We start from the raw sequence: 72,089 nt of genomic DNA on the forward strand, positions 1-72,089 counted from the left end.
AGGCTCGGGCCGCCGGCTTCAGGCTTACGCTGAATCTCGCCAACTAGATGTATGAAATTTGAGGAGCGCACGGAGCATCGTATGATCATCATTGGCACAGTGCTAGGCTACTCGTATATAAGGGTCGCACGTCTTAGTGAACGTGCTGGGAATCCTTGCAGTGCCGGCCTCAGTCGTTCCTTCCTGAGCAGCGGAAAAACTCCGGCACACACCCGCGCACAACATGTTTTTAAAAGCTGAACACTGATCACTGGTTTTAGCCTAAGTGGACCCGGAACCTAAAGCTTCTTGGTATTTCAGGAAATAATCAGACCATGCTACACGCTATCAGGAAAAGAAATCTGCAAAGAATACATTGTTTCACAGCTTGCCACCGAACAACGCACTCATCCGCCCAGCCCATCGTTTATCCCGTCACAGCCATCTCAGAGCAGTCTACCCCCAGCGCGCCCATACCACAACGTTCCAAAAATCATTTTTCCTCCGTACTGCCCTGGACTGGAACGACCTTCCCGGCCATATCGCTTCCCTTGAAGATCTTCAACAATTCAAGACTGCCATCGAAAATCATTTTGTTTTGTCATAACTGCCGTACTCCCCGCCCACCCCTCATGTAATACCCCTTAAGTGGGGCCTTTGAGGACTTAATAAATGAATGAATGAATGAAATGAAAAGTGCATTGGCACAACGCACATTATTCGAGGCAGTAGCTTCTGCATTTTGTTGCACTTGCCCTTACTTAATACCTTGCCAACCACTGTGTGTGTAGAATATATATATCATTTCACTTTGTTTTTTTCAGCCACAAGCTCAAATATAAACACTGTTTTCTGCAAGGCGAAGACTGCTCACGAGTTATAGTAGCTTCAGGCTTTGCGAAACTGCGCTGTCACCATATTTTGAATTAATCCTTCTAACAGCTCTGATTACTACCATCTTACAAAAACCTGTGCAGCCGCAAAAATAAAAACAGATCTACGGGTGTCTAACGCATTTCCTGCCAACCTTGCGGCAGCACTCCACAGCCTGTTTATGCTTACGCTATAGAAGAGGAATGAACTAATATATAACAAAGCAAGTACGGTGCGTACTCAATGAGCGCCTGAATATTTTATAGCCAAATATAGCGCACGCTGACCTTCCTCACTGAGTGCTAAATTACGCTCATGTTTTAAGCATATACTTGGGGCACAAAGATAATGGTTTACATAGTTGGGGAAAGCGATCTCTTATGCCAACTCAACAGACAATATTTGTGATGTTTTCCATACTTTGTTGAGCTGTCAGTGCCAGCAGACCTGGGCTGAAGTTTTTAGGTAAGAACTTCATTGCTGATATTATGCTGGGCCATCGACGCGTCCTACCGCTCTTAAAAACGCGGGTGATACAGCTAATGAGGAGCTTGCATGAAAGTTGCACCAGTTTATTTTGCACTCCTTGCTTTTTGCGTTAATTAATCTCACTTCTTGCGCTTAGCATTTCAGCCACAGCCGTGGCAGGCAATGCGCCTGAAATCAGAACAAGCTGCTAGTGTTAAGAATACTGAATAAGTTGATCAAAGCCAATCCGATGAATTTAGAGCCGCGATATATGTTCTATTCTCCTTTTATTTTCGTGGAACTAGAGGGCGATTTGTTTTCAATGTAATTTTTAACATACGACATTTGAAAGCAAATATGGCTCATTTTTCTTAATCACAGCAGACCTTCACATTTTGTTTTTGTTTGCTTCGGGAAAAAAATTGACAGTGAGGAAATGAGGGTGACAGTAATACTATAACTTCTCGGTGGACACATCAACCGCTCCGTGGAAGAAGGGACGAAGGTGGGCGTGAAAGGTGGGTCGTAGTCCAAGGCTCCGGAATAATTTCGACAACCCGAAGACCTTTAATTAGCACTGACATTGCACAGCACACGGGCGCCTTTGACGTTTCGCCTTCTTTGAAAAAGGATCACAGTGACCGTGTTCGATTTTCGGGACACTGCCTCCCTCGAACGAGCGCGCAAGGTACGAAGCAAGCAGGCACAGAACTCGCTGCCACAGAAGTGAGCGGAGCAGGAGAGGTATGCTCGTTGCGCTTAGCGCTCAGAGCGACAGCAGAGAGCGCAGCTCGCTTAGAGAAGCTCCAATGGTGTCCGCGGCCAGAGCGCAGGCCGGGCAGAAACGCGCGCCGCCGCTGCTCCAGCACGGCCTTGATAGCACTCGTGATCGTGAGAGTCGCACATCTTGACTTGAATTCTTACATGTCAGATTTAGAGGGGGCTTAATGGTACCACCCTCCTGCAATGTCACTACAGCCAGATCAAAGTGCGACTTCGCTCTGCAATCAGGGAATATTATTAATCTCACTACGTTTATTCTGCTCTCAAAAGGGTGCGATGGCGTGGAAATTAACTTGTTTCTGCTTTCTTCGGTTCCTTACTTTTTTATACCTATGCACGCTGAGCTCCGTGGTTTCACTATATTAGAAACGTACTTCTAATTAACATACGGGCAATGCGTGGAAGGGAAAACAGCGACCAGCAGAGATTTGGTGAGCGCGAGCTGTTGCGCTTAGGAAGAAGAAGAAAAGGTTAGAGAGGCGGCGCCTGCTGGAGCTTGTTCTTAATTCCAAAACCAACTTCTGCACCAACGCATTTTCAAAACGTATTGCGCACAATAGGTGGTGGACCCAGAGGCAACCGTGGTCTGGCGTCGAGCAGTGAACCATCCATGGCAGAAGTGATGCGGCCGAAGAGTGGACAAGCGGGATCGGCAGCCACCGACGCCAGCGAAGCAGCCTCGACGAATCATGGCCCCAATGCGAAATTAGAGGCATCCAAAGGTGCGCCATATTTCTATTTTTATCTTCTCCCTAACTGCAGCATTATCCGTGCGTTTATTTTTAAAGGATGTTCCTTGGGCAGGCACATTGGCCATAACTGTTTGCAGGAAGCATGCTTCAGGCCCAACAGAGTAAAAACAGAACTTCATTGAGGACTGACGGCAAAAATTGGGAACGGTGGCTCATACAGCCGGTATATTCCCACCGGCGGATGAGCGACACTGCTCAATTTCACCGCACAGACCGCAGTGTACGAAGCAGCTAAACCTCTGACATTTATAGCCGTCGCTGTGGCCTGTTGCTGCTTAAAACATGGCCTCAGATGTCCAAACAAATGGGGCGATTTTCTCGCACTTCCGAGGGATCTTTTCGTGTGGTCAGTTGCTTAGAGTATTGAGGAGGGAAAGCCCCGACATCACCTTTTTTCAGAACGAAAGTGTTCAATGTCGGTGCCACAGACCGTGCAGCCACTAGTGCATAGCGTGTACGTTTCTAGCTAGCACAACGAACAAAATTCCGCCGGAAGTTCCGGTTCTCTGCTGCCGCTGAAAGCCTCTTCGATCATTGTGAACAGACTGGTTGAGGTGGCTGCACCTGTGGTTGGCATAGTCTTCCTCCTAGAAGAAAGCGAGTGGTAGTGCAACATCCTGTACATCCTCTTGAAGGACATTACGGCATGGCAAACGAAACATCTCTCAGTCGAACGGGTTTGATGGCTGCTCAGTTTAAAGCATATCCAACGCGGTTATAATTGCGTACGAAATGTAATTGGGTGCGCTAAATTAGAGTTCCTAATAAACACTTGTATGGAGCGTGGAAGACGAACCCGCAAATAAAGATGTCGGGGAGAGCAAATGCAACGATTCAGGTAAGCGTGCAATTCACGTGCCTGGACGTACCACTATGTAAATCTTTGGGTTGACACAGAACTCTTGCAGTTTTGAAGGATTTCATAAAACGCATGACTGATACACGCCGGTATGCGCCGTTTCTTTCATTGCATGGTGCCTGCGATGATTGTTTTGAGTACTATGAACGTAAAATCAATGTGCAAGCTGCGAGCAATCAAATACACCGGACTCCTTGATGTGGACAGAACAAAGCCATTTGCGATTGATTTGCCCAGCAGTCCTCACTAAAGGAGAGAGCCCCGATAATTTTTTTCCGCGCATTAGGCCAATTGTGGCTGACTTGCACTGAGTGCACTTGCACTACATCGCCTGAATACCACGTCTACACGTAGTTTCCTGGTGATCAGAAACAGTCGGCATTTTTTTAGCGCGCCTTTCAATGCACCCCGCGGCTGTCAACAGTGCTCGTCACCACATGTCGCACGTGCCCCAAGGCAACTCGTGCTAGTGGATGGCGCGCACAGCAGGCGCTGGATTTTCGAAAGGCACGCGATATAGATTTACCTTTGCTCATTCACATCACCGATGGAACTCCGTTGCCAGGATTTTAATATCTTATGTGTCGATACTTGTCACCGGCTATAAATCTCAAATTTCAATCGGATGCTGAACTCTATTATTTGAAAACCTAAATTTTCCAATTGAATTAACGAGATTACTGGTAAACAAGGTTCACCGAATTTCTGACGTTCGCCAGTAAATGAGTCCCTACACCCGAAAAGCCGTCTTGTTAGCTTGAAAAGCATACTCGTAAGAGCGGCGGGCCTGCCGCAACACGCAGCACATTTATTTGCTGTAGCATTTTGATCCGCCCTTTATTTTTTAATCATATATGTTCCGCTCAGTAATGCGAATGCCTTAATTACGAAGTCACCACATGAAGGCGGTACTTATATGTATGCCCTCTCGTCTGTACCTGCCAAGGATGGATTTCATCATGCAAAGCGTGCAGGACAGCGTATGAAAAGCATAACATTATTTATTCAGCTCACTCCAGCTGAATACGTCTGCGCCATATGAACTCACGCACAATATTTTCTGTCCTCCTCTCGACACTTTCAGTGTACCACACGCCGCAGTGTGCTCAACGAGACTTATGCAGCGCGCACATTTTTATTCTGGAAGTGGTATATTCGCCGAAGAAAAAAAGAACATCATTGCAGCACTGATTGGGGCATGGAATGTACAAGGTTAGATTGCGAATGTGGGGTCCACTGCGCATATTGGATGTTGAATTGATAAATAAAACAACGCGATACTGGCTGTTTGTCAGCCAATTTGGGGGATTACGTTAGAAGACCGCGACGCCAGTCAACGTCCGCCCGAAGCGAGAGCGAGAACAGCGCTGTTCGGGATTGCGCCAGCACACTTCCAGCCAGAAATCGAGACGGTCAGCAATCGGTAATGGCGGCAAAAATGTTTGACAAAAATGGCGGCGTCAATATAATCTCAAAGTGGCAAAGCATTTAGCGCCACATTGCGAAGTTTCACGAAAAATTCACGAGCCTTGGGATGAGTTTGGCCTAACTGCGCTCTTTTTCTGCACAGGCAACAACACACGCTCCGCTACTCCTGAAAGCCCCGCACCCGTGTCCTCAGTTTCTTCTCCACCGGCGTCGTCGACTTCGTCAGGGGCACAATGCAGCTCAATGTGTGCCTTGGTGAAAACCGAGCAACGGCCTGGTGATTCCAAGCGCGGAAGCGATGCTGAGCCAACAAGAATTGGCAGCGATGACGAACGGTGGAGCACGGCTACTTCACTGTCGTTGCATGTGAGACAGCCTGCTTTGCTGATGCGTTGTGATCTTCGGGCAGACGCAGTCTGAGAGCGTACCCGATAATAGCGTATTATTAACTGAATGCACTCCATTAATACGCTTCCGATTCGGGGGCTTTCATCAATCCGTGAGCTCGTGGTGTACCACCTATTAGTGCTGCACGGGCTCATGAAAACAGCACCTGACATAAACTTGTCAGGGACAGGACAACAGTGATAGAACTAGATAATCTAACATGTCCCCAACTCCCTTGTCTAGATCTAATGAATCTCCAAGTGAACTCAAAAACTCTCTTCTGTTGTGTCTCAAGGAAAGCGACGCTACCTAAAAACGTTGAAAAAAACTATTTTACGCAAAGTATAATAATTCAGAAGAAACATTTTGGAGATTTGTTTTACGGATCCAGTTATTAATTTACTTTTGCAAAGAAAACAAGATAATTTGAACAAAGTCTTCAAATTGGTACACAATGGCAGTCCTGCTCACCCTCAGCGCACCTGGCAACAGGTGTGGAGAAATCTTGTGTCATGCTGCGAAAACAAAGCAGTTTCTCCCCGCCTACACCATTCCACTGCCCAACAGAGGTAGTCACTCAATGTCTTGCAAGGTCGCTTTCCTATGCTGCAGCATCATGATTCTAACAGAAGCAAGTGGCCACGCTCTTCTGGGTTCAACGGCCGAGACAGGTGACTCCTCTATTCTTTGCTATTTTATGCAGCGGTTTCCTTAATAGCTACGCTTCTATTAAAGTTCTCATTAAGGTGTAGGATCTCATTTTAGGTGGCCACGCGTTCTCTAACGGAGCGAAGGACACAGGATATTTGAGGAACTCCATTTATCGGGTCGGTAACACATTGAAATAAGACATGGGCTGCCTCGTTACCTCGAAGGCAGGCATGAGTCGGTGCCCAGATAAGTTGGGAAAGGCGACGGACGGTATGAGGTGAGGACGTGAGGATAGCGAGAGCTGCATAGGATATCTTACCTTTCGAGAAATTTCGGATAGCAGCCTACGGGTCACTGAGCATGCATTTGCCGCCGGTGGAGACGAGAGACCACACAATGGCAGCCTCTTCAGGCTCCTCTGGCGCGGAAGTTCTGGCAGAGGTAGTGCAAGGTGTTACTCCCTGATTGTTGAACACTGCTTCTACGAAGCAGGCGTGGTATTCAGCTGTGTCGAAGCAGACGTCTTCTGGTTGGCCATATTGCTTTAGAAGGCCTATAGCTCGCTCCTTGCCCCAGCCCTCGTGATGCTGGGGGTTCATCTTGCGGGGAAGGGGAATATTTTGATCACTGATCGAATTCCAGGAGGGATATCTGTTTTGCGCTGAGTGAGGAGTCATGACCAATATGTAGTGTGTTGAAGATGCAGCGCCCTCTGTGAGTTTGGGAGAGCCGCTCATATTGGGCTGTGAAATTCAGTGAATTCCGAGTTGGAGGAATTGGTGTGCAGTTGTGTTAAATGGAGGCGCAAGGGCCGTTTTGCAGACCGTTCTGATTGAATGATCCAACTGGTGTTCCTTACGAGGTGTTAGCTTCAGGTGGAGTGTGAAGCATGCGATACGGCTAGTCACGAACGCCTATGCCAGGCGCCGTAGGTCAGCCCCCCGCACACCGCGATGTCCGTTGGTAATGTGTCTGATCATACGGCTGGTATGAGTGGTTAAAACATTTAGTCGGGCTATTGTGTCTCTATTCGCAGTATTATTAGTACCATCTCGTCAACAAAAAAATTCTCGACGTCGGCGTTAGTGACCGTTTCAGGACCGGCCGTTTCAAGCCTCGCAGATGTAGTGGCCGGCGCAGGCAGTGCAATGTGTCGCCTTGAGGTAAAGCGGAAGAGAGGAGGCACCCCCATCCTTTAAATCTCTAGAGTAGCAACTTAGGTGGGCCATTTAGGTCAAGTGACCTTGTGGCGTACACAACCTGCCCACCGCAGTGGGAGTAAACTGACCACCGTGGCAGTGATCGTTAATGCGAGAGGTTGCTTGGGAAGAGCAAGCTGAGTCGCTCAAGCCTCGCCGGTGGCAGCACCTTCCATCCCAGGGAAGTGACGCATCGCTTAACCGCTGCACCACTGCGCCAGGAGTGGTAGACAACCCCCAGATATAAATGAATGCAAAGGAGAGAATTATGAATTCCGCATTATGTATAGGGTTATTCGTTTTCGGGTTTTATATTTTTTCAAATTGGGGGGTAAAAATCGGGCGTTATTTTTCGGCTTGATAATAGGGGAGAAATCGGATTTTTTCGTGGAAAAACTTCGAAACTCGGGTTTTATCGGGTTAAATTTGCAAACTAATATTTGCATGCGCAACATCTCGGTTTCCATGCGAGACCTGTCTGGTCTCTGCAGGTACCTTAGCTGAGAGAACGTTCGGTCAACGTCACAGCTGCCATTAGCTAGGCCCAAAAATGACAACGCTGCATTTGGTAGCCTTGGGTAACGCGCAGTTGCGTCCTTCCAATAGTCCATCACTTCAACACCTTCATTTGTGGGGCTTACTTCGAGCAAGTACTGGTTTAACTCCTCGCGAAGCGCGCCCACATCGTCCATCAAGGAAATAGAGAGGTCGGTAGTCATCAAACGACTGACTCAGCAGCCGCTTCTGGAACGGATCGAGTACGGCTTCCAGTTTCCATAATGTCAACTCCTTTTCTTCTTTGTCTGAGACGTTCCGTTTCAAGGTGCAGTCCCAATTTATAGTGATTTTGGCGCAAAACTCTTCACAACAAGTTTGTCTAATATGGCACTGCTCATCTAATATGGCATTGCTCTTAGGTACCATAGACAAAGCACCTTTCGCCCGATCACTTTTACCGATCATCGTGGAAAGCTCGTTGACAGTCTGCTGTAGCTTGACGTTTACGAGGTGATCGAAGCATGGCATGAGGAGTTTTCCGCTTTCAAGCGTTTTCTGGACATCTAAAAGAGGCTGGAGGCACAGCAATTCCGTGGGCACAATTGTTTCAGAAATCCGGAAAAATCGGAGTTCACCCCATATTTTAGGAACACGCTCGGGGTGCAAAAACCGGGTAAAATCGGGTTTTACCCCAAAACGAACAGCCCTAATTATGTACAACTGACCTAATAGCGCTATCGATTCATACTCATAAAGGGAGATTAAACGCTACCTCAAAGTTTTGGCTGAACCTACCGAGGACCCTAATAGTTGCGACCTCGGGGATGCGCTGACCAAATGCGAAAGCTTTAATGAGGGGTTAGCCCCTCTTTTTGGACCGCGCATCAAATGAGGAGTTCGGCTTTCGAGGAGAGCACGCTAGCCCTGCACCACTGACGTACAACCACACACATTACTGCTTCGAGTGTGTCCTGAATTTCGGCATCGCTGCCGGCCTAGGTCCACTGTGTAATGTCATCAGCATAGGGGGTGTAATATGGGTTGGGGATTTGACTCAAGGGATACAAAAGTGGGAGGAGGGAACTCCTGATTAATTATGACAACGTGAGGTTTTTAACGGGCTATTACATGTCCTAGAACACGGGCACACTTCGCACTTCTTCTCCATGAATACACAGCAGGTACTGCAGGGATTTCGTTCTGCAACGTGTAATGGCGCAGTTGATGCTACCACGTTTGTTACAAAGCCAGCTTTTTATGCCACGTTCCCATGCAGAGCAATCGAACGTGGCCAGAGGATTATCAGTGCACATATACAAAGCATACACCAAACCAATCTAGAAAAATTGGTTTTGTAGCTACGAAAGAAAGTTCCTATCTTTGAACCCATCATTTTATCAAAATGTCACATTCATCATAAGCCTAATACATGCGTTGCGTAGAAATAAATTTTGAATACTGTTCAAAGCCAGCTTCTGTCTCTGTGCAGCATAGCATGCAGCACATTAGCGTTTTACCTCTTTCGTAGCAGGATAGGACAAAGAAGCGGAAATTTCTGTCATTGCAGTTCTCCTACTTGCTCACTGAACGTTCTGAGGCAGACCTAACCATGGGAAGTGAGCTTCATGCAGTTGGCCAATTACCTGCACTCAAAAAGAATTTGTGACCTGGTGACCAGAGTTTTCTTCAAACCTTGGAATGGTTCAGTGTTTCGGAGCAACTTGGTTCCTTATATTTTTTTTCAGATACCTTTTCTCTTGTGAGCTAAAACGCCCTACTTGTATATATTGGTGGCACAATGCAGACTATCGGCCCGGACTCCGAACAAAGCCCCGCGGACAACTGCCTCCACACAGACATCACAACGCACGGTCTGAAAGTTGTTGTCTCACCCACCGGCTTTACGCTGGAACACTCGGAAACCAATTCCTCCGAATTTTGCGACGTGTCGCTACGAACCGTTCGGTTCAAGCCAGGCGACCGAAAACGTACGTATGGCCTCTCACCATTCGATTTAAATGATGAAAAAAAAATTCAGCGGCTGCTTTGTTGAGCTAAAAGGCGGTGAGGAGAAAGCCTTTAGCGCGATGTTGCTGCTTGTGTTTGTGGTTAAGATGTTTGTCAATCTTAAATGTTAAAGAAACTGGAGGACGTTTGGAGGCATCCGTCTGATTTGACGGTTTTCTGCAAACACTCTCCAACGTCCTATACAAGAAGAACTACATATGCCTTGGCAGGAATTAGCTTAGTCATTAGCACGCCCGGCTGCGTAACGGAAGTATGGTGGTTCGAATCCCATCATCCACAAAGATTTTTTTCTGGTCTGACTGGAAAAAGCGTGACACATCTGCTGACAATCTTCAGCTCACAACCATCTGTCCACAACGATGAGGCATTAAAAGCTTTCGCCTTAATTTTAGCTTTTCGGTACCGCAACACAAACGTTCAGAGTTGGGGCGGAGGTTGTCCATGTTGGTGGCCTTTCCAGCTTCAGGGATGAGGCTGACCAAGTTTGTCTTCCATTCGATGGCGAGTGGCGCTTCCCCAAGCCAGATTGAGATAATGTAATTCAATAAGGACAGGTAAGCCAGGTCAGGGAGGTTGGCTAACAATTTGACGGTAATTTTGTCCCGACTCGGAGCGGTGCACGTTTCAGTTTTGCCAGGGCCGCCCTCAAGTCATGGAGCTGGAACGGTTGATCCAGCTCAACGCTCTTAGAGCCTGAATAAGAGTACGCCGGCGCGCGGGTCCTGGGCTGTGCTCAAGTACTGGTCTCTAAGTTTGTTCTCTGAGGTTTGCTCCCCTGAAAGCTCTGTATTGCTCTTTGGAGGTGTTTTTGAGTTTTTGTGCGTGTTTGCGTTGGGTCAGTTAGGGCGAGAAACTGTCGCCACGTGTTCCGGCTTGACATTTACCGCGTGGCTTTATTGCATCAGGCCACCCAGTTGGAGTCGGCGAGTTGGGCCACATTCTCAGCCTCTCGTTGAGTGAGCTCGGCGATGCGAAATTTAAGTTTCCGGTTGTGCTTTTGGCGGTGCCACCGACGGACAAGGCAATGACGGGCCTCCCAGAGGTCGAGCAGGTGGTTGGCCACTTCCGAGATCTTCTCTGGGAGCTGAATTTGAGTTTCGGAAGAGCGAAGACCAGAGATCAATTGTTCTGGCCAAGACTGGTAGCCTTGATCATGTATGGGTGTCGCAGTGTTATAATTTTGCCTGAACTTGGTTCAGTATGGGAGTCGGGCTTGTGTTGTTGGTCGCGCGAAATGATGAGTCATAATTGTAGTGTTGAGGAGGCAGTGGTCGCTGCCGAGGGTTTCCTCGGTGTTGACCTAGACTGCATACTGAATGTTGCGGGTGAAGGTCAAGTCCGGACATGTATCCCTAGTCACGGAGTTGCCTATACGAGTTGGGTGGACTGGGTCAGTTTGGAGAGTGAGGCCCAGCGTTCACGCAAGCTCCGCCAACTTGCGTCCCCCCTTCTCTTCACGGCAGTAACCCCGTATTCGAGCGGGAGCGTTGAAATCGCCCACCCACAATTAGGAGGCGGTCTCGACCCGCAACTCTCAGCGCACGGCTAAAGAGGTCCGGGAACGAAACATTCGGCAATTTGGTATTGCATTATACAATGAGTATGTGTAACGGTGAGTCCTGCTTGCGGAGTCACCATTGCATAGGAATATTCAAATTGCATGTCTAAATCTACCTGGTTGGCTGTATAATTTCTATGGAAGCATAGACAAGACGAGGGGTCCTTCTTGAAAGTCGTATAATTTATTAGTGTGGCGCCTTTCCCGGCTCTTGGAGGGCAGCCGCTGCTAGAAATGCTCACAGGTTGAAAGGAAAAGCCGGAGGTAGGCCCTCATAGAACGGGACCAAAGCCCCCGACAGTTTCATTGAGTAATTGTAATGGGGGAAGACGATTTGGAAAGGGGGAGCTCCTACACCGAGGGTGTCCCGCCATGCTCAGATTTAGAGTTCAGAGGCGGAAGTGAGGCTGCTCCCGAGCCAGATACCAGGGGCTGAAGCTCCGCACGTTGAAGGGGACAGCTGTCTTCGTCATCGCCGAGGTCACTGACTCCGCGGGACAATCTGGAGGGCCGACCACATACGTCCTTAAGGGGACCGGCTCTGCGAGAAAGGGCGGGGATAGTCGTGACGTTTTGAGCGATTATAGAGGGAATAGCCTCCATGGCTTGAGCGATGAGGTGTTCCATCGCTGCCTCCACCAGAGTGTCAAATTTGGCATTAAGACGGGCTTCGAGTTCGGTAAGGGAAGGTTCCAGAGCCGGCGCCTCGCCGTCTCGCTCTCCATAGCCTCCGCGTCGGGGGTAGTAGAGGGAGGCGGAGTTGTTCTAGCCTCTTATACTTCAATTTTGGCGAGAGGATATCGTTTTGTGCCCGGAGAGAGGCTACCAGGTTGTGGAGCTCTGCGTGAGCCGCCGAGCGAGGGAGAGGGTAGATGGGTGGGAGGAGGAGACAACCCTGCCTGGACCGCTCACCTGTTTGCCGTTTTTGTCGGCGTTGGCCCAGGAACCGGCCGCTTCATTCTTGTCTTGGGAGCGGTCTTTTTTCTCCTGGCCGCCGTGTGGGGGTGGTGGTGGCACTTGAGAGCTGTTGGCGTCCTTCCCGCTAGTAGGCGTCTGTTGCTGTTCAAAACAGCTATCAGATTCATTCACTCCTCATACTCGTACGACGTGAGCATATCATCCCTCAAATCGCAGTCAGGTCTAGCTAATCTTTCTACTCGCCGCCGTATAGCCAGTCTTGTCCTGTTTCACAAGTTCTTTTATTCACGACTAGAACAAGAACCATACATTTGTGCACTTCCACAACGCAGGTCCCATCGCACCGGTCATTCTCTTCAAGCCCGTACCACTGTTTCTGCCAACTCATTTTTTTCTCGTGCAGCAGCATTTTTTTCTCTTGCAACAGCCTTCCCCATAATATTGCTGCAATTACATGTTCATCATCATTTTCAAGCACTGTTGATTTTTGCATTTTGTAAACCCCACCCCTTATGTAACACCCTGGAAAAGGGTCTTTAAGAAAAATAAAGTAAAGTGAAGTGAAGGCGTCTGTCGCTGGAAAGCATCGCTGCCGACGCTACCGGTTCAACATAACTGCCTGCCCGTCACGCTGGATTTCCCGCCCTTAGGGGCGGCTGGCTCTATTTTACGGTATTTTGCCGTGCAGTCCCTCGAGTTCGTGGCATTGCCACCACCACAAACCGCATATTTGGGCGCACACTCGTGAGGGGCCCGCGCCCCCTCTTCTATGGGTGCTTGTTGTCCACACAGGCCACACTTATCTTGGGTGGGGTTGGGGCAAGAGTCCGCCCGATGGTCGACAGTTCCACATAAGCTGCCAGACGAAATAGTGCGGAAATGTGGCTGCACTGAGACGATCTCAGAGTTGTAGTGGACATACCTAGGGTTCACCGAGCCGGCGAAGGTGAGCCGGGCATTGTTTGAATTGCCGAACTAGGGGATATCAAGTAGAATGCTGTTCCTCCACTGCACGCAAGGTTTAAGTGATGCAGACGTCTCTTGGTTGGCCACCGTAATGACCCCATAGCAGACGTCCTCTTCATGTTCTTTGAAATGGCCGGCGAGACGCGCATCTCCTTTGGCAGATTTAATGGAAGAGTCACCTAGCAGATTGTCTGCGACGTGGGCGTTCCGGGTGCTGGCGAGGATTAACTTTTGCTCCTTGCATAAAAGGAGGCTCATCTAGGCCGCCTTAGGCGCCCCGAGGAAAGCGTCGAACGCGGCACCTAGCTCGCCATATTGAAAGGCGTGCCTGATGGACAATGATTTCCGGGGCTTGATCACGATGACAAAGTCGTCTTGGTGAAACTTTGGTAGAGGCTTCGGCCTCCACTTGGTCACCGGGTTGCGGCTCTTAGGGCAGGAGTCCTTCGCCGCTTGCGAGGTGGGAGCTTGGCTGTTCGCAGCAGGATTGTCGGTGGTTGCCGTGGCGTCAGCCGCTATCTTAGCTTATCGTCTGCAGGAGCGCTCATGCAGACGGAGATTTTTATGCGAAGCATATTACTAGAGGTACACTACAGCCCTTCGCCGTGGTTACGCGCCGTGCACACCACGTGGTACAGTGACGTCACACCACGTGACACATGACGTCACGACAGAGGAAGACGGAGGTACACTACAGCCCTTCGCCGTGGTTATGCGCCGCACACAACGTGGTACAGTGACGTCACACCACGTGACATACCACGTGACACATGACGTCACGACAGAGGAAGACGGAGGTACACTACAGCCCTTCGCCGTGGTTATGCGCCGTGCACACCACGTGGTACAGTGACGTCACACCACGTGACATACCACGTAACACATGACGTCACGACAGAGGAAGACGGAGGTACACTACAGCCCTTCGCCGTGGTTACACGCCGTGCACACCACGTGGTACAGTGACGTCACACCACGTGACATACCACGTGACACATGACGTCACGACAGAGGAAGATGAGGGTCCACCTCGCGCCGTCTCTGTACGCCGTGCAGACCACGTGGTACAGTCACGACACACCATGTGACATACCACGTGACACATGACGTCACGACAGATCGCCGTCACGCGCTGGGAGAGGGAGAACGATGCCATCGCACAGACACCGGAATGTCCTCGAGCGGCATTCCCGCGCATTTCGAACGCGCATCCACACTCGGTGTAGGTGAAACGCTCGCTCCACCGGGCAGGCGGACGCGGCTTCCGTGGCAATCCAGGCGTCCACCCAACGCGCGTCTCGGGGTTAGTCGGCGTTCCGCTGTAGCCATGCCGTTGTCTTCCCCCACGACGAAGGCTTCTAGTGGTTGTATTAAAATGACCAAGTATTCAACCAAGGAAAGCCATGTATTACCAAGCCTAGCCATCAATATGCTTCGCATCTGACCAGGGTTAACCAAGTTAAGCCTCAGCCATTTTCATTGCAGATCGGGTCCGCGGGTGCTGATTTTGGTTCCACAGTGAAAGGAATGGTCGGCCAAGACATAGCGTCCGGGTCATAACCGCGTTGAACATGCGTTTCCGCCATCTTGGAGATGGCGTTAGGCTTTAGGCTTAGCGTCGTTAGGCGTTAGACTTAGCGGTGGTGCCGGAAGCGGGAAGGAAAACCCGATTTAAAATCTGGAAGAGTGGGCCCACCTAAATGAAACTGGTGTCCACCGATGCCAATGAACTAGCCGAATCCAAAAGGAACAAAACTGATGGGGTCGGATGACTTGAGTCATGGCTCTTGTCAGAAAATGACAGAGCCGAAGCGCCACACTTCTGCCGACGCGATACGCTGCCGCGTCCCCCCCCCCCCCCCCCCCGCCCTCGCACACAGAGGCCTTTTTGCGTTTCGCCTCCATCGAAACGCTGCTGCCGCGGTCGTGTTCGAAGCCAGGTACTCCGGCTCAATAGCGGAGCGCACTAACCACTGAGCCACCGCGGCGGGTCGTAAAACGTCCCCATTCGCAAGAAAATTCGGTGTCGGCGTTGGCGTGTCTAGAAAATCTTGATTGTCGACAGAGTAATGACATCGAAAGGCACTTTCGCTAAGGAAGAAAAGCTGGTGAAGCCGAATGCAACTAAATCCTTTGCTGTCAGCAGCCGGGCACGCTAAGTCTACACGACAAAAGAACGTTCGTTCAATGGGATAAATGGAGGCCGTGTTCGAGCACCGAACGCAGCACAGTAGGCGAATTACATTACAGCGACAGTTAGATAATTAGCTTTATTAATTAACTTCACCAATTACTACGAACTACGGTGTGTAATAAAATAATATGTGGTAACAAATGTGTCCATATCTGCGAAAGCTGCTCCACAAGACACCCAAGCCTCGAGCGATTGCATATGGCAATTTAAACTTGTGTTCCCCAAGTTATCTTCCGAGCAGGCACCAAGAGAGCTTTTATGTTGCGGTATGACCGACGCTACTGCATTCTTTGTTGGCGCTGTGACCATATTTGAGCATTTCGGTCGATATTCTCTTCTCCTGCCGGTTATGGTATAATAGATGTACATGGATAAAGTTTGCAGTATCTGGTTGAGCGCTACGATGATAAATACCCAAACGTTATTGAATTAAAAGACAAATAATCAGTATACCTCCACGTTTATTGCGAGTGAGGAGACACTCCTTTTCCGATATGGACCTGTTGCACCCACAGGCACTGACGGCGCCGCGCCTGCTAATGGCAACCGCAACGCGGGATTCTGCAGAGGTCACGGCCTATGCGCTCTATGTGCGCTCGTGGCGGCTCTGCCAGCTGTGCTCACTTTGGTCTACGTACTGAACCTGTGGGTCTCCGTGGACGTCCGCTGGCGGTCCTTCTGTCAAGAGTACGACACCGCTGCCTGCCTCACTGCCATGAAATCGCTGCAGGATCTGCTCGCCCCAACTGTAGCGCCGTGCGACAACATGCGCGCATATGTTTGCGACCAATGGGACCAGGGCAGCGACACCCAAGCTGGAGGCGTCACTTTGGTGGACAGTGCCAAGGCCAAGTTCTTCGAAACAGTAAACAGGCAAGGCAGAATTTATTCACTTTGGTCGATTTCGTCTACATTCAACCTTACGCAGCTGCCCCTTGCGCTGTGGCCCTACAAATTTTACTTGCATCATAAAATGCATGCGCTTTCGAGAAGTCTGCAAGCCGAGCGACCCCTACAGTACTCGTAACTCTTCGAAGTAGCCAGAATTTTGTTGAGCCACAGCGCCAAGGGTAAACGTGTTTTTGATATTCGAAACCTGAAATTGACATTACTATGGGTGCGCTACACGCCTGTTAAGAATTCTAACCCGTATGATTGGAAAGTTGCCTATTCAGTATTAGCCGACCATTCTGCTAGTTAGCACGTCATTGCTGTATTCTAATGTGCGGCAACATTGCAAAGCAGATAAAAGCGCTCTTCTAGCTCAGAAAGCCTATTTTGAGAAAAACTGCAGAACGTATTAGATGTAACACCCTGTATACTCTAACAGTGGTAACCTGTAAAGCTACTTGTATAAAACCTACAAGCGTTGGTAATCTTTGAAAAGAAGGTTACGGCTAAAGTTGTTTTGATGATATAATTATCCTACTTGTGGTAAATTTTGCGCGAAATCAGTACAGGGGACATACAGGCTACTTCAGAAACATGTGCGTAAAAACGTGTGCTGAATAATGAGATTACTTCGACCTTGTAAATTATAAATTCAGAGTTTTATGTGCGGTAGCTGATAAACGTCGCGCCCTTATAAAGCTGTACATATTTCCTTTTGTGCATTCTTAGTTTACAGCAAGTCTGCAGAAAAATCTGCTACAAGTGTGTAACCATAAATGTACAGATTGTGTACGACTATCTAGAGTGCTTGCATTGCATGCAGACTAGTGGATCGTATTTGTCTATAGAAACTGCACATACAGTGAAAAATATGTCCTTATTAGGTGAGAACCTCGGGAATGGCTTTGAAAGGTATAATATTAATTCGCAGCGGCGTGAGCAGGCGTTGCTGATCGAAGTCGTGAATTCTAGCGCGATATTTTTGCGAATCCTCGGACGTTAGTTTAGCTGCCATCGCAAGGAGTACTATGCGACCACGCAGCACAAACTGCATGCTGACATGCGCTTTGGCTTTGATGGGGTAAACACATGCACCTCACAAGGTTAACAGCCCGGGAATAACATTAAACCGGGAGGAGGGTGTACCGGCCCCATAGGAAACCATTTTTTTTCTTAAAGTCAGTGAGCAGCCCAATGGAAAGGGAAGGAGCCAGCTCGGTGTATTTTGGCTGTCACTATCTTATGTGTTTCAAGTTACCTTGTCCAGCACTTGAAGCATAGAATTTTGTTTTCTCTTGGGTGGTATAAACGTTCGATGCGGCTCTTTAGTGAGGCTAACTTCGCTGCCTTCACGAGTTATCTTCAGCTTTTCAGCTTGCGCAGGTTTATTGTGCAAACGATTAGCTTTGTTCCTGAATTTCCTTCGGTTTATTTCAATCAATCCAATGTATTAGTTCACGCACTGGAGCGTACAACCATATCATTTGCTTCACTGAGCTCTATACATTAACCACATAATCTGGGAACGATCGTTAGTACCAGTCATCGTTTAACGATGCACATTGTTGAAGACTTACGCGTATTCGCTTATGTCTACTTTAATTTACGTGATTACCAATAGATATTTGTATTGAGAGCGTGCATTCACTTATATATTCTCTGTTAGCGGAGAATCATCTAGATATAAATCCAAAGGACAACACGTGCGCACGTGGAGCGAAGTACAGGCTGACCTGCATTAACGAATACCAAAATATATAGGACGTTTAAATGTCTTCATGACAGCTCTTGCTTTTTACGGTAGTCGTGTTAAACAAAATGCTCGAGGTGACAACCAAAAGTGTGCACCGAGGACCGGAGAAGGGCAGCTCAAAAGTTTTTCTGCCACATGAAGATAGGCAGGTAACCACTGAAGAGGGCGCGAAAAATGTATTTCTTGCAATGCTTTTACTACATCGTCTTCTTTCTGCCGGTGTTCCTGAAGCTTCAGGTGAACTTCCTTAATTCAGATTACAAGAAAACTCACAGGCGGAGACACTTGCGGGACAAGACAGAACAGCCTGTAGGACATCCACTAGCGGGTGCCAAGTCCTGTTCTCTGTTGTGTCTGCGCCTGCAAATTGGATAGTAATTATGAATTTAGGAAGCCGTTACCAACCCGCCCTGTTTAATACGTTATTATTGGGTTAGCGCTTTTTTGTTTCTTTGCATCCGAACCGCAGTACCTGTATGTCGTTTTGCTACAAAAATTCAGGGGGCACTTTGACTGTCTCAAGTGGGTAGAGGCGAAAGCGTTTTCCGCATCACTTTGCCTGCTTCTGTGGCACTGGTGGCGTCACATGTAATTGAGTACTAATTACTAAGTGATGACAAATCACTAATTAATGGTTAATTACTGATTAGTGCCCAAATACTAATTAACTGCTGATTAATGACGCTTAAGCTTCGCATTTAGGAGTGGAACGCGACAGCCAGTTGTAGCGCTGCCAGGGGGTCCACGGAACGCCACCACCCGTTCGGCGCGATGCTTTGCCGTTTGAACGCAACGCTTTTTGAGGACAGGAAATGGCGCAGTAATTCTCTGTCATCTCGGTGGACACCTGAACCGCACCGTAGAGGAAGGGAGGAATTGGGAGAGAAAGAAGAAAGACAAAGACGGCCCGTAATGAAGAAAATGAAAATTGTATTTGAGGAAAGGAAATTACGCAGTAACTGTCTCACTTATCTCGGTGGAAACCCGTTAAAATTCAGGGAGGGGGGTGCACTTTTTTTACCTAAAGTGCGGTCACTGATGTGTGGTTAAGATGTTAAGCTTCGGCTCTAAGAGCGGAACGCGACAGCGTCTTGCAACGCTGCCAGGGAGTCCATAGAACGCCATCGCCCATTCGGTTCTGCGCCTCGCTCGTCGGTAAATTGGTTTTTGAGGAAAGGAAATGTATCTGTCTCTCATATCTCGGTGGACACCTAAACCTCGGTGGAAGGGAAGGGAGGAGAATGGTAGTGAGCGAAGACACCGTATTCACTAGACGCGCCTTTGTTCATTCCAAACCACCGAGCTGGCATGGCGGAGTCCCGTTTTTGCGCACCGTATGCCAAGTTAGGCTGCGGCGCCTGCTGCCGGAGTACGTAGTCGGAACTGCTGAGGTTTACAGTAGGGTCAGCGGTTTTTACCGGAAAATCGTTGCCAGTGTAAGGTTTCTTTCCGCGTGGTTTTCGAATGACTTTCTGTCCACTGTGAAACGAAAGAAACTGTACCGTGCTTTGTGCGATGTAGTTTTCCCCGTGCCCTTGTACAGGGCCTTGTACAGTGGAGGCCCAGGCAAAGATATTTTAAAGAGAGCGAAAAAAATGCAGGTGCCGCCAGGAACAAAAACCTTCTTTTTTAAGCTGCACACCGGAACCTTACCGGTTAAAAAATTTTTAGAGGGAAAGGAATTCTTTTTACCCTGGGGATCTCACTATTTGATTTGCAGGAAGCCGGAAACAATAGACTATGTTTTTTTTACACTGTTGGGAAGGGGTTTATTTTTGGGATGTGTTGCAGCGAACCTTAAAGAAAGAATTTCCGTTAGACCCGTACGGCATTCGGTACTTATCTGTTGAAAATGAGGATGGGGTGCCTTTCGACTTAATAATGCTGACAGGCCTCCACTGTATATGGCGCTCCAGAATGGCAGGCTACCATTGTGACCGAGACGCAAGACCTGCCAGGATTTACTTTCGCGAAAATATGGACATGTTTCTGGCCATTCAGAAGGCCGCTGTGGACCCTCCGGAGTGGCTCTCAAAACTAGAGCCGCTCTGTACATTGCCTGAATTTTAATTAGACGAAACCAGATTCATGCTGGCTAACCACGAGTCGTATGTACATAGCGTTTATTGTGTTTTCTTGATTGTTTGTTTTGTCCAATTTTCTTTGCAAAAGCCAGGCAATAAAGAAAAAAAGAGCTGGCATGGCGGAGTGGATAGCATGCTCGTCTCGCACTCCGAAGACCGGGGTTCGATTCCCGAGCTCGACTAATTTCCTACTCGGTTTTATTTATTTATATGGCCTGACTAGAAAAGTTAATTAGGCTAATTGGGTAATTAAGCAATTAACTGAGCTCAGTCCCACTTACTTGGAGCATCACTATATGATCCCTTCAATTGGTTACATGGTTACTAGCGTAAGTACAATTGGCCCCGTTTGAAATTGGCGCACTGTGACGTCACGACCGTTTCGACCAACTGAAAAGCGTGACATTTCTGTCGACAACTGCTGCTTACAACGATGAGACATTAAAGGCTTTCGCCTTAATAACTGCACAAGTGGTCTCAGTGTGCCCTCAGCGGGCAGGATAAAAGTCAGGGGTGCTGAAAGTTCTCTGAGTTGGTCTCAGTTTTAATCGCGTAATCATTTTTGGTTCTGACCTTAACTTCCCTGTTGCAATAGCAGCCTTTAGTATTGTTTTGTTTCCACTCAGTTTGTAGCTCTCGCTGAGAAGGGATAAATGTTTGGGAGATTTTAAAGTGTCGCCGCCTATAAACTAGTGTAATGAATACGGTTATACAGAGGATATCAGAAATATTTTTAAAGCACTGACAAAACCGTGATTATAGCCTCCTTTTCAGGTCACAACCAATACCAACGCGCATCTATTGAAGACAGCATCAACTTTACAATATCGTCTGTTTTGAATAACAATGCAAATATTTTGCACCCATAAAACACCCGCAAAAATAAAATGCACTGAAATAACTTTTGAAATGCATATGACGGAAAAAACGCAGAGCCACTGTCCCAACATAAAACACATTAGATACCTGCTACTATGCAAAAAAAAAAAACGCTGCAGAAATATTTGGAACAGCGCCCCTTCAGTGACAGCAAGCATTATTAGAGGGACTGCTATAGAATACTGGCCCATATAGTCCTCAACCATGAGCTGGAGTTTAAAAAAAAATTGCATACTAGCTGGATGTGTAGGAGCAGCTGCTGATTATTCAGATGTCCCGCGTTGAAGACGGCTTAAATATCGCGTGTTGCGCTATGGTACTACACTGAAAATGCGCAGGCACGACGCGTCCCCCGCTTGAGATAATCTTTTATGCACAGACTCTCGTTTGTACCTTTATCAGTGCGGCTAGCAACTTCAGAGAAAACATTTCGTTAGCTTCGAGGTACGTCGCCGACGTTGTATTGTATTGCTGATATGTGTATTTCTATGGAGTGGTCCTTGGGATGACTGTTCAACAGTCGTTTGTACGTAGATTTTGGACAGTGTAACGTACGTGGAATATAACCACTTCTGTGGTAATATTTTTCAGTGATAGTACAGAAATGTGTAAGCGCATATAATGCATTATGAGACTTACAAATATAGCATAGCGCCGTCTCTGGCCATGGAATATTTTAAGCCGTGCTTGACAACATCATCTTTCTTTCTTCAGTATAAAACAAAAAAAAAAGGTTTCGAAAGACAAAAATGGCGTGTCATATTCTGCATAGTGCCTTATTTAAGACAGAAGAAAATCAAAGGCGTCCTAATCAAACGTTTTGAATTTTTCAGTGTGAATGTTAACCAAAGTAGGAAAAGCAGGAGGTCTTGCAAGAATTTTAGTTTAGGTCATTGTAAAAATTTTGTTTTACATTCGCACAAACTAAATCAAAGGAAAACAATATAGAATTTTTCTTGTTCAGCTTTTTGGACAAGAATTTAGAATATTGGAACATTCCAAGCTGCTGTTGCGAAATCAGTGAACGTATGTCGATTCTTTTGATGTGTAGCAAAATCTCCGTCGTTCGCATCGAGCAGTTAAGTCTGCCATCGAAAACCAATCGGAAACGTCTTTGGTGATAGCAAAAACATTAACAACAACACGGGAGATCTGCGCATGCATTCATTGTTGTAGTGAAATCTTAGAATATGTGAAGAAGTTGCGCACATAAACTCTTTCCCGTTGAAAAATGCTTTTGTCCAAAATTATTCTGTATGTGTCAAATTTTACAAAACGACGTACGCAAACCGCAAGAAGCACATAAGTTTATTAGCCTGAATAATTCTGTTGCAATTTATGCGTCCACTGTCTCCATTCCCCATCATATTGGTTTCGTGGTTAACATTATGCACGTGAACAATGTGACTTCTTTTTTCCCCACATTTCTACACCGGACAGGGAGCTTCTGAACGGGCAACCACTACGCCCCAACGTGTTCGGCAGGCACGTGCTGCAGCACCTGTACACTTCATGCAACGCGTCGCTGCGCGAGGCAATAGCCAAGTCCTCACCACTCAAGGTCCCGACTGAGCTGGCGTCAATTCTGAAGGCGGGCCGTATCGACGCCCTCATGCGCACCGTGCTCGACACAACGCTCCGCTGGGGTCTCGAAATGCTCTTGGCAACGCGCGTCGACCGGAATGGGACACGCGGCAACTACGTGCACGTGTACGCGGGTCGATCGCTCGCCCAGAAGATGGAAGGCAGCAATAAGACCATGTCTGTGAGTGTAGACTATTGTCTAACACTAATATAACGCTCTCCATGACAGCTGGGATGTATTGCTGTTCAGAAATCGCACTGCAGAATATCTTGGATTAAATAGGCGACATTACATGCCCTTCCAAAATTTAAATTTCAATCAGGATATTTCCTATGAAATACACGTGTACCGTTCTTCTTTCGTCGCGCGATATAAAAAGCGTCTTCTTTACAGAAAAAGATTCGCGCATGTTGTGCCATTATATTTCTTCCCATGGTACTTTTTATTTTTTAGAATATGGTTCTCGCATTAATTAGCCGTCATAACAATTGCGTGCTTTAACTAGGCTCTCCATGCCTTTGCATGCACTCGTACACTTCGAGCGCACACCTTAAGACCAGATTGTTCGCATATATTAGGTAGAGCTGTTTTTTAGCACGTCAGAAATGCCCCGTCATCGAACACGCCAGTTTGAAATTTGAAGAAACACATTTTTCTCTAACTTGCTCTAACTTGTAGTGCATTGCGCCAGCGCCACAGCGGTTACTGACCGGGATCATTATAGCTCTGTATTGGCAACCACCAGGTTTCAAATCATACACCGGCGAATGTCTGCCTTTCAAACACCTTTCGCTTTCAGATTTGCTTTTTAAGGAGCAGCTGAAATTCACTCGGCACTAGTACCGGGTCCGTTTTGGAAGGAGGTTCATTTGATCTCTAAATTCAGTTCACGAGATTGCATGTTTAAAGAGCTGGACAAGTCTGCGAGTACTATTTCACTTAAACGCCACAAGAATACACACAGAAGGTGGAAGTAAGAATCGAAAACATGCGCTGTCTTCTGAACCTATCTTCATGTGAAAGCCTGGTTATTGAAGGTTGAAGTATTTTTTTATGGCGTGTCTATGGAGCATTGTGCGGTGTTATATGCGCTCGCGCTGATTGGTCCTGCCATCTACTCATTGCCAGGTGGATGGCAAGCGGTACCTCAAGCAGGTGGTGGACAGCATTGAAAACCCCCGCTTCACGGCTGCTGTCGTCGGTTCAGTGATGCGCCTTGACGAGGAAGTGCGTGAGGAGCTGTGCTGCAGAGACAGTCACCAGAGCAAGCTGGTACCTCTCTGGAATCTGGGCACCACCACCACCAGAGTGACTGCGTACATCTGGCTCGACTTCCTCGTCCAGCACCATTGGCTAGGAGAGCGACATGAGGGCATCTCTACGATGTTACTGGCGACCGGGCTCTCCCAGATTAAAGGCGCTCACTCGGCGCTCAAGCAGCACGCGGACGTCGTGGTCCAGTTGTACTTGTACCTGCTGGCTTCACTTGAGGCAAGCACCGCTACTGATAGACGATATGTGTATTTAGGACGTTGTTAGATACTTCACCCTTGACTGACCCATTCTCTTTCTCGCGCTTCCTACTACCCACCGTAGAAGGATGAAGGTGGGAGTGAGGGAAGAAAGAGAGAAAGGGGTGCCGTAGATGAGGGCTCCAGAATAATTTTGACCAACTGGGGATCTTTAACGTGCACTGACATCGCATGGAGCTGCCGCAGTGGCTCAGTTGTTATGGCGCTCGGCTGCTGGCCAGAAAGACACTGGTTCTATCCCGGCCACGGCGCTCAAAGTTCAGTGGAGGCAAACTTCTAGACGCCCATGTACGGTGCGATGTCAGTGCACGTTAAAGAACCCCAGGAAGTCGAAATTTCCGGACCCCTTCACTACGGCGTCCCTCATAGCCTGAGTCGCTTTGTGATGTTAAACGCCCATAAACCTAAACTGTGCAAACTCTCTCCCATGTGCGCACAGATAAACATGTGATTGGGTGCGGGAATTCGCTGTGTGCCTACTAACATAAGCAGTCGCCGGAAAAAATAACGCACGATAAAAGTGAAGTTCATTGCACGTAAAAAAAAATACCACATGATTAAGGCGGAAGTGATTGCGAATGTAGTCCACTGTTACTAAAAACCCTCCAATGTTGGCTTTCCGCTATTAGCACATTTTATCTTGTGTAGCCGTCTGGTTTGGGGAAAAAGATAGAGTTGCTGTTTTGCAGCCGCAACTTCTCTGGAGTAGTGCTTTAAAGTACTCTTGCCGTGTGAAGATAGCGAAGAGGCCGATGAATCTACGTATTGCGAGATCAATAACAAAAAAATATGGGAGCATCACACATCTCATGGAATGTTTTTCCAAAAGCTGCTGGATTTTTATTTGACCTGAGACGATAACGACAGTTCGCGTTAGTTTACTGGCATTATTACGCTCGAATGAATATTTTCTCTGAATGTATCATTAAAGCAATGTAGCAAGCCAAAGTTGCGCATCAGACGATGATTTGTTTTTATGTTTTTATGGAAAGTTTTTAATCTGAGCCGAGACCTCACACACGACACACAATTTTTCTGAAGGGTAGGCAGGTTATTGGGTCCCGTTTCTGCAGGCATAAGGTGGCAGTCGCATGGTCATTGCCCGTTCTATGCTTTGTAGCTTTTAACACATTGCGTTCGAACTCCTAAGTCAGAAAAAAAAGTGTCTATGGGCGACGTACTCTGCAGTCTCAGGGAACAACCTTTCATTCGCCACATTCGACAAGCTGCAAACTGGAGAGTGGGAGATCACTGTTTCCACTTGTAGAGGAGAGGAGTTAGGGGCCGGAATGTGGGTGCTTGTGGTTGAACATGGAGTCTACTGTGGACAGATAAAGGTACTGACGCGAGCAGAGCAATGCGCGACCTGGGGCGGGCTGCCATGGAATCAACCTAGCGGGTAGATACCGTGGGAGATAGAGGGTGAGGAGGAATTTGAGTCATGATAGAAGCCGAGATAGCTGAGCGGCGGCCGCGCCGATTGCTTGTGTGCGAGCTTCCCTTGGCGGTTTTAAGTCGCCGCGCGCTGCTTGTGAGTGCCCCTCAAATACGCAGCAATCCAAAATTCAACACATTCGGAGAGCGCGTCAGCGACAGATTGGCGATCTTGCTCTCGAAGGAAAAGAAGTACACCCATGCAAGTGATATCACAATGATTTTCTCTCGCATACCATTTATGCAGATACGTCTGATGCACAAGCACGGTCAGCATGGCATCAAAGAGCCTGTGTTTAACATTGTAGTTGACGTAAATGAAATTCTGAATGGTTTGACTAGCAGCGTGGAACAGGACAAATCGATTAGAATGCACATTAAGAGCTTGAATGGTCCCAGGCACGAGTACCTGTCCGGGAAGGTGTAAAAGGAGGACGTTAAGTGGTTGTGGGGAAGCTTGCTTTGACCGTTCACCGGCGGTGTCAGATGCTCGTAACTGGGTCTCATGGAAGCGGGATCTCTAGCTAGTGGCGTACGAAGCGTTGAAAGACGTGTGCCTAACCCGGCGAGCTGAGCAGCAACGTATTCCAAGAGCACGTCAGTGACAGACGGGACCATATGTTACCAGCGACGGACCAAATCTGTAAGGGAGGCAAGTACGCGTGAACAAGGGGAAACAGGTAGACGCATGCAAGTGTAAAGGATAACGAAGTAGGCAAAGTGTCAACTAAAAGTGGATTTAAAGAACTGTGTGCGACGTGTCGTGTCATGGAAACGGGAATGAAAGTCTGATGCTACTCACCTCCGTGTAAGTGGTGCATTCATCACCTGCAAGTTTTTTAGTTTCGATGCTGCTTGGGCTTCTAGTGGGTGCGGGCGCATGCCTTATAGAGGACAGAGGTAGGTGAATTGGCAGTGGTTGCGTTTCTGGAAGGCAAATGTTTCTGGAAGGTGGATGTAACCTGTGTAGGTTGTAGGTGAGTGTAGGTGTGGTGGGGCGTTAGCTCGGCAGTGGGGGTGAAGGTGTTAGGACCCTTTCTCGTTTTTTCCCTGGAGAGGTGGCTGGCAGGTGTGTTTTTCCAAAGTGGAGCCTTCACTCTACGATGCTACAGACTGACGGACTGAGAGACGACGGCATTTCGGCATTCTGACCCCGACACTGCACTCGCGGTAAAACTTTCAATAGTCTCGTTATTACAAACTGTCCTGGCGTTGGGGAAAAGATGAATCTTTCTTCATTTCTCTAAATACATTAACTTGGACTTTAGCCACTTCGCAGCTTTTGAATCATTCACCACAAATTGCGATCGCTTCGCTAACCATTCCAGGTACTGCAGTACGACTACAGAAAACATGTCTACGAAAAGAGCGACGCTGACTCTGGCGCCATGCATGCCTGCATGGAAGCAACCCGCCGGGTTCTTTCTCCAGCGTGGCCCTACGTCATTGCGGACATTTCTGGCCACGCGCATCTCACAGTCGCAGTCGGGTGAGGTGCTGTGAAGCGTGTTGTCTTTATTACACGTAACAACCAAAAATATTGCAACAAAGAAGTATGAATGCTGCCCGTGAGTCAACATAGGATTTGCAAATAACCGTCAAAACTGTTTGCACATAGTAAACCTGCTCCGCCAAAGAGATACGGGGTGTACGTCAAGCACTCTCAAGCTGTTCAGAACATACAAGCGGCAATGTTCCTTTATCTGTTCTGTTCCAGCCCTCTTGTCAATGTGACCTAGTTTTGAATTGTGCGCCTAAAACTCTTTTCTTTTACAGCCGAAGCCTCCTCCACAAATATTTGACAATTAGTACAGTGGACGTCAAAGAGGTCAGTTAGAGCCATGTAAAGATAGATCGGTGAGGAGCGCTAGGTTCATGCGGGGGACGGGGAACAGGGGCTTTGGTGGAACCTGATGTGATGCTGCTTTCAAAGACGTGTAGCTCGGCACACTACTTGCAAGAGATAAAGAGAACACGATAAAAGGAGTTGCAGTAGTGATTTCGTCCACACTCCCATCGGGACGCCATTACCACATTCCCAATTCCTGACAGAGTGGAAGTCATCCCAGACTCTGGTAGATTACGCTGGCCGAGAGTTTCTGTGAAGGTACCTGTGCTAACTGAAGCAGAGATGCGGTCCACAGAACTGAGCTAGGCCAATCGCTTCGCGGGAAAAAATGGCGCCATGAAAACAGATATTGTATTCCAGCCGAAAAAAGAGACAGAACCGTGTGAGGAATACGACAAACTATTTTGTACTTCGATCGTAACAACAAATTTTGTTTGTTTTTTGTAGCAGCAATCTACGTAATTAAAACTTTTTGCTACAACTGTTCTGTAGACTAATTCCTGTACTAATTTTCAGTGGTAACTACACAAAATTCTGTTGCTTCTGGAAAGAGTTTTGATGCTGGGACCATTTCATGGACAAAAAAACATTGCGGAAAATCGGTTATGATGACAAAAAATTTATTCTGTTTTTCGTCTCGGATGACAAAACAGGCATCATAAGATGGAAGAGGAGTGAGGTCACGGAAAGCAAAAAAAAACAGTAAATTGCAAGTAAATCATGTTCTCTTTCTTGGTTTTGTTTTCGATTGCATAAACCGCATCTTTCATAATAATGTCAGTGTCAGCACACGTAATTATTTCAATAACACCATCTGTCGGGCTAGTTGGTTGCGATCCATATGTATCAGCAGCGCGAACACAACACAGGAAGAAGAAGGAGAAGAAGGTAAAGATATGCTGAACTTCCAACTTTTATTTGACCGAAACTGCGCTCTTTACCTTCTTCTCCTTCTTCTTCCTGTGTTGTGTTCGCGCTGCTGATACATATAGGGTAATTATTTCGTTGGAAGTGAAAACGCGGGTTGAGTCTTTCTTTCATGGTCCTGTTTTTTTCGCGCTATTCTATCCTGTGAAAATACCGTATATATGTTGGCGAGGGCCGCAGTCTTCTGTGGGCCGCTCAGCCCAACTTGTGAGCTGAAATATGAAAAAAAAATATTGACTGAAATAATATGTTTTACGCCTGTGTACGCGTTCCCCGACAAGCTGCCACATGACGACAGCTGCCTGCTTTGATCATTAATATTTACCATCATGCACAGCTGTGCTGCTCAGTTCTCTCTGTGAGGGTGTCTGGCGTTCGCGCAGTTCGGCAACAAACAATTTCATTCGTGCTGCATCTTGAGCCGTCTGTTTTGCCAATCTGCCATTTGGCCATCTTTCCCAACCGGGCGCCTAAAAAGAGCACGAACTCTTCTCGTGTGCTCATAGATTTTGAATTCCCGTGCCGAGACCCCACGCATTGTTAATATTTATAAATTCGCGGGAATTTCGAATGCAAATGGACGGAACGGACGATGATTACATTTACGAGGGTGATGGCAATGACGGTCCGAGCAGCAGCGAGAGTGACGAAGAACCTTAAGGCTATCTGGAACTGGACGCTAGATATATCAACAAACTGTAATGGAAATAGACGAGTTACCCAAGGATATCGGTTGAAAATTGGACTCCTAATTGCCGCTTTCGGGAGAGGGCCGCACGCCTTCAAATTTCGAAAAAAAGTGTGGTCCTTGCCTGAATATATAAGGTATTCATCAGTTATGTCATGTCGCGACCCTTCGGAAATACGGCCGACCACAATGAAAGATTTCATTAATACTACAGCGGAAAGGCAGGAATGCGACTGACTTCACAGTGACAGCCTATAGTATCCGCCACGCACGAGCAGCGAGAGACAAAACAGCTTCGCAACACACACTACGCCGCACCCACGCATTCCCATAGATGTAGTAGTCCAAGGGTCCCACGTATTAGCCTCCACGTCTTTAAAGTTAAATCCCTGAAATTTATATGCGGGCTATTTTGGAGGTTTGCGGCATTTAAGAGCACTTCGCTCTAATGTGCTCTGGATTTGGTCTTGGAGGTCGCTTCTGAACTTATCAGATGCTCCCTGTTTTGTTCAGGCATTGTATCTTAGTTAAACCAAAAGAGCGAACTACCGGTATAGCTTATTTGGCAGGACGGTACGTGACATGAAGAGGTTTCGCGAGTGGTACTGAGTGGTGCTGCGTGCTTTTTGTCTTCGTCCTGAGCCCAAAAACCAGAAATTCTTGAGACGTTCTTCCTCAAACGGCGAACTGTTCTCCCGTCTATGCTTTCGGTGTTTCTTGACTCCTGTAGCGTTGGCTTCGATATCTTCGTCGTTAGTCTGATTGCTTTGAGCCTTCCTGCGGTAATAATTAGTAACATTGCTTGAAATGCAGACTTGCTGCCAGTTAGGCTTGAAGTGTTCGAGATATCTCGGCATAATGCCATTATGCATGGAATGGACTGATCAGCCTTGCAACGTTCGCCTCAAAGTTATTTCACACACGGCCACCACCGCTACCCCGTCTCACATTCGCAGGGATATGTATGAACAGCTGTCACAGTTAACGGCGGACAACCCATACTCAGGGTCCATGGATAACTCCACCCGCTTTCGTGCCGCCAGCCAGATCAGCGCCCTTACTCTAGACGCCTTTCCCGCCTTTCTGCCTATCAAAGGCGTTGATATAATCCACTTCGACGACAGTGAGTATACGTTTCAAGCTGTTAAAACTTCTCAATCTCTAATGGAAAATACATCCGCCTTGATCGAGGAAAGCAATTCGATTTGGGAGTCTTGCTGTGATGTTCTCCAGCGGGCAACGTGAGCTAAAGTAACCTAAACTTCATTAATGCGAATAGTCAGTAGAAATGCGTTGGCACCTCGGTGTCAGTACTTTCTTGGCAAAGTTATATCCGCTTAATTAATATGTCCCCCGACGTCCAAAGGGGAATATTTTAGGCCTATCTAAATGACATTTTGCTCGCGTGGACCGTATTTTTGTATTGGAGACAAAAACCATATCTTAAATAGTATTCCGGTGATTGAATGATGTGGCTGCAATTTTTTGTTGTTGCTGATGCCTGACTATGTCGGGGCATCGATAACATTCGCGTTTGCTTTCCTTAATCTATGTGATGGCTTTTTACTCTCGTTAAGTCACTCTGACTGGTACATGGTATGCTGCTGTGCTCGACAGCACTACACGCGAAGGCGAAGCGGCAGCTAGGCGCCGCTCGCTTGCTTGCTTACGGTGTCGCTTCCGGTCACAGAGCGCCTTGCCCGACGGCTCACAGCCAGGTGCGCTTATACGTGAAAGAGACATCAGTATGCGCAAAAAGAATATGCCCAAGGCAATACTACTGCAGAAATTCAATTTCGGTGCTATAGTTTATATATATTTACTAAGGGACCCCTTAAGAAAATTTGCCGCTACTTTGATATCTTCCAAAGGTTTATATGTTTAGTACTGGCTGGTGCTCCGAAAGATGTTATACAGTTAGAGCAGGAAGGCCAGAGCGAACTATTTTACAGTTGCTCTGTCTTACCAAAGGCCCAGATCACGCCCGATACTTTTTGGACCTACATAGCGTAATGTTGCTATGAGTTGGACGAACGCAAAAAATCGGAACACGTGCTCCTTTTCGTACCCTGGGAAGAAAAAGTTCATTTGCTGCAGTGAATGCACGCAGGAATAGGTGCGGATTACATGCTAGTTGACTCATTCTTTTTTGAGCCCATACTGGAGTCACTAAGGTTAGTTCCACTTGAGTACAGTGCGGCCGCCGTTTCTTAAAAGCCCACTGCGCTCACCGTGGTGAGGAAGAGAACGCCCCATTAATGGAAGCCTCTGCTAGTGCATACTTAATATATCGTTTTTATGCGAAGCATATTACTAGAGGTACACTACTGCCCTTCGCCGTGGTTACGCGCCGTGCACACCACGTGGTACAGTGACGTCACACCACGTGACATACCACGTGACACATGACGTCACGACAGAGGAAGACGGAGGTACACTACAGCCCTTCGTCGTGGTTACGCGCCGTGCACACCGCGTGGTACAGTGACGTCACACCACGTGACATACCACGTGACACATGACGTCACGACAGATCTCCGTCACGCGCTGGGAGAGGGAGAACTATGCCATCACACAAACACCGGAATGTCCTCGAGCGGCATTCCCGCCCATTGCGAACGCGCGTTCACACTCGGTGTAGGTGAAACGCTCGCTCCACCGGGCAGGTGGACGCGGCTTCCGTGGCAATCCAGGCGCCCACCCAACGCGCGTCTCGGGGTTAGTCGGCGTTCCGCTGTAGCCATGCCGTTGTATTCCCCCACGACGAAGGCTTCTAGTGGTTGTATTAAAATGACCAAGTATTCAACCAAGGAAAGCCATGTATTACCAAGCCTAGCCATCAATATGCTTCGCATCTGACCAGGGTTAACCAAGTTAAGCCTCAGCCATTTTTTTTCAAATCGCTTTTGACGGATCCTTTTCGTAAACTTCCTACTTTTTTCTCGTGTCCTTTATTATCCATTCATCAAGAGAAGAGTAGATGACTGGGATTTATAACTGGTCAACACGCACGCCTATCCCTTTTTTTTCCCTCTAGGAACAGTTCTGTCGGGCTAGTTGGTTATTATCTTGTGAAGCCATAAGAAAATGGTCTGAAGGTACGACACAAAGGCACACAGACCGGACGATGTATTGCGCTAGTTTTGTTTGCGCGTCTTGCCTGTCGTAGAGAAGGCATAGCTTCTAGACTCTGTAGCGAATAACCAGAACACCCACATCGGCTACTGGACATTAGGATTAGATGCAGTGAAGCTAAACTGACGGCTTCCTGCGTTTCCGAGGAATAAGTTAAGAAAGAACTGGTGATAACTGTCTCGGGTTTCCGGCATAATGTCAATGTTACGTTGTAGGGATCCCGAACTAGCATACATGTTGGAACGGCGCAAATGAAAAAGAACGTACGAAGTAAACAGAGTGTAGAGCGCGGAACTTCAACTGGGGTTTAAGTTCACAAAACATATTTTTGCAGCATCCTAATCACACCTAGGAGAACGACTAAGGATTCATCGCGTTACTCTGGTATGGAGGTGTGTGTGACGTAAATTTTCATCTATATAGGCGACATCTTTTCTGGTATGTAAAACTGATGTTTCGCAGACGCATACCCTACTTCTTTCTCTTAAAGTACCTTTCGCAAGTTTCTTTATTAAGTTAGGATGCACACTTTTTCAGTAATCGCGTATCGCGGAACTGAGGCGCGCAATTACGGCAGTGGCGACAATGGTTACCGAGATACCAGCCTCGCCAGTTGTTGTAGTGCTGTGTGGTGCTCCTATAGGAAATTGGCTTTTGTAAATTGTTTTTTGAGGAAAGGAAATGGCGCAGTGAATTGTCTCACATCTCGGCGGACGCCCGAACCACGCCGTATAGGAAGGGAGGAAGGCGGGAGTGAAAGAAGAAAGAGATGCCGTAGTGGTGGTCTCCGGAATAATTTCGACCGCCTGGAAGCCTTTAACGTGCACTGACATCGCACAGCACACGGGAGCCTGCGCGTTTCGGCCACACATAAAGGCGGCTGCCGCGGCCGGATTAGAAATAGGGCACTGCGGCTCAGTTGCCGAGTGCCCTAAACACAGAGCCACCACGACGGGTAAACTGTAGTCTATGTTTAGGCCATGTCCATTTTGTCCTATGTCGTATTAGCCACAGGAAAGGGCTAATATACTCCCCACTTTCTCGGGATAAATCCTGTCTGCGTGTTTGATGTTTCATTCGTTCCTTTTTCATCCTTTTACTGAAGTGTGAATGCCCGAAAGTTTTTTGAGTGCAGTCAGAACTATTGGAACGTCACATTTCTGAGCCACATTTTTCAGGCGAGGCGAATTTGCTTGTAGTGCGCGATAGCCATGGGTGTCAAGTGTTGCGGATCGTGGCTTAGGCAGTGTCTGGTTAATCCCTAGCTTCCTTGGCAACGGCATCTATCACCGAGGTGATTATATCACAGAGAAACGCTGCGGTCAGGTCTTCCCAATTCTTTATCATGAACAGATCCTCCACTCTGAGCATGACCCATTGCAAAAGCCTTCAAAGACTGAGAATTGCAGGGTTCCCTTCTGATGTGATCAGTCTTGCTGACCAAAAAACTGGTCATCCATCTAAACGCAAATTTGCGCCACACACACCAGCATGCCAGAGTTACTTGATGTATTGCTAGTCATTTTCCAGATGTGATCCAATGCTGTATGAATATAAAGTTTTTGGAGTAAAATCGCGCTGAGTTTCCGTGCTCAGTCCTGTTTGTTACTTTACGAAATCCTTCCTGTCGTTTGCCATGTTTCAGTAAGCATTCTAGTTCACACCAACAACTATTACACTATTAGCTGATACATAGGAAGCCCCTCAAGCCTCCTCTATCTCTTGTGGCATGCCATATTCTTGGAGTGTTATAAAGAAAGTAGCAGATCTAAATCAGAGTAACAGTAATTTCCTAGCGACCCAATTGAAGTCTGCGAGTACAATTGCGCCATATACAGAAGTCTGTGCACAAGCGTAGAGATTTCTCAGTGGATATCTACTTGTAAAAATCAATTATTGTTTTTCTTTACGCGTGCATAGACACTTGATGTAGAAGAATAATTTATTTTTAAGTCCTGTGTCACAACTGAAAGGGTAAGGGCCGCCGCGGTGGCTCAGTGGTTATGGCGCTCGGCTGCTGAACCGAAAGTCGCGGGTTCGATCCCGGCCGCGACAGTCGAATTTCGATGGAGGCAAAATTCTAGAGGCCCGTGTACTGTGCGATGTCAGTGCACGTTAAAGAACCCCAGGTGGTCGAACTTTCCGGAGCCCTTCACTACGGCGTCTCTCGCTTTGGAACGTTAAACCCCATAAACGAACGAAACCAAAGGGTAAGAATAGCAAGCTAAAAAGTTGCGCAACTCATGTTCATGCGGTTCTCTGAGGGTAAAGTACAAATTGTTCGCATTCTTATCATGCGTTCAATGTGTGCTATTGTACTGTGTTTGCGCTTGTATTTGTGTGTCTTATCGCAATGTCTACTTGCCCCCGTCGATTGTGAACATCTTGCTTCTGAAAGCAGGCTTTGAGCTTGGTGGGAGCTTCTCGTCCGACTTCCTGCACCTCCTGAAGGCATCACAAGTGTTAATACGAGATCAAGCAGTGCGCTTGGCTCTAGACCGGCTCGCCGAGGATCAGGCGAGGGCCTCGATGGAGTTTTCCCCCCTCACTCGGAGCCTGGTGGTGCCCACGGCCTACACGATGCCGCCGCTCTTCTACGAGGAAGACCTGCCTGAGAGCTTCAACTATGGCACACTCGGAGTTCTCATCGCGAAGGAGATGTCCGAGGTATTTTGTGCTACTTGGAAAGGCCAGCAGATCTTGAAACCCCTGTGAAAGTGACGACAATCACAAATCTTGCCGTCCGTACATTTGCGTCCCTTAAAAACTATAACTATGCAAAACTAATAAGCCTAGCAGAATACTATGTTCTACCATCTGCAGCATGCTTTAGAAAAGTTAGAAGACTAAGGCGGGAGCAATTCAGCGACTCCAAAGCGCAAAGTCAATATGCTAGTGTTGGAAAGTTTACAGCCAAATATAACTTTTCGTTGCACTTCCTGCAATTAAAGGAATAAAATTGTGCAAAGGGATTGAAGAAGAAAAACGCAAGAGGCGTGAGGACAGGACAGAGCGCAAACTTCCAACTAGTTTTTATTTCTGAGACACCAGCTAGTTATATACCAAATGGAATCTATTATCAGAGGCATGACAGGCAAACCCATGCGCACTCAACCAGCAAAAAAGCACGAGTAAACAACGTGATGGTGAATGTGGGACTTGCCAGTTGCCTAATATTTAGCAGCAGCTTTCAAGCATTTTCTCACCTACACTAGAAGATTATTCCGTAACCGCAACGCGGCTCAGGACGCCATGCACTTGCTGCCGACAAACTGTTCGTAGGCTCAGCATGTAATTTTAGTACAGTTCTGATGCTTGACATTCTGGCAAACATCTGCGTTGTTTGGTTTAGCTTGCTGTAGTTCGGTGAGAACTGCGTAAAGAAGATCGTAACAAAACCGAACTCGTGAGCACACTGAAGCAAGTACTTCTGTATTCGTTCTCTGTTCAGTTCTTACTAATCTTAGCTGGTTCTACCGTCCCATGGGCCATAGCTCAAATATGAGCGCTCGTCTGTGGTGTCATTTTCCTTGTTCTTTTGTCTGTTTCTGCCTGTACCACCCACAATGAACTATGACCAACTCGCCTAGCTATCCGTCCTTCGATTTTTTGAACCTGATGCCGAAATTCAAGGCCGCGCTTTTGGACACGCAGCGCTATCTAGCTTGCTTATATAAATCTATTAGTTCTATTTCAGTTCTGTTTTTTTTTTTCATTTTATAACGCGTGGAGGTGACGTGAAAAATGTAACTTTGAACGGAGTTAGTCCGTCGGTCGCCTATCATTGTGTCCATTTCGCCGAAAGCTCCTCAAAGGCGAAAGGCTACAGTAAGCTCTTTTGTTGGTTCTTATTCTGTCTTTTTTTTTAGAGAAGTATTGGTGAGTCAGGCAACCACATGGGATGGTCGGATTTCAGTTTCAATTGCAAGACTTCGTCATAGAGGCGCGGTACATCAGCGCGTGCTCGGAGGTGTTTAGTTTTACCATTCACGTTATATTTTATGCAGTGCGCTTGAGTTGTAAATTGTGAGAGTGGTTTTATTTGGTGCTATAGAGACTTAGGAACATACTTCCAAGATATTTAACCAAATGTGCCCGGGTATTTTTCATTATGATGATGTCAAGGAAGGCCAAGCCTCTTTCCGCAGCTTAGGCCGTCGGACGGACGTTTTCAACTTGGCGCCAAAAATTAAAGTATGTGCTCGTGCCCAAGCTGTGCTGTCTAGTTCGCTTGTATAACACTATTTCCTCGGCTTCCGTTTATTGTTTTTTTCTGACACGAGGAGGCAATGTGAATAATGATACTTTGACCATTTGACCGGAGGCGGTCCTCCGGTCGGCGATCATGGCATCTGTCGTGCCGCGCGCTCCTGAACGGCCAAAAACTACGCCCAGCACTTTTTATTTAAAGCAGCAGTGGTGAGTTAGACAACCATATAGAATTGTCGGATTTCAGTTCTGATTGCGTGAAATCCTTTCATAAACTCGTTACATCAGTGCGCGCTCGCGTGTGTTTTGTTTTGCCGTTTAAATTGTACTTTATGAAGCGAGCTTGATTTGTAAGTGATGAGTGCTTTTATTTGGTGCTTTATGATCTTTTCAACATACTAGCAAAACATTTTACTAAATGCGAGAGCAGATATTTGATCCAGGTGATGTCAAGAAATGGGCGATAGCGTTCGTGCACTCCCTGGCAGCGTTTCAAGATGCTGTCGCGTTCCACTCAAAGACGAAGCTTAAGCGTATTCCAAATTTATTTTAAAGCTGAGTTGCCGCACTCTGCTACTGCGCTGTTCCGTGCTCAGCCTTCACTGCAATGCACACTGCCGGCAGTATGAAGTTAGTCCTCCCGCTGTGGCGATATGAGGCAGGGAATGCTTTGAAGTCTCAAATTTTAGACACCCTGTCTGGTTAACATGAGTGCTACTCAACTTGCTCTGCTGGACGGGTGGATGGAAGACGAAAACGATGACGAAGGAACGCATCTTCTTACTTCTTTGTGTTATGTTTTTGTATATATACCCTTCCGTCCTTCAATAAACTCAGTTGATAGTCAGCGCTTGTCTTGTTGTTGTCCCGCCTTTTTTGCGCTGTTCACCAGTATGAATGCATACCAACTCGCCCAGATCTCAGCCTTACATCTGTAGCTACTGCACATGCGCGACGCGCGCAGCGAGGCTGCGGAGTCTGCAGCGGCGCCGCACGTGTGGTGCGGCGCATGCGCAGTAGCGGCTTCGGCTCGGCCCGGTGAACTTGGCTTTACATGGCGTAGAGAAGCTGTCGCTTCAAAAGTATTAGCCCAATGATGTCATCGGAGCGGGGAAAAACAAACCCCGATGCTAGCGCGGCGTCGTGCTTTGCGAACACACCTAGCTGGCATCGGCGTTTTGGGTACCGCGGCGCTGAGCTTTGCTATTTGTCGCTGCTGTGGCACGTCACTAGTGCTAATCGTTTTTACTCGCGACTGTTGATAGTTCAGCCGCTTGACGCTGCGCCTGGTCCCCTGGCGCGTTGCCCTATGCTAGGGACCACAGTGGCACCTTGGTCTCCGTTTCTGTACGTTGCTTGCTGATTTAGCCGATGCCATCTATGGGAGCTCTCTGTAACAAGACGAGCCTAGCAGGTGCCTCGCAAATTGGTTATAGTAAACAAACTTTTTTCTTTTACTTTACTACGTCGAAAGCTTTCAGTCCTGCTGGTGAGATGCTTTAAGCTACCAATACTGACGATACGCTGTTTTACGAAGAACCGAATTGCAACGAGAGACTACATTCCGCTGTATAGCAAAAGATTGTGTATTTCGGCTGCGTACCTTCCTGTCCATTGCCAGAAAAGGCTGTCGCAGTGTACAGGCTGCCCCGATACTTAGAATCGAGACAGTTCAACTCGGATTCATGGTATCCTCTTCGCGTGATGGCGCTAAGATTCGTTTGCGGCTTTCGTTCTGGCGTGATACGTTTGGTTTCGCTTGGGCGCCTATGAAATTTGAATATTGTGAGAAGAATGAAATAATAAATGCAGCTGACAGTGCGGTTTACTCCAGTTATATTCTTCACGTGTGCTATGGACTCATAGGTAGTGCAGGTATGGCATTATTTTATCTATTTTTTACGTCCAGCGTAGCCGATAGGTGCTACTGATGGCTCCGTCCCTAAAAGTGCTCTGCAAGCTACAGCTAAATGTGCTATCGAAGTCTAATCGCATCTAAAGAGGGTTCATGGTCCTGCAACGCTAGGCGTTGAAGGGGAGGGACAAACAAGTGAATAAAGATACAATCACGACCCTACGCTGCTGACGCAGAACGTCGTTTTACACTGGCGTGGTGACCGCTGGCGAGTTATTTTAGCGCTAAACGCTTCCACGGCTTTCTGTGTTGTTGCTTTACCCAGTCAAAGTGACAATTCCCAGTAGACTCTCAAAATGCAGTTCCCTTGTGTCACGAAACTATTGCCGGTTTCCAATGCACTTTCAAACTTTCGAGCTATTTCGACATCAACGTCACATGTCATGCGGTATGCGGGTACGTTTTTATTTCGCGGCTCGCTGTAACCTGCAGGCGGTGGCCCCCGGCAGCCCTCTCCTCATCCCTGATGGAACATTGGAAGCATCTGCCGAATGGTGGACAGAGGCTTCGCGTAAATCCCTGAACAGGTAAGTGCCGAAGTACCTCAAGTTTCTTCATGTGAGCAGGCCTATTTTTCACTAGTCAAGGCGAGCCATTTTAATTGTCTAGGCGCTCAATCCGCTGACATTTGCTTACTGGTAATGGCAGCTCAGCTCTTCTGCATGTGCTAAGCGCAATGGTGGTTTCTGCAAAGCTTGGTTGGCCTTCCTCACCCATCGAGGTGCGTTTAAAAAATTTTAGTAAGATAATAAGTGCATGTAGCGTTTGTTTGCTTTGTCAATTAAATTAATGAGAACATTGTTCCCGGGAGTGATACTATAGGACAGACGCGATGGCGTAGTTCTTGCACAGGTTAGACCCTATGGGTTTGAAACCGCTTTTATGTTGTTGGGAATTTAAATTCGCACAACAAAAATGAATGCGTGGACTGCAAAGAATGTACCGAATATTTGACCGCACAATGGAATACCGAACAATAATGGAGTACCGAATATTGGACCGAAACTAACGATTTAAAAAAAGAGCAATCTATTCAAGTGTGTACCAATGTCGTCCCGGTTTCCAGCTGCATTCTTGCACTGTCACCATGCCGCTCTGGCGATGAGGTCAATCGCATTGCACCTGCTGTGGTGGTGGTGAAAGACTACTGCTGTATTCGGAGCCCTGAGATGGGAACATGCTGTAGTGACGGGTCGGCTCTTGGTTACGTGATGCGGCCGGCAACTGATGCTGTCCAGAGACACCCAAAGCGCAGCCCTCCAGCCGCTTTTCAACGGCCGGCTCAGAGCTGGACGCGCAGCCTCTCATCGCTCGAGGTCTGAGCGTTGACAAGTGGCTGAAGGGCGGAATCCTGACCATTGGCTCATAACATGATTGCAGTCAGCTTTAAGTGCCCCACAAAGGTTGCACTCTGCCAAGAACAGTACTGCATGGACCAAAGCTAGGAAAGCAAGGGATCGGAAAGTACGGAGCTAAAGATTGAGCCACGTAGTCTGTAAGGAAGGAGTAGATTTAAGGAGATTTGTAAACAGGGAGTAGATGATTCGCAGATTTGCGATAACGGATGGATATTTCGTGATACGAGACCATGCGCCGGCTAGTAGCTGTGACAAGTGAAAGGCAGTTCACAGCGACATCATGAGAGTAGGACAATGCCATTCATTGAAGGACCTCCAGGGAGGCGCATTTTCAACTTATTTCTCGAGTTGTATCGAAGTACATTTTTCTTTCGTCAGCTTTACTCACCCAGCATATCGACACCATTACTCGTGCGAACAGATATGAACTGATGTATGAGTAGATATAAGGGGTACTCTACAAGACGTGGATACAATTGCTTAGAGGCGCGCCAGCCGTTTCAATTACGCTCTGTGTCAAGCTGTCTTCTAGCCAGGCCCGGTTTCCAGGGAATTCACTTGCCGCTTGAAAGCTGTACGGTTCGGTATGCAGCTGGTTAAAGTTTTTTATGCTTTGAGCACAGATAATGTCGTGGCCTTTTTTGCCATTCACAAGCAGACTGGATTATTACCTTGGCTTGAAAAAAGGATGTAAACAGTCTTCATGCGCTATTGACTCTCCAACTAAAATCAGTAATATACAGATTTCAATGAAGTCCTCCTAAATGTAGAACCATTGAGGACTTTCCTTCAGGAACTGTTACTGGATATATGCGCATATGAATTAAAAGTGTTCCGGTGTTCCGGAAAGGGTTCACAGAGCGTTCTAGGCCGACCATGTGTACAATCATAAGTTTGGGGTTATGGCTGTACGAGAGCAAGTTTTTCACCTCTGTGAATAAGCGAAATGCGAGTGAAAACGGTAATGAATTGCATAGGTCTCCGTCTTTGTGGGCATTGTGTCAATTTTCATCAGCGCAAAAAAAAAGTGAATTGCTTGGTGACTGAAAGAGGAGTTGTCAAGTCGTAGGCTTGTGACCATCAGAAATTTTTTGTTATTCTAGAGGGCTGATTAAATTCATACACTAAGGAACATTCTCCAATATATGACCATACATTAGGTGAATTCATCGACCAGCGTGAATCAAACAGATCGTGCAAGATGTCGCTTCAGCTTCATCGTTTTCAGACCCTTCCTCCAAGGAAATACTTAAATTCGTACTTCCTCCATGATCATAATTTAAACTCACACAATAAAAATGAATGCGTGGACCGCAGCGAATAATATACCGAATATTTGACCGCACCATAGAATACCGAATAATAATGGAGTACCGAATAATAATGCGGGAACATGATATGCGGGATCAGTTATGCATGGCAAGGAAATCGCTGGGCCGTCCCTTGCAAATGCCTTCAACCAATATTTCACTGAAGTTGGATGCAGTCAGTACAATCCAGGTATGTCTAGAGTTTTGGGCAACAGGCTAAACGAATCGATGTTTCTTGAACCAACCGACGAAGCTGAGGTTTACTCGGTGTGCAAAAGTTTAAGGAACACGACAAGTCTTGACCCAAGTAATATTCAAAGTTTACCTGTAAAATACGTACTACCTTTGATCGTGCCATGCCTTACACATGTTTACAATACCGCGCTTCGCACAGGACGTTTTCCCGCTGCCATGCAGGTGGCCAAAGTTGTGGTTATTTATAAAAAAGGTGATAAAAACGTTCTAGGAAATTACAGGCCAATATCTGTACTACCTTTTTTCTCCAAGGGGCTAGAGCGAATAATGCATCGACGTTACTACAATTTCCTACAGAAGCACTGTGTAATAGCCAACTGTCAGTATGGATTCACAAAGCATAGATCAACTGAGCATGCTCTGCTTGATCAAAAAGAATACATATTAAATAACTTCGAAGCTCAACACCTCACCTTAGGCGTCTTTGTAGACTTTAGCAAAGCATTCGATACACTGAATCACGAAACTCTGTTTAAAAAACTCGACCACTACGGTATACGTGGCCACGCCCTCTGCCTCATTCAATCGTATTTCAGTGCTCGTCGCCAGTATGTTGCTTTAAATCACTGCTCTTCGGACTTGTTAGCAATAACAAACGGCGTGCCCCAGGGCAGCCTTCTGGGGCCGCTCCTATTCAACATATATATTAATGACGTATGCAACATCAGTAACTTAGTTAAATACATCATATATGCTGACGACACCAGTCTATTTTTGTCCTCACCTGACATCAAAGAACTAACTAGCACCGCAAATACAGTTTTGTCATCATTATCTGAGTGGTCATCTTTGAACTCATTAAAAATAAACAAACTAAAAACTAAAGCTTTATTGTTCCATCCGAAGGGGCAGCATATAGGCAGTGTGCCACCACTCTATTTCGACAACGCCCCCATTGAGTACGTGGAAACCTTCACATTACTCGGAGTGGTATTTACTGCTACTATGTCGTGGGACGCTCATGTAAGCAAAGTGTGCCTATCCCTTTCCAGATATATTGGGATAATTTCGCGAAATAAGCATATTTTACCCGCCAAAACTAAGCTGAATCTGTACTATGCGTTCTTTTATTCTTATGTATCGTATTGCTTCCTTGTATGGGGACAAACCACAGCATCTAACATCCAGAAGCTTCTAGTACTGCAAAAAAGAATACTTCGCGTAATTGCTAATGTACCGTATGATGCTCCGACACGTCCTATCTACCAGCAATACAGAATGATACCCGTAACAAGAATGTTCGATTACAGGTTTGCATCCTTCTATAAAAAAATAATAGCCGAAGACGACACATTTCTTTCTAGCATTGTGACACTTACACCACATCGGACACCGTATATGACACGACAGCGTATCATCTATTCATTACCACGATGCAGAACAAACTATGGCTTTTCCACACTAAAATACATTCTTCCCAAATACTTGAACACGCCCTTTTACGACATGTTGCTCAGCATGTCTGTCTCGGCTATTCGAAATGTGTTTGCAAGCTAGGTCCCACAGTATGCGTACCCATGTATAGAATTCTATTGCATTGAATCGTAAATGTTGTGTAAAAATTTTATTCTGTTGTGCGGAAATACTACTTGTCCATGCAAAATGAAAACAGTTTCCTTTCATGCATTTATTTAAAAAAAGTTTCTTTTTATGCACGTATTTAAAAAAAAATGTTTCCTTTTATGCATATATTTACATGCCTTGTCTCTCCGTCTACCTTGCGTTGTTACCAGTGTATGAAGTAACCATCATAGTCGCTACCAAACTGCCTCTTTGTAGGGGTGGCGAGGCTTGTCAAGCGGTCGTAATGACTGCTTTTTTCTTGCCGCCCTCAGTTTTTGTAAAAAAAGCTGAAATAAAGTGATTGATTGATTGATTGATGTTATGCGGGAGCATGACAGATTTGCGGTGCGCACAAAGGGTAGAAGGGGAATAAAGGACAGTAGCGACAGAGAGGGAGCACAAGTCAGCGACAGAAGAACAGAAGAGAAAGCTGGCACGTCGGTGTCAGCGGCGAGAAGAGGCGCGGCAGTAACAGTGGAGGCGTCCAAAAGAGCATCACACAGCGGCGACAAATCAATTTGAGCACGTGCACTGTCAATGATGGCGCACTGCGTGCACAGAAAGTCCCACCCGAGGATGATGTCTTGAGAGGAGTGGACGAGCACGAAGGACTCAGTGGCGTAGGAGAAGCCTTGGATGACGAGGCGGGCAGTGCACACTGCCAGAGGCCGAATGGGGTCAGCGCTGGCGGTGCGAAGCGAAAGGTCAGAAAGCGGCGTCGTAGCTTTGTTTAGTTTTCGCCACAAGTTTCGACTAATTATGGACACGGCAGCACCAGTGTCAATAAGCGCGTCAATAGGAACACCTTCAACGAGCACTTCAATAACGTTCACAGGAGCGGTAATAGAGCTTGAGACGGTCTTGACGGCGCAGTTCTTACCTCCGGAACTGCGGCGTCTAGTTTTCCGCTTGGAGGGTGGTGACCGGACGTGCATAGGAGAGAGCGAACGGCGTCGAGGAGACGGCGACCGATGGTTTGAGTTGTAGGGGTCGGAGCGAGACGGAGAGGGATTCTGAGGTGGCAGGGGAGAAGACAGGTACGGAGGGCAATGGAACGTCGTGCGTCGGCGAGCGCCCGCAGTCGTGAGGACCGGATCCGCGCGTGCGGAACCAGCGGGCCACATGACCAGCGAGACCGCAGGCATAGCAAATCGGGTAGTTTTCAGGGGTGCGCCACGGATTCATAGGGCGGGGACCGGTGCGAAGCAGAGGACGGTGAGCGAGTGGCAGTGCAGGGGCGAGCTGCTGCTGAGGGTCACGGTGACAGGTGGCGCATAAGCAGGAACAACCGGTTGAGGCCGTGGCCAGACGACTCTTTCAGCATTTATGTCAGCGGTGCAGTGGCCAGAGGGGGTAGATTAGTGGGCGGCAGGACCGCAGCTACCTGTTCCTGGATGACACGCTGAATAGAAGGTGAAATTGATGGCGTTGGGGCGGGTTGGCAGGTAACCAGCGATAATTGACGGGCGACCTCCTCCCTCACAAACTGATTGATGTGCTGAAGAAGGGTCGTCCGATCGTGAGCAGGACCGTCTACCGCCAGCTCGAAAGGGGTTCGTCCGAGCAAATGTTACGGCGGGTGACATTACTCTGTTTGTGGAGCTCGTCGTAGTACTGACACAAAGAGACGACATCGAAGAAGGTTTGAGGATTTTTAGACGCTAACATTTGAAGCGGACGTCTTCAGTCTCTTTAAAAATGTGTCTGATTGTCACCTTCGCTCATGGATGGACTTATACGCTTACACAAGTCAACGACGTCTTCAGTGTAGCTTCAGAAGTTCTCGCCGTGCTGCTGGGCACGACTGCGCAACCGTTGTTCGTAACGAAGTTTTCGGACAGCGGGGCGGCCGAAGACGTCAGTCAGGCTGGTTTTGAGAGCCACCCAGGTAGTAAAATCCGCTTCGTGGTTACGGAACCACAAGTTGGCGACCTCGGCCAAGTGGCAGGTGACGGTCCTGAGCTTAATGGCATCATCTCATTTGTTATAAGCACTCACGCGCTCGTAGGAGGGCAGCCAGTCTTCTACGTCGGTATCGTCTGTGCCACTGAAGATCGTAGGGTCGCGCTGAGGGACGGCCCCGGAACAGATGACAGCGGTGGGGACAGGCTGGGCGAGTTGGGCCTGGTTGTCGGACGTCGTGGTAGAGCCTGGTAGCCTGGGCATCGTGGCGTAGCTCCAGGCGGAGTGCAGGCAGCACCTCCACCAAGTGTAAAGACGCAACTAGCACAACTAATGCGGACGGCCACGGTCATTGTTCGAACGGTGCCGCTCAACAGACCAGCGTTCGTGAGCGCAAACCCGAACTTCATCAGCTTCGTCTTTCTTCCTCGGCGCTAGCCGCTGGGGCATCAAACCCCACTCTCTGTCTTACACTTCGTTTTTTTTTTCACAGCTGGCCTCTGAAAAATGGCCCTCGAATTACATCAAAGCCGCACTTTATCCCACAGTTAATCAATTGAATACACGGGCCCATGATAGGAACAAATACAAATCCTCAAGCTATATAGAAGAGAGCTTCAGCGGCCACGATTCTGCGTCTGCGTTGTGAGTTAAGGAAGACAATGACGTCAGAAGAAATCGAAGTAGCCAGCCTTCTTCCAAAAAAGATTGTTTCAGCGCCCTTGGCACCCGTTGCATGCATGTAGGACACTCGAGTTCATTTCGTACGCATCGTCTTGGGTGCCACCCTGTCGCCGCCTACCGCGCCACAGTAAAAAAGTTGCGAGGACACTTTGGCAACTAAACTGAGAGGCGAAAGCTGAAAACACTATGCCATGATGACTTCCGGTGGATGTGACGTTATACCATTCCCGTGGCTATACCGACACATAAATTATGCATCTTTCGGGAATCTTAAGTGTTAATTACACTTAATTACACATTTTTCAATCTAATTTGACACAAATCTGACGTTTCTCCGACCATTCTGCGACAATTTTCACTATGCCGGGACGAATTCTGGTGGATGTGTTGTCACACTGTTTCCGTGGCTATATCGATGTCCACCCTGTTTCGGCGCAATTTCGCCATTTTTGCCTATAATTAATTAACTAGCTAATCTACAGTCATCAAACTTGGCTTCTAGGTTCATTTTTCCTGTTCTATCTGATGCAATCATTGGTTTTTTCTAATTTTTTTAGTTTCCGAGTTAAACACGTGTGACACACTTTCTTAACGGACGATAATATGAGCCATTAAAGGCTTTCGCCTTAAAAGTGCTCCCAATGCAGGACAGCGCAGTGTTGGCAGCGGCAGCTCAACACAGCCGAACCGACCGGCAGCATCGCCGCAGCAGAACCGGGCCTCGAGCGGTCTCTGTTCGTCTGGAGCCGGGCGGTGCGAATCGCCTTCGACGCGCTGCGGGGTCTCGTAGAGCGGCGCGCCCTGCGGCGGACGCGGGACGTGCGCGCCGCCCAGGAACACTGGCTGCTGCAGCAGCGCGTCTTCTTTGCACGCTTCTGCCTCCTGGCCTGTTCCTCGGCCGGGGCCTCGCTCGGCGTCGGCACTGTGGCTCGTGGGCGGCGCTGCACGCTTCCGCTGCTCAACATGCGTGAATTCCGCACCGCCCACAACTGCACCGTCCGAAACGAGACAAGCATCTGCGGCGACCTGTGACGACGTGCTCACGTCGCGTGTTTTCTTTTGTGAGCGCTGCGGAGTCCGTGAATGGCGTATGCACACAAAGATCTGGGAAATTGGCCACCGATATTCGTGTGCACCGAACTGAAAACCGGCTCGTCCTTGAAGGACCTAAATCTGGAGTGTTTCGAAACTTAGTAGAATTATGGTCCTTTGCATATCATCCTGTGAACTGCAATAATCGCTTCTGTATTAATGAATATGGAATAATTACTTGTGTTTTAATGTCTGATTATTGTTCATTTCTTGCAGTTTATGGAGAGCTTGTGTGTTGAGTGGAAGACTTTCGTGTATATATAGCTACCGAAAGCAAGGAATTAGGCTTTATGGTGCGCAGGGTGGGGCCACCTAGCGCACCATGAAGCCTGAAAAATTCTGAAATGCATTTGAAAAATTCTGAAATAATTTTAAAGAGAATTTGTGTAGCAAAGCTCATCAATTTTTGTAGATTTCAAGCTCTCCAAACTCTAATAAATTGCTCTCATTTGTTTTCTGCGCTGCATTTCAAACACACAGACGTAGTATGCATGTGTTCGGTCGGTCCACAGAGAAATCTAGTGATGATTTATTTGCATTCTGTTTAGTTCTTAAATGTGGTTAATGTGGCTTAGGAGTGCTATTTTGAACGCTGCACCTATGCATTGTTAACTAGGATCACAGATGCTATTTTCAAGGAAAACGTACCAATAAGAAACCTTTAGAATGCTCTAAGGGCCTTCGAAAACTGCAGATTTTAGTTTCGTTCGAAGACTGAGATTGAATACGTATAAGGTAGTTTTTGGTATTCTGTTGCTACATTGTAAAAAAAAAGAGCTCAGCGGAGAACAGAATGACAACCTGCATGTAAGGTAGTGTGTTCAAAAAGGAAAGGTAATGTACAATTTATTCGAAGGGAGCCTCCAAGGTGTAGCACTCCGGAACAATTTCAACCTTTTAGATCTCTTGAAGTAGATTACCTTATGAAGAACGGGTAAGTTCGACGGGTTGTAGGGGCCATTATGTGAAATGTTTATATTCTATTAAAGGTACAGTGAGCACCACTATATTCAACTAATGTTTTCGCTAAAAATTGATTGTTTGGCTCTACATGAGTTTCTGGACAAGTTTGCGGCAGCATGACGCATTTATCACCAAAAACTAAAAAAATAAAATGTTGCAAACCCCCTCACCAGTCGATTCAAACTTGTGACGTCCTTACCCAAAATGGCGATCTTTAAATTTTCAACTGCGGTGCCCTGACCGCTTTTTCCACATTCTTCAAAGCTAATTTCAAGTGAAAAATACTCTAACCTTCTAATGAAGGCCACACTTGCACTTGAGAAAACTAAATGGACTAATCTACTGTTGGCTTCACTCGCGGCCGCTTTTGGTGAACGCAGTGTATGGTGTTCATTGATATGCATTCGGTCTGTGGTGATGTGAGCTGGATAACCGTAATGCCGCGTGGTTGACAAGTGCCGCTGGGTTCATATAGCTAAGTCTGCTGAAAATCATTTTGGAACGAACTTATGGAAGCGCCTAGACAGGCCGCCTCCTTATAACGTTGGCATGGATTGCTGATTTTCAGCAATTCAACAACAGCCATCCAAAATTTGGCGAGAGGCAGAATATCTGTGACAGCCGCCCGACTGCTGAATCGTGCCAAGGGTGATGGACTAGGAAGGCGGAAATTGCGTACCAGCACACTCGGAAACCTTGGGAGCGACCCACGAATGTTCGAGGTTTCATCAGCTGAGCAGGTGAGCCAGGCGTTCCGGTGACGTCCACGAGAGATGGGCTGGTCTCCTTTTACGAAACTGGAAACCATTATAAACTGGAGCGGAGGATTTATCCGTCATCGGAAAGCAGTTGGCCCAGGTGGAGGAACCCGTCTGGAGACGATTGCAGACTATATCTTTCCTCAATCCGACGTGTTGAGTAAAATATACCGGTAAGAGGTTCAGCCAGATGGTGCCAGAAGCTTACAGCCTATGATCACATCTTATGCGAGTGTAGCAGAGCGGCGCCATCACGAGAATATCATGCGTGATCCATCTCTCGAGCAGTGGAAGGACGTCGTGGCCAGCTCAGACCCGGTCGTCCAGACCATGGCCGTGGAGTGGGCCACTCAGGCCGCTGTCAGCCATGCGCTGATGGCCATCTAACACGGAATCGTGTGCACGTGCTTTATCACGCAATAAAGTTTTGCCATCTATCCATTGTGGGTTCTGATGAAAGGAAAACGCGCGGTAACTGTCTCAAATCTCGATGGACATCTGAACCGCGATGTAAGGGAAGGTGGGAGTGAAAGAGGTAGAGAGAGAGAGAGGTGCCGTAGTAAGGGCTGCGGATACCTTCCCGACGGCACGAATAATCTCAGGAGCTCAACCTTCATGTTAACCTGAAAATATTCGAAAAACAATAGCACTGTTTAGCTGAAGATTTATGCAGCTGCAAGAAAGTATTTTCACAAAACATCTAACGGGCAGAAATGATCGCAGTCTGCTAACCATCACAAAAATTTGGCGACCCGTCGGGGTGGCTCAGTGAGAGAACGTAGAGGGTGAGAGAACGTAGAGGGTCGTCCGCTTTTGTGTTGAACGCAGCTCAGCGTGGCCATGCTCTGTGGAGCGCCTGTGCGTGCGGCGCGGCTGTGCATTGAAGCAAAGCGGTCTATGCGCAAAGAGGACTAGGGGAGGTGTTTCGCGTTGTGTGCTACAGAGATGCAGCGCAGTGTTCTTGCTTTGCTGTGAAGTACACTTCAGTAAACGCCAACGACTGAGGGTCTGAAGCTGTGTTGCAGAAAAGCGCACTTCAGTCACTGCACTATATTGGACAGTTTTAGATCGCCGGCAGTAAGTGTTCCACTCAGCCGAGAATTCGATCGTTATCTGCGGCACATTGTGCAGTCCCCGGTCTGGCCTTGATGAGCCCAGTCTATAAACTGCATAGCATGGTAATCATAATTCAGCATGGCTCAACATAAGTTGCCATAAATAACATGATTTAGCATTACTTCTCATGACTAAACAAATACTATGGCTCATCATGCCTTAACATTACAATAACGGCTCAGTAAAACATGACTTCGGGCATTTGTTTTCAAGCATTAATTTTCTGTTGGCAACAAAAGAATGGTAAAGCCATGAGCAAAAGTGGAGAGACCACGGCTCCGGGCACGGGAGATGCTGCGGGGCCACACCATGGCGCTGCTATATCGCGCCGAACACTAGCTGCGAGAGTGCCCCGAGTGACGACAAACTGCACCCTCGCTCCCGCGCCGGTGCTTATCACGCTTGATACATTTCTAGCGCGGTACTCGACTACTCTGCATCTCACGGTCGAGACAAAAGGAAGCGCGCATCGCAAAGCGCCTAAAGACTCTGAAGGGAAATTAAGGCCAACTGCTCCCCTCCTACGTATTCGGCGCGCCTTGACGTTACGCTTCGATGCCGTGCCTGTATTGGCATGCTGTTGGTAGGCACATACGTCTTCTACTCGACTCCTGAATCATCAGTCAGAGACGAGTGCATCGAGGCGTAAAATGCCAGGCACTGTGGATCTTTGCTTTGAACACCCCATTCAAATAAGTACTCAAAATATTTGGCAATCACAGGCTCTATCTGTGAGTGTCAGATATCTGAACGTAGCATTCAACTAACGCTTAGTTGCGTTGCCATTGACAGCAGTTGCACCAGCAGCTGGGCGCAGCATCGAATCATATAGTGATGACACAACGTCGCGGCGAGCTCGAAGAGCCCTCCATTCTTGTTTTACGGCAGTCCACATTAGATAAGCTGTAGCCGTGCGGAGATCCCTTGCTGCAAGTTCTTTCTTGATCAGCCGTCGCACGTTTCCCATTGGGTACCGGCCTGCACCTACTGGTGGCCACTCCAGAGCGCGGATGCCGAGCTCTTCCAACGATGTGCCCACGAGGCGATCTGGGTAAACAAGACTACGATCCTGCTGGAAAAGGAAGCAGTCATCGCTTAAGGGGCCACCAAGCACGTAGAGGACCAGCTGCTCGTGAATGATGATACTCTACGCGGAGGCGTTGAAGCGGCCTTCGATATGCACAACAAGGCCAAACCATCCTTTCTTATGACACCTCAGACGCTGACAGCGCACCTGCCACTTGACAGGACGCCCGTTGTGTACTCGTGCAGGTATCTATAAAACAGGAGGGTGGAGGGAGACATAAAGAGAAAAGCAAACAGTTAACACATGATGTCGTCAAAGCGCGCCGAAAACGGCGGAGGAGGGGAACAGTTGGCCCTACTTTCCCTTCAGAGACTTAAAGTGCTTTGCGATGCGCGCTGCCTTTTGTCGCGACCATGAGCAGTAGAGTAGCCGAGCGCCGCACAAGAAATTTATCAAGCGTGATAGGCACCGGCCTTTCCCACGGAGAACGGTCTCCCATTCCCCGGACGCAAGCTCTGTTGGCGCAATAGTTTCACCCTCAACGGCGTATTCCATCTTGGCAAGTCTTGGGGCGAGCTCGAGAGCGAGCGTGGGTCCCAACGGCACGAACGCCGAGCTGCGTTCAGCGTATGTTAGGCCTAACCCACGACGTCCGTGGTTGGTAGAAGGTCTATTGACAAAAAGTGGGCGAACCTGGTAAAAGCCGGTGTCCGTTAGCACGAAATGACGATTCGGATGCCTTCCTAAAAGCTTTAGGCCCTGGGGCTGACACTATAAGCCAGAAAGTGGCCGCCGCTGCCGGGTTCGAACCCTGGTACTCCGGCTCATTAGCCGAGCGCCTTAACCACGGAGCCACCGCGGCGGGTCGTAGGTGAGCGCAAAGAGCGGATAACGACGTAGGTTGCTGCGCCCCACACCGTGCACATCGCGGCACTCTTCTGCTCTCTAAATGTGCTGCGATTAACAGTGCCCATGTAAAGGCCTGAAGAAGGCGGGTGAGCGGCTCCTTCTCCGCCTTCTCACCATTACATTTCTGTGCCCAGTAACACTAAAACATTTTGACCCCTCCTTTAGCGGCAGCTGCCCGCAATGTAGAGGGGTGTCTTCGGACACTTATCACATGGTGCGGGCCTGCCTCTCCAACCCGGCTATTCTCCCCATCTCCAACCCAACCCGGGAGGACTAGGTGGCGACCCTGCTCCGGCGGCACGACTTTCAGGCCCAACAAGCCTTAGTCGGGCGCGCCCGGGCGTTGGCCACGGCCATTGAGGCCCCAAACTAGGGACCTCCACCTAGTGTTTTAAGGATGGTTGTGGTGAAAAACATTTTTAATACTCAGAGAGAGTTTGGGGATCACAAAACCCGCTACACGGTCGGTATCCTTAGTCCGGGACACCGCACGATGAGGCCCCGTCTCGCGCCCGCTTTACTAGAGGCCTTTGGGACTCCAGTGTGGTGCAGTTGAGGAGGACAGTCTCCCATGCCTCTCGGGTGGGAGGAAGGGGGAAGGTGAGGATTCTGAGTACATGCCCACACCATGTGAAAGATATCGCAATCTCTCCACAGTGCGGGCAGCGCCCATCTGTGTTCGGATCGAAGTGTTTTGCTATGGCAGGACAGAAAAGAGTTCCTGTCTGCAGGCGCCGCAGAGTTCGCTCCTCCGCCTTACTGAGCCTCTTGGCAGGTGCCGGATAGAGACGGTGGCTGTCGCAATAATGAATTAGGATTTCGTGGAACCGCAGAAGCGGTTTATGAGCTTCTGAGGCAGTAGAGCTAGGATGAAGAGCACGGTGTGTGAGCGCTCTGGTGGCCGCATCAGCGGCTTCATTGCCTTGTAGACACTGGTGGCTAGGAGCCCAGATCACTTTTGTGCGAGTTGGATCGGCGGGAGCACGTCTTAGAATTTGGGAGGCAAGAGGTCATATTTCCCCTGCAAGATAATGTTTACAGGCCCGGGGAGAGTCTGTGATAACTGTTCTCGATTTTTGGATCAGCGGCAGCGAGAACTATTGCGACTTCATCCACTCGTGTTGAATTTGGAGCCCGAAAAGATAGCCCATCGACATTCAATCACCGGTGGACTACGGCAGCCGTGTAGAATCTCGCGGACGACGTCCCTGTGATGCCCACGTAGTAGACGCCCTCTTTAGATCCATACTGCCTCTCAAGCGATTGAACCCGCGCTTGTCGTCTGCCTTCATGTGAAGCGATGTCCATGTTACGCGGGAGCGGAACGACCGAGAGCATGTGGCGCCACAGCACCGGGTATTTTCTCCGTCCCCTCTGGTATGCATGTGTGTTGGATGTGTGCGCGGTTTAGCAGGCGGCGCCCAGGAACCGTCTGCCATAGCCGCGTATATTGGTTCACGAGCTGGGCCTTCCGCAACTCCTGATAGGAGTTTACCACTCCCAACGCCTTCAGTTTAGCGTTGGAGGTAGCCACCGGAATGTCCAGTGCTCGCTTCGTTGCCTTCCTGATGATGGCCTCAATGCTTCGGTCCCTTGCGGGATGATCCAAACATACCCTCCTGTCCTGTCCAAACATACCCTCCTGTACCCTCCTGACACCACCGTGTCAGTTGCAAAACGCTGTCGCCATTCTGCTGGGTCATTATGGCGCGCGGTCCCTTACTGCTAAATGCTCGGAGCCATTATATTATATCCTCGTTCAGGATAAGTACTATTGCACGACGCTTACGTACTAGACGCTTCGCACTCAGTGCGCTAGCCGGATAACACACATGCCCAGACCACAGACACCACCTAAGCACTGGTGCACTGGGCCCGGGTTGCGTCCATGGCTGCCTACCTAACATTTAGCAAAACTTGCCATGTTAAGCTAAATGACACCATAAGAATCGCACACACACGCACAAGCCGGCAAGTATGTGTTTGTCTTCTGCGGTTGTTCGGCTTCCTTCGCTTGAGCAAGTTTTGCAACCACCCATCAAATCCTGTGTTTGCATCATGCATCGTATTTGATTGAAACGATTACAGTTCGAACTTTGTGGATTCTTCTGTGCCTATTAGTAATCACTGTGGATGTGTCAGATATTGTTGTCGACTATGATTGTCACATGGTATCTCGGCATTTTTCATAGCCTATGAGGAGGACGGCTGCTGTAAGGCGTTGCCGCTTTCGGCCTCCTTCCTGGAGTGTAAATAAGACTTTTGTCAGAACTTTAGAGTCGAAAGGTGTCTTCTGGGCCATGCTGTCGGGCTCGTTATCCGTCTGCGGTGTTCTGAATCTCGTTAAAGTGATATGATCTCTCGTCCCCCCGCCTCCGAACGTAAGACTTCCACGAGTGCTGCAACAGGCCCACTACGCGGCATTGAAGCAAACCCCTTCGTTTCCTTAGCTTTAACAAATGATGCACAACTCAAATAAATTTTCGTTCAATTTTCTCACAGCATACGCTACGAGATACCACTACAATTACGCTAAGGTAACCCTCAGAGGGCCGTCAGAAATGTCCTTCTCACCGGTTACTTGAGAGACACCGAACGCCTGCACGGCCTGTAAGTCTTACTCCTCCAGACCGGATGTATAGTCAACCTCTCTCTTTCTCGCTCACAGACAGAGTACCGGCAGTTAAAGGACATCGTGGCCCAGGCGGCGGCGCCGGCAGTGCAGGAACCTTCCGCCTCAATGGCTGCTCTGCTCATCGAGTGGGTTCCCGGGCATGTGCTCGACTCGGAGTTCGTGCTGCGCGTCACCGACGACACGCACGTGCACGTGCGCGCCGCGATAGCTGCTGTGGACCAGTTAGCGGGCGAGTCATCCGGTTGAACCTCGTACGTTCGCATGTCGTCAGATGGCAATAACCTAGAAGGCTGCGCCTATGGCCAAGTCGGAGGTGTTCCAGTGATTGCAGCCGGTTTTTGCCAACGAGCAGCCGAATGGAGACGAAGGGTCGTTGGTTACGGGGCGCCTGGCTCGAAGGACGCGTCTGAGGCTGGTGTACCTCGAAGGCATTGGACCCTGCCATCGTTTTGAGGAAGCACTTCTGCAGAAGTGGCTGCGGGAGGGCAACGTTAACTTCTCGCATCTGACGCTGCATGGTTGGCAGCCGGGGGAAATGGCAAGCCTACATTGGAGCCTTTTGCAGCGCTGACCGTGCAACGTTATCGTGGGCGTCGACGTGTGTGTGAAATAACTATGCGTTGAAAGACTATAGAGAGAGGCAGCGAGGTCGACTCATGCTACTTAGTCCGTGAGCTTGTATATGTGCCGGCCGACTTTAGTGCTAACGCAAGGAGACTCGTTAAATAGAAATAAGTTTTTCCGAACCTCCACTGTCTACTACCATCTTTGTGATGTGTGAATATTGCCTTGAGGACTTAGCATACGAGAGGAGCTTTCGGCGCTTCGAATGGAGCTCGCCGCATTCTCATTAGTCATCACGAGACTTGCCGTTCATTATCGTGAGCTCCAAGGTTTCAGATAATAACGTGCTCTAATGCGATTGAAATAAGATACAGCTGCTGAGTGACAGTACTTCAGGTCAAGTTTATATGCGTCAGAGGCATAGTGCAGCATACCGTAGCGGTAAGTACCGCGGTGGTAACGAAAGTTCTGAACGCAGTACTTTGCTCTTTGAGCGAGATGCATTATCACATGGCCAGTGCAGCAGTTGGCACCTGTCGATGTTCAAACGAATCGCTGTCCTGTTGACCGGAGGCCGTTTGGCACTTCATCCTAATGTTGCCCACTCCAGCACCTGCCGCGCACTAGGTGAATTCTATGCAACTTTGCCATGGCTGCTAAATACAAGAGTCAGCAGTTTAGTCATCGGCTGTTCGGGTTTTATTAGCCAGCCTTGCGAGACCCTGCGATTGCTATCCCCTCCTGCATACCTATAGACTTTTCAAGAACTTGTGGTTATCGGACGCAGCCAGCGCCGTCTGGTCGCTTTCGGCAGACAATGGGGGAGTTACAGTATGAGAGCTTATCCACCGTACATGAAACTAGGTGAATAATAGGAAAAAGTGAAAGTCTTAGGGTGAATGCTTTATAGTAAAGTATTACTCCGAACTTTTTTTAGGCGAAATATATGTGGTGTGGGCCCTAAGTCCGGGTCCACGATCATGCAAAGTCAGCAGCATCAGCCTTAGGGCTCCAGGATTAGGAATCCTCACCACGTCAAACCCGAACACGAGGTTCAGTGGTCGAGTGATGGTGAAGAACCCATTATTGGACGCGGACTCGGTAGGACGTGGACTCGGTGGACTAACGCATAACACTGAATAGCCATTTATGAGGCAGACATACAAAAGGAAGACAAATAAATAACCCAACAATGCAGCATATACTTCCTCTCTCGGGGCAGCTTAGAAACCGTACATGAAACTGAAAGATCAACATTGCAAGTAACATAAAACATGCAGATACATAATATTCAAAACTGAATGCACACTCTTGGGGCTGTGGCACGAAGAAAAATAAATTCTCATTCAAAATGTAAAGAAAAATAACGTGCACACAAATACACAAACGTTCGTCTGCACCAGGGAGCATCCGGTGTACTGTTACTATAAACAAACAGGGAAAAGTAAAGTGACTATTAGGATTAATTTTTGATAAGGCATTACCCCGGAGATTTTTTTAAGTGCACCAAATATATGAATATGTAAAGGAAAGAGCACGCAAGTAATAAACATCATATAACGTAAAGGGAAGAGAAAAGAGGTGCTCGTTATGACACACATGACGGAAGCCAACAGTCACCGAAGCCAAAGAGCATAGGGGATTTATTTTAAACGTGTGGTGTTCGTTAATGGAAGATTAGTAGGGTAATTAGGCAAACATAATTCACTACAAAAAAGAAGACAACACCCACATGCCGCCAGTTACGCTACACATAAATGACCCCGAAAGCAGAATATTGGACAGCCCTGGCCGTAGCTCATTTGGTAGAGCAACGGACGTGAAATCTTGAGGTCGTTGTTTCGGATCCCACCGGCGGCATATGGACGGGATGGACGTGCGCTTAGTTGAGCATTGCATCCGTTATGGACACTGGCCAATCCCCCGCAGCTGGTATGGTCAATTACGACTGTGGACATCATCATCATCATCCCTGCAGTACCTGTAGTCAATGTTCGCCGCATTTCGATACTGCAAAAATACTTGCCAAAGGAAATGATCAGACCGTGCGTGAACGCATAGAAGCCTACCATATAACGGAAGGGGCGAGAACTGCGTAAGCGTTTCTTCGATATTCCTGCATAGTTCTGAGTACGACCTTTTTTTCTGGCACCAGAAAAGAAGTACATTCAGTTGTGTCGTTAGAAGGCGCCTTTCTTTCTGCATTCTGGGCGCATGCGCTATGTCGCCTTTATATTCACTTTGCCTTGGTAAAATGAATCAGTTGTGAGTGCAGAGATAGTAAGTGTTTGTGGTCTTCGCGCTGCAGTTATGTGTCTAGGGCATGATGGGGACGAACACACGCGAGCGCGGTGTAACACCTTGTTCATTTCGCGCTGTCGTCTATTTCCAGAAAAACTTTGAGAACATCGCCGTGAACGAATGAATTCATGGACGCGCTGTTTATGGGCTGGTCTGGTATTTAAAAAAATCTGGCTTCTGTTGTGCATACTGTCGTCACACTCGTGGCTTCGGTGGCCAGACGGCGGCTCCCACGATGCCATCTTTTTGGTACCATCTGTCGGCTTCTACGACGGTCGCCGGCGGAATTTCGTCTAATGGGGCTAGTAAGGCTGTGGCCTTAAAACCTAAAAGAGAAAAATGTGCCTATTAATGTTCCCCTAAACCTAGAAAAGAGAAAACAGATTTAAGGGGGGGGGGGGGGGGGGGCAAACCTTTATATGTTAAATGACGAAAAGAGGGCAGGGGTTAGAGATAAGGTTTAGAGTGGCGCGTGGGCCTTTCTCGGCGGGCCTAGTTGTTTTGAAGTACAACCCTTTATTGCACGTAGAAATAAACAAAACACACTGAAAAAAGAATTTTTTTAGCAGACAAAAAAGCAGCTATGTTGCATGCTTATTCCTTTGCCATTGTTAACCAAATGCTGCCACCTCTAATTCGTCTATGCTGGGAAGTTGGTTGTCTCAGTTTGGGAGCTTAAGCTTAGCCACACCTTCAAGGATAAAATGAGAATTCAGAAGTTGTAGATTGGCCCGAAAAACAGCTGGCTGAAATGTGCGCACCGAGGTACCATTTGCTAAGTTTTTTTCAGCGGCCTAAAAATAAGGCTATCACGTGACAGCTGCTGGCGTGCATCTCTCCCCCAGTGCACGCGTAATACCCTGTCTGAGACAGCGCTTCAATGACAGTCGCTTTTGCTCTCTGACGCGCCTTTGGACACTACGGAATCACCTGTGCCGCTTTGAAGCTTTTCTGTTTGGCGAGCTTTAATTTAAGGCCGGTAAAAAGTTACTAATTAGTATCTCGGTGCAAAGATATTATTCGGCCCGGTGTTTTTCAAGGCGATCTACAACTTCCGCTCTGGCGCTTTATTCCTGGCTTCAATATTGTAAAATTTCATCAATTGTTCAGTAATAAGTTTACAGAACGAAAAAAATACTGCCGACTAGGCCATGCGGCTCGGAACATCACTCAATTGGCTTCAGTTTCCTAGGACCGTGCATATTCTTTAGATGTTAACTGTTACACCCAGCATATGTCTGCCTTACTTTTTGTTCTGATATTTTCTCTAGATAGTGTTGCGTTTTGTGAATACTATAAGTGCAGTTCAGGGAAGCAGATTTTGGGGATATATTGATTAAAAACCTCAGAACATTCCAGCAATAACTTCGGCTACAGCGCTGCACAATTGGTTTTAGCGAAAATTAAAGCGTCGATAACAACACAGCACACATTAGCAATTAAATCTGCTAGCTGCATACTTTGCTCCTGTGCCTAACAAGAAGGGAATAATGAGAGTGTGTTTTCTTCTGGTACTAGCAGCATAGAAAGACTTCCTGCGCAACTGTCAGTGCGAAAGCACTGTTCTGATGTATAAGCCTTCACCAATACCTTGCGATGTTTATTGGTGGGTACCAAGTCAAATAAGTACTTAAAAGTAAACCAAATAAACATCCAAGACTGGGATTCGAGCCCGCGCCGGCGCGAAGTGACCAGCCTCGCTGTGCACTACGCGAGAGCACTAGGCTATCGCCCCACCCGAGAACGGCTCGTGTTAAATTGCAAAACACTCTTTTGCTATGCACTGCACTCCGTCTTCATCAACTATCACTTCGGTCAAACTAATATTCGCACTCTGAGCTATGCGGCGGTAGTGACAGAAAATTGGGCTGCATGCGTTGGCGTGGACAACGCTGCGGCATTAACATGACACTAGAGAGCAGTAAGGGTTGGCGTTGGCACTGCTGAAGAAATGCGCATATGCCGCCGGCGTACGTTGAGTAAATCGACGACGACTATGAAAAAGTTGAAGACGCGCATAAATGTCTTCCTGGGCTGTTGTCGTTAGCCCTTGGATGCTTTAATTGCGCTTTTAGGTACGTGTTGGTGGTATCCACCCGCAAAAAATTGTGCTTTCGCAGACTATTTCGTACTGGGCAACACTAAGCAGCTAGAAAATTCACCTATTTTATTTACAGGATACGGCACGCCCTTCTTTGCCCTTGTAGGAGTGGCGATAAAATGCAATACAAATGCAGAAAGCACTAAAGAAAATTAAAACAAAAAACCGATACGTTTGTCGACGTTAATCTGCTGTTTTATTTAAGGAACATCAATAAACCATTCATTACATCGAATATTTTTGCTGTTGAAATATTTCTGTAGAGATAGTCTTATGAAATGCTCGCTCTATCTCAAGGAAGATGATTCTCCCTGTTCTGAAGAGAAGCAGCAAAGCGCTATACTTGCATCATACACCTATTCTACGAAGATTTATACTCGTTCAGTGCAAGCTAAGACAGAAATCCGTAATGCGCTATTTCTTGGATCAGAGGGCAGACAACTCTATTAAAGAGATAAAGCTAACATCAGAGGGTCGATGTTCCCCTAGAGCAAGACCGTTCAAATCTGAAATTGTATGATGGGCTTGCCGGAGTGGTGCTTGACTGCTATTATATTTTTGCAAAAAGATGTATTGTGGCAAAAAATATAAGAACAAGCATATATACAGCGAATTCCGTTTTTATGTGCGGGAATTGAAAAAATTCCTGTGAGCAAACTACTGGCCTAATCGAGAGCAAACTTCGCTCACGGGGTAGCATATTATGGTCTACGTTATTTGAGATGTAATTAAACGTCGGTACTTGCCTGCATTTCCTGAAATTAAGAAGAAACTGCTATCAACTGCGAGCAAAGCTGTCGCAGACGAGAGCTATACGCGAGCCGAGCAGCTGGTTTGACGCGTTTGCCTCGCCTTCCGGCAGATGGCGTGCCCTGTTCAGCCAGCTGTTCGGCTCGCGTATAGCTCTCGTCTGCGACAGCTTTGCTCGCAGTTGACAGCAGTTTCTTCTTAATTTCAGGAAATGCAGGAAAGTACCGACGTTTAATTGCATCTCAAATAACGTAGACCATAATATGCTACCCCGTGAACGAAGTTTGCTCTCGATTAGGCCAGTAGTTTGCTCACAGGAATTTTTTAAATTCCCGCACATAAAAACGGAATTCTCTGTAAATCTGCAAAAACACGTGTCTTCTTGTTCAATAGAAATTTCTGCGGACCACTGAAAGAAAGAGTCCGTACGTCTGGCTACAGGTAGAACCCACGCCCGTGGTGTCTTGTCAGCAACACATGGTTTTACGCGGTACAGCAAAGTTTTCCCAAGCAGTGAGAAGCATTTCGAATTTGATAAGTGCTCACTCATGAAATACCGCAAAAACGTTACGTAGTAATGTAAACGGCACATCAAAACACTTTCATAGAAAAGGTCCGTGCGGTCTAAAAGATCATAGGTCTTCCACACACGCAGCAAACGGCGAATCCAAACGCATGTCTGAGATGCGACAGGTAAATACAGGCTTGTTGAAACTCGCGGAAACGCGCTACAGGCATTTTAGTAATTCATGTGATAGATTGAGGAACACGCGGAGCGACTCACGGAGGACGCCGGATGCAAATCGGGAAAGTGCTGTAGATTAGTCTTTAGGCACTTCGCCTCCTGTGTTTCACTTTGTAACACTCTTGCAATCAGGCTAAGCACAGAATGAATTATATAGGACCTGCCTTTGCTCTCCTGAAAGAAGTCTGTAGGGACGAAGTTCTCGCAAAAACACAAGTTAATTGCCTTATTCAAGAAAGTCCTGTTAAGGCGCCTGCCTGAAACTGCTACAAGTCATTCGTAGATTAAAAGACAATGCATTTCTTCGGACAATTAAGTTACACAAATCTCGTTTGATGGATTATTTTTTGCGGTCTGAGATTAAAGATACAAAGTACCGTTGAGGAGAGGCCATCGCGTTATAATAACATCAGGTAAAGATCTTAAATTAAGTCATTATTTCGAACAAAGAGCATTCTGGTTATGCAGGCATGAGCCCTTGCCTACACACGCCGCAAAGTGGTGGCCAGCAATTGCGCACAAGCAGCGGCACAGAAACAGCGGTGGAGGGCGTCACTTGAAAAAAGGGCATTCGTGGGAGGGGTTCATGCGCGATCCTTCGGGGCAAAAGAAGGCCGACGCGAAGGGCGGGAAGTTAAGCATGGCCTTGTTGCAGTCGGCTCCGTAGAGTACGCCGACTCGGCCATTGCGGTGGTCACACATTCCGCGGCAGATGGCGACGAAGAATGCCTGCTCTTCGGTGAAATTCTGGACGGTTTTCAGCGACCGGCCGCGGCCAAGCGCAGAGAGCAAGGATGCGTGTGCAAGCTCGAGTGCCGGCACTTCGGGGAAGATGTCTTGGAAACCGGCCGCTTTTGAGTCTGGACGGACCAAGCACTGCCGCCTCTCGGTGACAGCCTCCACCCACACGGCCGACTCCCGCGTATCTGCTACCACATTGCCGCCGGGTTCAATCTGCGAGAAAGTCATGCGCTACTTGAGCCTCGGACCAACTTGCACGCAGTACTGCTCTACTTGCCTGTGCACCCAGATTCCCTCGTTCGAGCAAGACCTGCGACTGAAGCGATCAATTTACAAATGTTTGATACAGTTTGCTTCGCCCCATCGGTGGTAGATGCTCCAGCATACTTATTTCATTCGTTTCAAATGATTACGTGCTAAAGAGCGTATTCCGCTGTAAAAACGAATTAAGAAGGGAGTAAGCTGTCCGCTAGCGCACCCCCTTTTATGAAAGGGAGTGTACTAGAGGACAGCTCAGTTCCTTTCTACTCCTTTCTGTTTAGAGTGTAGAGACCCCAATATAAGTTTGCCTTCTTGAAAGCAAGTACCAATCACGCTTATCTAGATAAGTAGGACACAACTGCCGAGAGAACATCCTGAAAAGTGCCACGGTTTCGGCCCAGAAATTTTTTAAATTCATTTCGTTGTCGAGTTCAGGTGTAAGATTGGCTCGGTTTGGTTTGTGAGGGTTTAACGTCCCAAAGCGACTCAGGCTATGAGGGACGCCGTAGTGAAGGGCTTCAGAAACTTAGACCACCTGGGGCTCATTAACGTGCACTGACATCGAATTGTACTCGGGCCTTTAGAATTTCGCCTCCATCAAAATTCGACCGACGCGGCAGGGATCAAGCCTGCGACTTTCGGGTCAGCAGCCGAGCGCCATAACCACTGAGCCACCGCGGCGGCTGCTGACATCGCACAGTACACAGGCGGGATGAAAGAGGAAGTGAAAGAAGAAAGAAAGAAAGAAGTTCCATAGTGGTGAATCGACATTGAGTCGTCGGTCAACGCCGAGATCATCGCTAGAAACAAAAGGAATGTCCAGTGGCACACAGTGAGAGAGCAACTCCTCACACCATGAAACTGGACGCTGCGACCGTGAAGCGTCGGCACGAAACGGGGCCCAAGCAGGCTCCTCCGCCCAAGGCCAAGAAAGCGTCAGCCGATCAGGAAACCAAGGCCAAAACCGGGCCATCAAAACCTGTCAAGTCGCGACCCAGGCGGCGCCCCCGGTCCTCAACGCCAGGGACTTCCCGCCCTTGGCACCCGTCCAACCACAGGTGAGCAGTTGGAGTAGGGCAGTCTCCGGGCCCCCTACCCGTCCCTCCCCTACCCGTCCCTCCCCTACCCGTCCCTCCCCTACCGAAACCGCCCTACAGCAGCAGGTAGAGGAGCTCAGGCTCCAGAACCAAATTCTAGCGCGCAAAATTCAGGAATTAGAGGCCAAACAGGCCTGGTCATCTGAACCAATGCAAGAAGCTGAGCCAGACGACGAGGATGACGGATCATCCGTAACATCTTGCCTCACTAGCGTCTCGCGGCAGAGCGGGGACACGGTATTTGGATCAGCTGGTCGCGTCGCCGGCCTAGAGGCACTGCAGCGCCAAACCGAGCAACTGGAGGAGCAAGTGGCGGCCCTCCCGAACCAAATCATGTCAGCAGTCCGCGAGTCCTTCCAGGACAGGTTCAAGGCAGCTTTAACGCAAGCACTTCCCGACCTTATGGCCCAGGTCACTGACTCGGTCCTTAAAGCCGTGCAGCCCTGGGTCAGCACCCAAATTAAGAACGCCACAAGCTGCGAATCCCCTCACCTCAAACGTAAGACAGCCTTCCGTCAGGCAGCGGAGGAACATGGTTCAGGCTCGGCAGCTGGTGGGTCGGTGCGGCCCCTCACTGGGGTTGCGCCGGCTCCCGGTCAGAGCTATTCCGATCACCCTTAAATAAATACAACAAGATGGCTAGCAGATGTAATAGGAATGCTAAAAACTTTGAAAAATTCCAGATCATCCAATGGAACTGCAGGGGTTTCAGATCTTGGAAAAAGCGGTCACACCTCCAGATTTACCTCCAGTCCCTAGGCGACATGCCGCCGCTCATTGCCCTACAGGAGCCCGGCATAGACGCTAAATTATCAGGCTACAGCACCTTTCAGGGGGGCCCCTCTACGTGCATCCTGATGAATAAGGCTTACACCGTGGTTCAGGTCGACTTAGACTTGAGTACCGAGCAACAATATACAATGGTCCGAGTACTGCCTCTCAGACGCCGCGACCCGTCAATACATATCCTCAACATATACTGCCCTCCGCGTAAGCCGCGCGTAACTTTCAATGAAATCTTCCTTCGCGCGATAAAATTGGCAGCCAAAGAGCCTCTAGTGATCGTTGGAGACTTCAATGCTCCCAGCCTTCATTGGGGGTACCACTTCGAACAGGCAAGAGGACGTAAGCTGGCGGAGCTCATCTCCACCCTCAGCCGCACGTTGCTCACGGAGCCGGCGTATCCCACTCGAGTGGGGAATTCGGTAACACGCGACACGTGTCCAGACCTTTCTCTCGTTAAAAATGCTAGAGCGGCTGCCTGGGAGAACTTGGGAGATTCTCTAGGCAGCGATCACCTCCTTCTCCGGATTACACTCGAGGCAAAGGCAGCGCGCAAAAAATGGAGTCAGGCCAAGCTAACCGATTGGCACAAATTCCGGAATCACACTATCCCTCCCGTACTATTTTCCGGCGGCTGCGCGGAATGGGCTAACCACATATACAACATTCAGAAACAACACGTCACAACACTACAAACCACCGAAGAGATCCCCGCAGTGGACACCCACCTCCTGCATTTGTGGGAGGCGCGCCGGAGCTTAACTAAACGGTGGAAAAAGCAGAAAACTAATCGCAAATTACGCGACCGCATAGCCAAACTCACAGAGCAGGCTGCAGCGTATGCTGCCGAGCTCTCAGATTCAAATTGGATAGCACGCTGCGACGCCGCAGCTCATCAGATGAGCTCGAAGGGGACGTGACGTCTCTTTCGCAGTCTAATCGACCCCTCCCAAACGAGAGGGGAGACGCAAAAGCAGCTCCGGCGGGCTCTGCAAGGGTTCCAAGGTGCGACGGCGCAACTTGCGGACACTCTGTGCGACAGATATCTCTGTCGTATGGAGGACCCGCCTGGGCCACAGTACATGTACTCTGGCAGGCCTAATGAAACACTCGATGCCCCTTTTGAGTTGCACGACCTTAAAGCGGCCTTAGCAAAAATGCGCCGGGGTACGGCTCCGGGACGGGACCACATAACAGTGAACCTGTTGGCGAACCTACCGGACTCAGCCTACCTTCATTTATTAGAATACATCAACCAGATCTGGGACGGGTGTCCACTCCCTCCCGAGTGGAAAACGTCACTTGTGACGTTTATCCCTAAAACAGGTAAGGCCGTGAATACGGACAACCTGAGGCCCATATCACTGACCTCATGTGCGGGCAAGCTTATGGAGACGATGGCACGGGATCGCCTCTCCATACCTGGAGAGTAAGGGCTTCTTTGCAGTCACCATGTTCGGGTTTCGCCCTCACATGTCTGCACAGGATGTCCTTCTCCAGCTGCACAGGGATGTAATACGACCCACAACAATGCAACACAATGACAAAGCCATCCTCGCCCTTGATCTGAAAGGGGCTTTCGACAATGTGAAACACGGAAGCATCCTGGCCAACTTGAGTTCTACCGATTGTGGGGCTAGGACCTACGCGTATGTAAGAGATTTCTTGTCTAATCGCCAGGCCTTTCTTCGGATTGAGGGCGAGGAATACGGCCCGTACATGATGGGAACACGGGGTACCCCTCAGGGAGCAGTGTTATCACCGCTCCTGTTCAACATTGCTATGATGCGGCTCCCAAGCCAATTGGCCCGGGTGGAAGGCATTCATCACGCGTTCTATGCAGATGATATTACAATTTGGGCCACTCAGGGGAGCCTTGGGGACATGGAGGACCGCCTTCAGCAGGCTGCTTCCATAGTCGATGCGTATGCTAATGACTGTGGGCTCCAATGTGCTCCAGCGAAATCAGAGCTTCTGCATGTCAGAACGAACCCAAAGGATAGGACAGCAATACATATCTCTCTGTCAGGAGGTCCTATTAGAGAGGTGGAGGAGCTCCGTATTCTGGGCCTTTTCATTCACCAGAGACTCAGACCGGACTCCACTATTGCGAAACTGAAGAGAGTAGGCGAACAGGTAGGGCGTATGATCCGCCGCGTTTCCAACAAGCGGGGTGGTCTGCGGGGCAGGGACGCGCTTCGGCTCGTCTATGCCTTCGTGACTAGCCGGATCCTCTACGCCGTGCCATATCTCCGCACTACTAAGCAAGACGAGGCGCGAATAGACGCCATCATCCGCAAGGCAACTAAGCGAGCCCTGGATCTCCCGGTGGCTACCTCTAATGCCAAACTCAAGGCATTGGGGGTGCTAAACTCCTACCAGGAGCTGCGGGAGGCCCACCTCGTGAACCAATACACGCGGCTCACGCAGACGGCTCCTGGCCGCCGCCTGCTAAACCGCTTACACATCCAACACGACTGCACTCCAGAGGAGGCGGAGCGTTCCAGTACTATGGCGCCATATGCTCTGGGTCTCCCCGCTCCCCCGTAACATGGACACCGACATGCATGAAAACAGACGACAAGCGCGGGCTCGGGCTCTTGAGAGACAACACGGCTCCCGACCCGGTGCATATTATGTAGACGTAGCAGGGCCATCGCCCACGGGATTTTACTCGGCCACTGTCGTTCACCAGGAAATGCACATTGATGGACTCTCCTTTCGAGCCCCGAATTCAATGCGGGCCGAGGAAGTAGCGATAGCGCTTGCTGCCGCCCACGCCAATTCGAGAATAATCATCACGGACTCCCGAAAAGCAAGTGAACATTACTTGGCAGGGGAGATCTCCCCCTTAGCTGCTTGTATTCTACGACGGACTGCCACTGATCCAACACCCAAACGAATCATTTGGGCTCCTGGCCACCAGGGCTTACGAGGTAATGAGGCCGCTGACGCGGCTGCCCGAGCGCTTACTCACCGGGCTCCTCATCCCAGCTCTTCTGGCTCGGAGACTAACCCGCCGCTGCTGCGATTCAGGGAAATATTAACACATTATAGCGACAACCACCGCCTTTTCCCGGCCCCTGCAAAAGGGCTGAGTAAGACGGAGGAGCGAACTTTAAGGCGCCTGCAGACAGGTACTCTACTCTGTCCTGCAATAATAAAACATTGCGATCCTAACACAGATGGGCGATGCCCACACTGTGGAGAGACCTGTGATATCTTCCACATGGTGTGGGCATCTACTCAAAATCCCCACCTCCCCCCTTCCCCTACCCCTTCCAGAGAGGCATGGGAGACTGCCCTCCTCAACTGCTCCTCTCTTGAGTCCCAAAGGGCTCTGGTGAAACGGGCGAGAGACGGGGCCTCGTCATGCGGTGTCCCGGACTAGGGACGCCGACCATGTAGCGGGGCCACTCTGTGGCTCCCAAACTCTTTTTCACAAAATAAAAGTTTTCACCACCACCACCGGCACGAAGTGTCTGGAGTAGTCCAAGGAAAACGGTTGCAACAGTTGGAGCACAAATGTCTCGGGACGCCGAGAAATCGATAACCTAAACAAGCGCGCTCCGCATGGGCTCTCGCAGGATCAGCCATTGGCCAAGAAATCGCAAGATGCACCGAGCCATGAATTTCACCAAAGTAGTCCTCATCGTCAGCCAAAACGGCCGATATGGAGCCGAACTTCTGTAACTAACTTTTCGCCGAACTAGCGGCCTTCAATGTTTGGACGTGAGAGGTCGCCCAGCTAAGCCCTACCTTAGAACCGGCTGGCTGCATTTGTGCTAAGCCTAAGCATGACTGAACGCCCATACCCCGCTATCTTCCCCGTAGCTGCCCGTCACTCTGACGATGGCCCACGCGCCAACTGCTGGTCACTTTGCCGACGCAACACCGCAAGATCCGAATGTGTTAACATGAAAAACACCTACACCGAACGCAGCTAATGGAGCGACACGCTCCGCCCTCGACGCCAGCTTACAAGCTCACCCGCATACCCCACTATGACTTCTGTAGCCACACAAACCCGAGCGAGCATCGTAAGAGGAAAGCCCGGCCCACTGGCGACTTGAAGTTAGTGTTAAAGGGCAACTGCACCACATTTTGGGCATTTCGCGATATTCAAGGGTCGAAATCTACGTAGCCTGTAGGAAAAGAATGCCAAGCATTTTTGCGGTAGGATTTAAAATAAGACATAATCAACAAATAAATTTCTGGCTTCTATTCACAACACCAGAGAAGTGCAGAGAAGCTCAGTTCGATGTCACGAACTGTGCGATTTCAAATTTCTGCTGCCGTAAAGCGCTCTGTGTGTTAGATTTTTCCAAACAATGCTCGGTGGGCTTCGTCTTCGTTGGCGTTGGTTTTCTTCATTCAAAGCAAGCGTTTATGCGTAGTAAATGTGCAGGTACCGCAGATGACGTCATCATGTGTCCCCTCTTGGTGCTGCGCGCTGCGGTGCAGCTTGCAGGCCGCCGCGAGTTGAAGGCCACCGCATGTCTCTTTTGGAATATGCGAAGTCCTTTTGGGACTTAGTATGTCCCAAAAGGACTTCTCATGTTTTACAGGCAAATTTCAAACATTCGACCTCTCTTAGCTCATCGAATTCGAAGACCTCTGAAGTTGCCCTTTAAGGCCACGCGACGAACTCAACCTCGCTGACTGGCTCGTGCACCATATCAGACAAGGCGTCTAGACCGCACCTGCCACACAGTCCCAAATGCCACAGCCGCAGCAACTCATCGTGCGAGTTGCGCTACAACAGAATCTACTGATCCTGAGGACGGCGTAAGTAGTCTTTGTCAAAAGTAACCAGGCTGCATGGTTTGCTTCTCATTCGTATAACGGAGCCCTCACGGCTTTCCTAAAGTTCAAAAAGTTATTTGAAGGTGAGAACAGGGGTTGTTCTTACCATACAGAGATTTAGAGCTTGGGTGCTGGCATAATGGCCTTAATATACGACTGAGGCAAAAAACGTGCAGCCTGGTTACTTTTGACAAAGACTGTACATCTCGCCCACGCTCTGCAGGGCATCAACAGTGTCACACACGGTGGAAAAATGCTCGAGGTGTCGGATCATTTCCCATTCCTGAGAGATCAAGTAAGTCATAGCACCGGTAGCCCCCAATACCTAGCCTAAGAAGGTGATAGAGAATTTAGCTGTACCTGATAGTACCATTGTGTACGTCCATATAATGAGCAGCACTAACACCACCATCGTCACTTTGCCGCCTCCGGGTAATGCGCTTCATTTGTTACTACAACGCGGAATATAGGTTCTGCCCACATTGCGCATGTACCCTGGTATGCACAATACGGCTGACGCAAGGCCATACAGGCGACGTGTGCTCTAATCATGGAGACAGCCGTAAACTGCGGACAACATGCACTTCTTAAAAAATCACTCTTGCAAAACCCGAAACTTGTTCTGTCAAAGGGAACATTCGGCAACGTATCCAAAGTGCCCAGCCAGACGGCGCCGTCCGCAAGCGGCCGCAAGCTTAGCTCAGCAAGCGGCAAGCGGAACAGTTTAACATGACACCCACGAACGTCTTGACACCCATCGCGGCCACCCACGAAACATGGACACGTGGCAGATCGAGTCGATGCGGCGAAGTAAATCGAAGTGGCGGCGGCGGCGACACCGCTGGGACCGCCATGACTGGAGGCCGGAGAAAGAGCTGCGTCAGCCGGTGTACAAAAACAAAATACAGCAACAACGTGTTTCCTCTTCCTATATTTGCCCGTGCCACTGTGCGCAGCCTGCTCCTGGTGAGCAATCAGTGGTATGTCCTGCAGGTCATTGATTGCTCACGAGTTAAAGTGGAGAAACTGAATCGCATATTCGTAAATTGGTAAATTGGTTTTTGAAGAAATGAAATTTCGCAGTATCTGTCTCGCATATCTCGGCGGACACCTGAACCACCCCGTAAGGAAAGGGAGCAAGGCAGGAGTGAAAGAAGAAAGAGAGAAAGAGGTGCCATAGTTTGTTTTCTCTGGGAGTTCGCTTCGCTGGACTTGGTTTGGCTCGACTGTAATTGCAAAAGCTTGTCCGGAGATCACTTTTATCCGTGATGTCTCGGAGCACTTTTCGTGAGCAGTATGTCATTGTAAACTGGGCAGATGTTTTCTTTATTTGGTTATGTATACTACGCGCATGACTATGGGATATTTTATTTAATTGGGATAGCTGTACTTAGATAACTGATGGTCGTTTCTATAATGGCTGTTTCTCTCGTGTTTATCAGTTTGTTTCTCTGAAAAAATATTGTATCAGTGCGGTTCTATTCTGCTATTGCTGCTGTACATGCCTCTGCCCTGTCAATGACGAGGCAAGAAAGTTGAAAGCGTTAAGCCTTTGTCTGCCGCTTTGGGATCAATGTTTTTTTGTTTAAGCTGCAAAGAAACATTTTAGAAGAGCAAGTGTCTCCAGGAAAAGGGCTTCTTTATACCATGAGGAAAGCATTTTTTTTTTCGGTCGGTACACAAACCCCCTGCAAATCTGGCCAAAAACATTTTTGAACGAGAAACCGTTTATGAACGCAATTTTTTCATAACTTGCGTGATTTCACCATAACGATCAATACGACGACAGTCTCGTATTTTTTTTCTATTAAGGTGTTTGCTATCATCAAAAGCGTTCCCCATTGGTTTTTTAGGTTTTCTACTGTTCGATATGATGAATAGAAACATTTTAAAAGAAAGATTTCGCTAGGCATGAGAAGAATGAACAGTTGCGTTCAATACTTCAATAACAGTGTTTTATAATTTTCAAATTTTCAAAATTCGTGTCGAAGAGTGTTGGATGTGAAGTACTGACCATATTTTTCTCGACTTTTGGTAAGGGTATTTTTTAAATCTATTCGATCCCGTCTGCGGCGGGCTTATTTCTATGAAGGAGAAATACAAAAACGCCTGTGCGCTGTGCAATGCAAGCGCACTTTAAATAACCGGAGGTGGCCGAAATTAATCCGGAGCCCTCAATGCAACGCCGTTCAAAGCCCATGTGCCACTTCGGGACGCTAAAGCCCTCATTCTAAAATATAGACTCTCATATCTGGTTTACTCTTAAGTACACATCGCAAAAAGACTTCCTGAAAGACAGCTGTAAAATCAGGTTTCTAGCAGTGGAAACAATGATAGCATGCCACCAGATATAATAATGCTGCTGGGCATTTAAAGCCGTAGATATCCTCAAACGAAACGTATATTTTTTCACCTTTTTTTGGGCGCAGCAGTCAAAAAACCAAAGGTGATTGTTACTACATATACGAAATAGTGAAATGGCTAAAGCAAGCAAGCTGCTGCTGCCTGAATAGTTTCAACTAACCTCAAGCCACAGGCTCTCCAAGGCCTTCAGCAGTTGTTGGGCGAATGCGAATCCCAAGCCGCTGTAGAGCATCGCAGGAGTGCTTGGGCCATAGTAGAGAGGAGGAGCCAGAGCTGCCACTGAAACAGCGACCGTGTCCAGCAGGCGGTCGAAGTCAAAGAGCGGCAGCTGAGAGTTGCTGGGCAGTGATAGTGCCAAGTTGTACTGGTTATCGGCGGTCAACTCTCGAAGGCGACGATGCCCGTCAAGCCAGAACGCAATGAACGTGTCCGCGTGCGATAAGAACGCCACGTACATCTCGTTTAGGCCTGAAACTATCAGCAAGTCACCTGATGGCCAAAGAACTATCTTGACCTGTTCCAGCTTCTTCAGCGCAGTTAACTTCGACACATCATTGCTCCATCCGATTGATCCCACCTGATCCAGGGCGGCTCGCGTAATATTGCCAAACGCGAGGGTAATTTCAGCGCGCTCCGCCTTCGAGAATCGTGCGCGTGTATACAGAGATGTAAGCAATACGCCGTATGAGGCCTCGACTTCATAGGCGCAGAAAACAGGCCGTGCAGTCTGAACCGAGCCTTCGTCAAGCATGGAGATGTTTCCCAACGGCGCCATAATTAGCACGAAGAACCACCCTATATGCTCCAAGAGTTCGGTGCGGCTGTAACTTCCGAATAAAGCGTCCACAGCTTGAATCAAGGCGGCATCGCTGACATAGACCACTTCAGTATCTGTAAAATTTGACTTGGAGTTTACGTTCTCGTTCAGCGCAGCCATCCACGATACAAGAGTGATGTTGCCGGTGATCTTGATGATATTTTGTAGCTGGAAGCGGATCGGTGTTGGCGTCTTGCGCTTTTCTACAGCTAGCAGCCTTTCGAGGACATCACTCATCATCGCAGCCATCCTGTGGGCCTCGCCCACGCTTTGCAATGGCGCACCAGCACGCGCGAAAACAGCCCGATATTTTTCCCAGTAGCTTTCGTAGGCATGCCTCGAAATCAACGCCATGTGATGGCTGGCCCAGAAAGGCACGTACCTTCCTCTGCTCAGCAATGTTGTCCGGTCACCGTGTGCGCCGCGCTGCAGCCGGAGGCTCATCCAAAATGGCAGCTGCCAGTTAAAGGCCAGGTCCAGGAGCACGGCGAGCGGAGAAATGTCCGTCGGCGGCACTTCTGGCCACGATATATGAAGCTCTCGCATGAATTCTCGAAGCGCATCCAAAGTCATAGCCTCGTGTGAGGGCTCCTGGTCCATGCAGGTCTGGAAGGCGGCGTGAGCTTTCGCAGCAGCCAAGACACGACTGGCGCCAGCCTCCAGGAGCGGGTCGACTCCGGAAAACCACGCGGCGAGCAAATCGTTGTCCAATTCCTTGTACGAGACGTCGGTTGGTGGCAGCCACGTAGAGCACGTGAAAGCGGA

The 72,089-nt window shown here is 48.3% G+C and overlaps 1 protein-coding gene and 1 pseudogene across 1 annotated transcript; both read left to right on the forward strand.

Annotated features, from left to right (window-relative positions):
* Nucleotides 1-5,304: 5,304 nt before the first annotated feature.
* On the forward strand, nt 5,305-46,596 carry LOC149343407 (uncharacterized). Its single transcript, XM_089542386.1, has 10 exons — nt 5,305-5,508; nt 9,682-9,865; nt 16,057-16,414; nt 22,589-22,913; nt 23,862-24,224; nt 27,028-27,188; nt 30,120-30,286; nt 34,700-34,965; nt 38,855-38,949; nt 46,142-46,596. The coding sequence occupies exons 1-10, from the start codon at nt 5,386-5,388 to the stop codon at nt 46,524-46,526; spliced, it is 2,427 nt and encodes an 808-aa protein (XP_089398512.1). The 5' UTR covers nt 5,305-5,385; the 3' UTR covers nt 46,527-46,596.
* A 1,666-nt stretch (nt 46,597-48,262) lies between these two features.
* Nucleotides 48,263-54,565, forward strand: LOC149343408 (uncharacterized; annotated as a pseudogene).
* The last annotated feature ends 17,524 nt before the right edge of the window (nt 54,566-72,089 follow it).

This window comes from Amblyomma mixtum, chromosome 5 (assembly GCF_055824585.1).
Source record: "Amblyomma mixtum isolate Tamu chromosome 5, ASM5582458v1, whole genome shotgun sequence".
In the NCBI taxonomy this organism is placed as follows: Eukaryota; Metazoa; Arthropoda; class Arachnida; order Ixodida; family Ixodidae; genus Amblyomma; species Amblyomma mixtum.

What these genes read in the sequence shown, in the direction of transcription:
- LOC149343407 (XM_089542386.1), top strand. Translation starts at nt 5,386, where the DNA reads ATGTGTGCCTTGGTGAAAACCGAGCAACGGCCTGGTGATTCCAAGCGC. An exon ending in TTCTTCGAAACAGTAAACAG is followed by an intron (nt 16,415 to 22,588) that starts GCAAGGCAGAAT and finishes TACACCGGACAG; the next exon opens with GGAGCTTCTGAACGGGCAAC. An exon ending in TCGCGTAAATCCCTGAACAG is followed by an intron (nt 38,950 to 46,141) that starts GTAAGTGCCGAA and finishes CTCCCAATGCAG; the next exon opens with GACAGCGCAGTGTTGGCAGC.